Raw genomic sequence first — 60,948 nt, forward strand, 5'->3', positions numbered from 1 at the left:
GATGAATCCATTTGTATCATTTTTACAAATCTCTTGGACTTTGAAAATGATTTTGATGATCTAAATTTGAATAAATTTTTACCCAAGTCATGACCTTGATTCTTTGATATTTACAAATTAAGATTTATTATGAATCAAGATTTTTTATTAATCGTTCTCCTATGATTCTTCTTGGTATTTTATTTAAGAGGAGATTTAATATATGAATCATGTCTTTTGGTATTTACATGATCTTATTTCTCATGATATGATTTATTTTTGTATAACTCCTTGTATTCATCACTGAATTAATTTTTCTTGATGAGATTAAATGAATGTGATGAAATAAACATATGCATGAAATATGGGATACAATGTAATTTGACATCATGATTTAAAATGCTATGATTTGTTGCTAAAATGATGTATTATAAATGTTGATTTAATGTTTTGTATCATGAATGCTTTAAATGATGAATGTTTGACATCATGATCAAAATGTTGATAAATGCTTAATATGTATGATATGCTCATAATGATGATTGATTTATTCGGTATCGTGCATGAAAAATGAAATGTAAGGTTTTTGAAAATGTGCATGTTTTAATTTGAAAATATAATGATGCACAAATAAGATTGATACTTACCTTTGTCATAATTTGAAAGTTGATGTAAAGGGTCTTTCCTTCTTTTTGACAATGATAAAAGGGGAGCAAAACTTGCCAGAAAGAAAATTTGCTAGCTTGCATAATTTGAAAAGAAGTAAACTAGCTAGCTTGCTAATCTAAAAAAGGAAGCAAGAAGTATTATCTTGCAAATCTCAAGAGAAGCAATGTTTGCCAAGTTACACATTTCAAAAAGAGGCAAAATAGTCCATCTTGCATATCTCAAAAGATGTAAAATTTTGCTCAATTTTTATGTATAAAATTTGATAGCTTGCATACTATAAATTTGTATTCCAAAAGTGTTATCTTGCCTATCTTAAGATGCAAAACATGCTAACTTACACTTTGCAATGAAAGCAAAATTGCTAGCTCAAATATTGCTAAGGAAGCAAAAATTTGCTAGCTTGCAACTTGCATATTTCAAGAAGCAAGAGTTGCTTTCTTGAACATCTCTAATTTGCTAGCTAGCATGATGTAGAACTTGCTATCTTGAACATTATAAAGAAATGCTATCTTGCACATCATAAAAAAAAGCAAATATGCCAATTTGCACATTTTTAAATTTGCTAGCTTGTATGTTGTAAAACTTGTATGTCTAAAACTTGATAGCATGAATGTTCTAAGCATGATGTAACACTTGCTAAATTTTCTAGCTTCAAATTGCATGATGATAAAACTTGATATTATGTTTTTCATGCAATGATTTGAACTTATAATTCCAAACACATGAATAGTTGGAACTTCTCCTTTTTGTTGATGACAAAGGGGGAGAAGTGTGTTGATATCATCATGACATGTTTGCTTAGATTTTTGAATTCAACAGTTTCTATTAATAAGGCATATTGATAGAGGGAGTTTGTTTAAACTCCGGGAGTTAAGGTTAACTCCGTCGTTGATTGATTGTCATCATCAAAAAGAGGGATATTGTTGAATCTCAAATTTTGATGATGAAACCAATCGATAAGTATTTATATTTTAATATGTGTTTTGAGTGACATAGGATGCTTCAATCAGGATGAGACAATTAAAGTAGGAAAAATTATGTTAGGTCGGTGGAACATGTCAGAAGATTAAACGTCGGACCGGTGGATCGGTCAACATATCGATAGAAGGCTTTGGGCCGTGGATTCGGGTATCGGGCCAAGAAGAGCGGATATTGCGCCAAGGATATCGGAGTTGCAGAGTCAACTGGCCAATTGGGCAATAGGCCGTAAGAGAGGACGATGCGTCGAGGAATCGGACGAAGCGTCGAGGGACCAATGACATGCCAGAAAACTTGATTAATGCTTAGTATTAATTGTCTAGATCAAAGTATGTTTTTACATGTGTAGGATTAACTACGATAGCAAGGCATGAAGCAAAATGAAGTCCCGGAGTCAAGGACGTGACTTCATTAGGAGTTCAAGAGTTCGTCGGAAGTTCGAACGTTCGTCGAAAGTTCTAGAGGAACCAGCCAAGAAGTCTCAGAGCTTACCAGAGAAGCTCGTCGAAACTCGCCAAGAAGATCATCGTGAAGTTCAGGAGCTTGCCGGGAGTCCGCCGGAATATTGCCGAGAAATCGTTGGAAGTTCGCCGGAAGAATAGACATAGGGACTTGGTTTGTTTAGCAAATGTCTTAGGATTTCGTAGTTAGCACGTAATTGGACTTGAATTTGGGCCAACCCAATTAGGGGCCAGCTAGGCTCATATAGGAATTATGTTGGGCCCAATAAGAAGCCCAAATAGTGCCCCAAGAAGTCTCACTATCGTGGCACAGTCTTCGAGACTATGTTAGGTAGTGGTACCTCCAGTCTGGGTGGTGGTACCACCCAGCACTACCCCCCAGGTGGTACCACCTAGGGTAGTGTCAATCAGATTGACATTGGGCGGTAGTACCGTCCGTGCCCGGGGAACCCGGGATGGGAAAGTTTTAGGCTCCAAGTTTGAATTAACTTGAAGCATATAAATACCCCTCTCATCCCTGGTTAAAACATACAAGCATAGAGAGATTAAAAAGAAAGAAACACTGCTAAAATCTTATGTGATCTCCTCTCCCTTTTCTAAGTGTTAGACTAGTTTAAGAGAGGAGTAAGTGAGTGCTTGTAAGGGTTGTCTCCTAAACCCGGTAAAATGAGAAGAGGGGTGTAAAATGATGATTGGCTTTCGCCTATTGAAGGAAGGCCTCTAATGGACGCCGATGACCTCGTCGGAGGAGGAAGCCAAAAGTGGATGTAGGTCACGTTGACGAACCACTCTAAAACTCTGGTCTGCATTTACTTATTGCTATTTACCTTACTTCATACCTCCATATATGCTTTACTTCCTCGTTACTTTTGCTGCACACCTTTACGAATATGCTTTCAAGTTAAGTTTCCAAAATCGGTTTTACGTCGGAAACCGGTTTTAACGAAACGAAGTTTTTGAAGACGTAGTTTTTATATGCTGCACTAATTCACCCCCCCCTCTTAGTGTCGACTCTTGATTCTAATAAATAAGATATTTATGCTCAGTATATTTTACTAGATATGTCTTAATATAATGACATTATTGTAAAATAAAATTATACTCTTATAGATATAATTACAAATATGACAAGTTGTTCTTCTATACTCATATCAATGTAAGGTTAAGCTTGAAGTACAATTATGTATATTTTAAATAAGGTTTTTAATAAGTCAGTTTTATTAATTTCATTTGAGTTCTGACTAAATGAAATTAGATTTAATATATTTTTTAAATCTTTTATTATTTATCTAAAAAATATAATTAATATATATTTTATTATCCTAATCATAAACGAGGATAGTTGAATTTGATAATGTAATATTCTTAGACAATGACAAGTAAGTATGAGTAAAAATTTTAAAATTTGATCTTGATGTTGATGAGACACAAATTCATACTTTTTATTATTTTCTATTTGAGAAGCTATTATTTCTCAAATCACTAAATGATTTGATAAAAATAAATAATAAAATAGTATTAATAAACTCTTTGATATCGCTATTGATCAACTTGTATAACAACCACAATGGATAGTTTTGAGAATATCTTAAAGAGAAAGGAGATATGTTATTTCTGATAATTATGTAATATATATATATATATATATATATATATATATATATATATATATATATATATATATATATATATATATATATATATATATATATATATATATATATATATATAATGAGTCTTTAATATGACTTAAAAGGATAATGTTAAATGATATAATGTTAGACTTGTGATTCAACATTTTTCTTAGAAAAAAATTTCTGAGACAACAATCATAATGAAAATTTTTCTCTCGTTCTAAAAGGGACTCGTTAAGGATCGTCATATGAAAATAACTTTTTTGAATCGAGAAAGAATAAAAAATTTTGATATATATTTTGAAAATATATTTATGACCCTAAATAAGCTTTTAGATAATAGTATATAAGTTTGATGATATCATTATTTTCTTCATATTTAAAAATATTATTTATTAGTATTTATATTTAAAGGTTAGTAGAAGTTAGTTTATTATATTGATGCTTTATATGAGTGATATTTTACTTATTAATAGTGATTTTGATTTATTATACAAAACCAAGTAATTTTTCATCAAGAACATTAAGATAATTGATATGATTGAGACAACTTATGTTATTGGGATAAAGACATCTAGAGGTACATTTTAATGATTGCTAAAACTATGTCTCAAAAAGGGTATATTGATCAAATTTTAGAGAGATTTAATATATAAATTTGTTTAACAAATATTTCATCCATAACCATTTATGAAAATTTTAATCAAAGCTAGCATTTTTAAAATAACTTAGAAAATAATTAAATAAAATAAAAATATTTCTTATGCATATGTTTAAAAAATCTATTATATGCTCAATCCTATTTTAGACCAATTATTAGTTATGTACCCAAAATATTAGGTATATATTATAGTTAGTCATGAATGAAATATCATAATGGTGCAAAGGAAGGTAAAAATATATTTGTGAGGGATAAATGATTATTTACTTATATATAGATGATTACATCGACTTGAAATGATAAAATTTTTAGATATTGATTCTGTAATTTATCTGGATAGTAGAAAATTCACTTTATGATTTATATCTATATTATTTAAAAGATAAATTTATAAAGAAAAGTATAAAGCAATGGTTATTTCTATTGTTGATAATAAAGTTTGATTTTGTGATATGCTTTGAGGCTACTAATTAAGTTTTATGACTATAAAATTTTATTTATGACTTGATGTAGTTGAACTCAATTATCAAATCATTAAAGATATTTTATGATTACTATAATAGTTTTATTGCATATACTCGAATGATTCTAAGCATATCCACATAAAGTACTTAATAGTTAGAGAAATAATTAAGAAACAACTAATATCATATGAGAATCTAAGTTGCATTGTATTGATTATTAATCCATTTACTAAGGCCTTACAATTTAAGGTATTTTAAAAAATATATTTTTTTATTAGATTTCTGAGCAACCCATAAAATGATATAGTAATGCATGTTTGAGTATTGATATTTTCACTTATATAATTGAAATTATTTATTTTTTGTTCACATTTATATATTATGATTAAATATGATAATAGGATTATCTTTATAAGATAAATTACATATGTCATTTTAGATTGTATTAAGAAAGACTAACAATGTCACAGTACATAAAAGGAACTATGATATTGATGACATATAATCTTTATGACTCACATTAGTAGTTGGACTTAATATAATATTATTATATTTATTAAACTTATTGACCTATATTTTTAAATTCATATGCGTATAAAATATTTTTTCAAAATTTTAGAATCCAATTGATAATATTATTTTTAAAATAAATTTAATTTTATTTATTTTGATTTTAAATATTTTTTATTTTTTATTTTAACAATTAATAGGTCAAGTAAGAGAATATTAAATTATATAGTCTTATTTAACTTTGGTTAGATATATTAAATATCTAATTAAATTATGATTAAAGTTATTGATCAATAGAAACAAAGTCTACTTATTTTAGGATACTTTATGAGATTATGGTAAAGATGCTCCTAATTATTTCTTTTTAGACCCTATACTCTCATCTATATATTGATTGAATCTTCTACGGATTTACAAATCATATAGACATTTTCTTCAACTCTATGAAATATTAGGTTCTATAAAAAATAAGAAGAGAGAACACGATGAGTCTAACATTATATAGTAACATTTGATGACAAATGTATTTTGTTGATTATCATATCTAAAGGTATGCATCATCTTTCTTAGATCTATGATATTTAAGATTTCAATCTTGATATTAACTTATTTTGTATTATAATTTTTATTTTATATAGAATCTAAATTGGATAAAATTTTAAATATTAAAAATAAAATAATCCGATCATTAAAAAGTAAACCGATCATTAAAGAAAAAACAACACCATAGTCAGTTAGAGAAAAATAGTTTGGTGATATTGTCTGAAACAAAGTTCAAATTTAGAAAAAAAATATATATATATAAAATTTAACGCAAAAAAGATAATTGCATAACCAACCTCAGGTACTTAGAGGTTATTAATTTGATAGTAAATAACAATAAACAGCAAAAATTTGTTGTGACATTATATGGATATTATGACTACCCATTTTGTCAGTCGATTAAATCCTACTCCAATTCCTATGAGTCGTCACATTTTATTTTTCTATATTGTATATCATTAAAAAAGGCCAAACAATATTTACGGCTACCTATTTGATATATAAAGTGGAATTCTAAAACGCAAAACAATTGTTATGTATTACGTTCTAATATTAATGTTTATACGGTCAAATCGAGATAGATGATAATAGATACCCATATTCGTCTTTTTTTTATGTACAATTATTTTTCTTTCTCAGAGTGGTAACACATGGCAAGATTTTTTTAACAAAAACAGAAAAGAGTATATTAGATATTAACTAGGTAAAGAGTTACAAAGATCACTCACAAAATCAGAGTGGATTAGAACAGCAAATGGGCAATCCATTGCCTTCCCAATAATCATGAGAAATCAGAACTTTCAAAAAAAAAAAACAAAAAAAACCAACATGAACATGTTTAACATTCAATTGTCTCGAGGAATGAGAGTTTTTTTAATTATATGTGAAATGAGATGAAGACGACAAACGAAGTACCCTTGTCTTAATCATACTCGTCAATACGAAAGCCTAAACGCTAGGTTGAATGTTTGGTCCATATAATTTAAATTAAACTTGGTTAAATTTTGGTTGAGTCAGAATACGAACAATTTGAGTTGATCGAATTAGATGAAACAATATCAGTATTTAAGAGTAACATCTCTATCCGCACGACCAGCATGTCGAAGAAATAGATTTATATTAACAATTATTATTATTTATAAATTTTAATATTTTTAATTAATTTTAAAAATAAATTTATTTTATAATATTAAATAAATTTATTAGGAGAATATTAAGAACTTATGGATTCTCCACCCCTAATAGCGATTACTTATCCTTGTCTTCTTGTCTCTTTAGAAGGAGTTGGCAAAATTAAAAGAAAATCATATGCTGAATATCAAAATGCTAAGTGATATAAATGAGTAGGTTGACCTTAAGAGCTTACAAAAATAGAAGGAAATCAATAATATATTTATGGGATCCTTATTAGTATTTAATAAGTTATCATTCGTTTTCACTGGTCTTAGTGGGAGGGAGAAAAAAAAAAAAAAAAACCAAAAAATCAATATGATTTGGTAACTTTCACTTTCGTCTAAGAAAAAAAATCAAATTCTTCACTATATGAAAAAATTACAAGGCTTTAGAGTTATCCTCACTTATACTATCTCGGCATACACCCTTTTACATAAACTCGTCGAACTTTTCTATCAATCATCTTTGATAATCCTAGTGAAAACCCTTGAAAGCATTCAAATTGTCTTGTCTCTCTCTTTCATAAAAAAATTAGAAACCAATCATAATTCACCAAAGAATATCAATTTAATTAGGACTCTCTTAAATAATTTAAATATAATTATGACTTCTAAATACACATATCAACCCTAACAAATATTTTTTTGGATGGACCCATATAGTTTTACCCCCTTAGGATAGACTCTAAAAGATACCTATGATGATAAAGGATGACTCAAACACTTATAATACCTTGATTCTCTTATTTATTAAGTAATATAAGATTAAACATGCTTATTATTAGTACTTTAGACTAATTTGATTGTATCATTATCAAAGGAGAATTTTGGGCCGATTCAATCGTATTATTTGCTTGGCTTGGGGTGTCGGTTGATTCATTAGGGCTATGTCACATGAGATTCCTTTTGTCACGTAGAGTTAGGCCACGTGATGAATTTTCTAACGTATCCGATCACATATATGAGGTGTTTTCATTGCCTCAACTTATTATCGGCATGAGGTCTTCTTAAGAATTTTCACGTGACGATCCGTCGATAGCAATTTTAGCATTGGATCATTCTCGTCCAAATTAGTATTGCCACCTCACAAGCCCATGTAGACTATCGAGGGTAAATTGAAGGAACTATCGATGATAGCTCAAGGGTCATTCCTGATAGCAGATAAGATTTCTACAACTATATGAGGAAATCTCTCTAGTTGAGAAAAATCGTCTATGAGTTAATCACCTTAGGTTAGACTAGTTAGCGAGTTAATCACCTTAGTTTAGACTAGTTAGCGAGTTAATCAAAGTGCTAACGGAGTTTTACAAGGGTAGGTCTATAAAGTGGAAAGCCGAGTTTTTCAACCTGTTCTTAATGCGGGTGAAGCTAAAGTCAGGAGTCATATGCTTTAGAGCTGCAAGTAAGGAGTTCCAAAAGCCACCAGCATAGGCGATTGGGGAACATATTAACATTTACCTGGAAAACTCTTCCTCCTAATCTGTATAAATAGGAGAGGGACATGTTAATGTATTTAAGCTAAAGCTACTTCAATAAAGCTTCTTCAATAATTCTTCTTGTCTTCTATTCTTTCCATCATGGTATCAGAGTTGTTTGCCTAGAGCAAGCTCTCTTCTCGCTGTCGACTCATCACTGTTACTTCTCCACCTCCGGCGGCAAAAGAAAAGTCTTTCTACTACTGCTTTTCCATCGTCAGGTCGTCGGTGCGATAAATCTTTCCTCCTTGACGAATAACAACTATCTTCTCCACTGCCACTTTGCGCCAACGTTCATTCCCATCCATTATGGTGTCTCTAGTGTTGCACTCACCAGCACTGCCCCACCTTTCCTCCTCTGTTGCAGCTTCCTCTTTTGTTGCACCTCTATTGCAGCTTCCTCTTTTGTTGCACCTCTATTGCAGCTTTCTTTTCTACTGCACCTCTACTATAGGTTCCTCTTCTGTTATAGCATCGCTGCAACTTTCTCCTCTGCTGTAGTCATCGCCATCGCAGCAACAACAATAGTAATAATAGTAGCAACGATCTGCTCTTGCCCTACTCACGAAGCCTCTGGCTCGTAAACTGTTTGCTTTGCATCAATCCAAGATTGGTATCTTTGATAGGAGCACCATCTTGCGAGAGGATGATAGCAGATAAGATTTCCCCAACTATATCAGAAAATCTCTTACTCTGTTGAGGAAAATCCTCTGTTAAGGAAAATCCTCCCTCCTAATCTGTATAAATAGGAGAGGGACATATTAATGTATTTAAGCTAAAGCTACTTCAATAAAGCTTCTTCAATCCATTTAGAGAACTTTGGACTTTCTTCCACAAGGTCCAATATCTTTTAGTTCATCCTTCTGCTCTAGCAGTTGGGACTCAGAAGGCAACCTTCCTCCTCTAAAGGGGTCGAAGTTGTCTCGAGCGAGACGACCTCTTCAGAGGCGAACCCTCACCTCAAGCAATAGGATTTTGTAGTTCTTGATAGAGTCTTCTCGATTCTTAAATTTATGATTCTTAGGGAAGTCATTCATATTCCGACTCTGAATTTATGATAATTTATATTTTTAATTCTGACTAATTATTTTCTACATAATAGCTTAATCTAACAAGTTTTGTCAGATTTTGTGTAATTCTGAATCCAATGGTCGCAGAACATATTTGCCCCCACACCATTTTACGTTAAGATAAACACAGAGTAGGATCTCAATTAACTCTAAATCAGTATGCTAGTTAAATAATTAGATTTTTTTTCATATTTAATTAATTTAGATGGTAACAATGGAGAAAGTATAAGGTGAGACAACAAAAATGAAAAAAATATTACTATATAACCTTATAAATTTGTATGTAACATCGATATCTTCAATTTTCATATCCAAACTATGAGAAAAATAATTTTTTTATCATTTTGAGAGGATAATAATGTAATAGGTGAGAATTTGTTGAGTTGCCATTGTCCATGGTTCAAGAGTCCATGTGTTGATTTTTTTTCGATTCGAGGTCAGTTTATCTATTTCTCCACATCACATTTACTTTACATTTACATTTACATTTTGAGGCCATTGGATAGATGAAAACCATCCCCAAATTGAATTATATTAAGTTTCTCGCTCGGTTAGTCCATAAAAATGTGGCTATTCATAGGACTGGACAACAGGATGATCGTAGGGGGCCGACTGTTTCAGATATGAACTAAATGAGACTTGAAAGGGAGACAGCATCCTAAGACCATCAACTTGACATTGTATTTGATTTGGATGCCTGCAACTGATCCACCATCAATAAGATCACTATTTAGATGTTTTTCCAGATAGCATATTACTGCCAAAAATATTAATTGCCTCTGTGTACACATGGTTTGGAACCTTGAAATATATTTCAAGTATTATGGAACCATGACTCGGTGTAACTGTCAAATTAATTTATGAATAAATAAATAATGGATAAAATAAATAGATAAACAATAACAACAATCACTACTGATAGAAGATATATTTTTATAAAATTTATTGATATGTTTTTCCTATTTATAAAGGTTAGAGGGAGGATTTTCCTCAACAAAGCAGCGAGATGATCCCCACAAGATGGTGCTCCTATCAAGGATATCGATCTTGGGGCGAGAGGCTTTTTTATCGTAGGGCTGTTGGTGAAGAGGATCTCGTCAAAGCTGAGAAGGCCCTTCTTGGCCACCAGGTTCTTGAAGTAATAGTTATCAAACTTGGTCGGGCTCATGAGATCTAAGGGGAAGAGGTTCTAGTCACCGTCGGAGCGTGGGTAGCAACTCCTTAGACGAGCCGTGTATGTTAGATCAAGGGTGAAGTCGGTGAGTTTGTTCCTGGTTTATTTGCATAGCCTATGTCAGAAACTAGTGTATCGCGGTCGCCCGATCGTGTGGTTACCGATGATGGGGATATAAACAGGAATAACCTTTGTATAGGAACAAATACTAGAAGACCAAAATACGCAGCGGAATAAAATGGAAACACAATCAAACAGAACACCAAGATATATGTGGAAAACCCCTTCAATGTGAAGGGTAAAAACCACGGGGCAAACTAGAGATAATCCACTATGAGAATAATGAATATACAAATCTCAATCTCTTGCCCAAAACCCAAGCAACAACCACAAGAGAATAACTGGGATACAAGGATCACGTTACTGCCCACAATATCTAAAACCTCCCAAGTAATCACAGCAAGAGCCTACTGTAGATTTGATCTAACCTGAGATGAGAACACTGCTAGATGATTGTGAACAGTCTCTCTGCGTTGTCCTTGTCTTCTTCCCTTTCTTTCTCTTCCTCTTCTGCCTTGTTCTCCTTCTTCTCTTTGGAATCTCGTCGCTACAAAGATCTGCCTCGTTGCTGCCTTTTTATAGCTTTAATCTGCCTCTAAAACGCAGCCACCACACCCCCCTAATCTTAATTAGGGTTAGGTTAAGAGGGGGTGTGAGTTGTGGGCTGATAAAGCCCACATGGGCTGAATATGGGCCATCAGCCCAACAACCTCCCCCTTCAGCCCATAAGGGAGGCTGTCCCATGACTCCTCAATGTGAAGCCATACCGACCAACTGTCGGCATATCTCCTGTCTTTCTTTTGTTAAGGTCTTCGTCAACATGTCTGCTTCGTTGTCATTTGTATGAATTTTTTGAAGCTGCAACTGCTTCTCTTCAAATACATTTCGAATCCAGTGGTATCTGACATCTATATGCTTTGACTTGGAATGAAACATTGGGTTCTTACACAAATGGATGGCACTCTGGCTGTCACAATGCATCACATAATTTTCCTGTTTCAGCCCCAATTCTTGTAAGAATTCTTTCATCCATAACATTTCTTTGCATACCTCTGTAGCAGCAATATATTCTGCTTCTGTGGTGGAGAGAGCAATACACCTTTGTAACCTGGATTGCCATGACACAGCTCCCCCTGCAAAAGTAAGTACATAACCTGAAGTAGACTTCCTCGTATCTATATCTCTTGCCATATCTGCATCTGTGTAACCTGTTAACGTAGGTGGTCCACCTCCAAAGCTTAAACAAACCTTAGAGCTCCCTCTGAGATATCTAAAAATCCACTTCACTGCTGCCGAGTGCTCTTTGCCTGGATTTGCAAGAAATCTGCTAGTAACACCCACTGCATATGCGATGTCCGACCTCGTACATACCATTGCATACATTAAACTTCCAACTGCTGAAGCATAAGGAACCTTTTGCATTTTCTCCTTCTCCTCATCACTTGACGGACTCTGTTCTGAGCACAACTTGAAGTGACCTGCAAGAGGAGAACCAACTGGCTTAGCATTGCTCATACTAAATCTTTCCAATACCTTCTCGATGTATTTCTCCTGTGACAACCAAATCTTCTTGTTTTTCCTGTCACGAGAAATCTGCATGCCTAGTATTTGCTTTGCTGGCCCCATGTCCTTCATTGCAAAAGACTCACTCAGTTCCTTCTTCAACCTGTCAATTTTAGACATATCTTTTCCAAGAATAAATATGTCATCAACATAAAGTAAGAGAATAATAAATTTCTCACCAAACCATTTGATGTACACACAATGATATGAAGCCGTTCTTTTGTATCCATTTTCTGTCATAAATGAATCAAACTTTCTGTACCACTGTCTTGGAGCTTGCTTTAGCCCATACAAGCTCTTCTTCAACTTGCAGACAAAATTATCTTTACCTTTGACTTTGAAGCCTTCTGGTTGCTCCATATAAATTTCCTCCTCCAAATCACCATGAAGGAAAGCTGTCTTCACATCTAACTGCTCAACCTCCAAGTCCTAGCTAGCAGCAATACCAAGAGCAACACGAATAGAAGACATTTTAACAACAGGAGAAAATATCTCTTCAAAGTCAATACCTTTCTTTTGACCAAAGCCTTTCACAACCAATCTAGCTTTGTACTTTGGTTGAGAACAATATTCTTGAGTCTTCAACCTAAAAACCCACTTGTTCTTCAAGGCCTTCATTCCATTTGGTAGCAGCACCAAATCATAAGTGTGGTTCTTCTGAAGAGCATCCATCTCTTCCTGCATAGCAACTAACCACTTCTCTTTCTGCTCACTCTCAACTGCTTCCTGGTAACTCTCTGGTTCACCTGCATCAGTAAGCATCACATACTCATCTGTAGAGTATCTTCTGGAAGGTTGACGTTGTCTATAAGATCTTCTCAATTGAGGTTCTGCGGGAACTTGCTCTCCTACTTCTTCTTGCTCAACATGTCCTGCAGGTAAATCAATATCAGGCTCTACACTATTTTCCTGCACATCTCCCCCATCACCCTGATATACTGGAGGAATAACTGGGTCACAATCTGCTAATCCTTCTACAGAAGTCTTGGCTGGTGCCTTCTTCTTCAAATCCTCAAAGGTTTGATCCTCAAAGAAGACCACATCTCTACTCCTGAACACCTTCTGCTTTTCTGGATCCCAAAGCCTGTAACCAAACTGATCATGTGAGTAACCAAGAAAAATACATTCTTTAGACTTACCATCTAGCTTGGACCTCTCATTATCTGGAACATGTGCAAATGCACGACAACCAAACACTCTCAAATGCCTGTAGGAAACATCTTTCCCTGACCATACATGCTCTGCAACATCACCATCTAGGGCTGTACATGGTGATAAGTTGATCACATCAACTGCAGTCCTCAAAGCCTCATCCCAAAACCTTTTGGGTAGCTTGGCCTGTGAAAGCATACATCTGATCTTTTCCATGATGGTGCGGTTCATCCTCTCTGCAATTGCATTATGCTGAGGTGTACCAGGAACTGTCATCTCATGTTGGATCCCATGCGACCTGCAATAGTCATTAAACAATCTCATATACTCACCACCATTATCTGATCTTATGCATTTCAATTTCCTTTCTGTCTCCCTTTCAACCCTGGCATGAAACTCTTTGAAGACATTAATAACCTGATCTTTGGTCTTCAAAGCATAAGCCCAAACTTTCCTGGAAAAATCATCTATAAAAGTGACAAAATAAAGTGCACCACTTATACCAAGAACATCAACAGATCCACCAGGAGTTTTTGTCCTCAAAGGACCACATACATCTGTATAAACACGGTCTAAGGCATGCATTTTTCTAGACAAAGCAGCACTAGCAAATGAAACTCTATGTTGTTTACCAGCCAAACAATCAATACAAGGGTTCAGATGTATACCTCTGAGATCTGGTAATACCTCTCTCTTGGAAAGAGCTTGCAGCCCCTTCTCGCTCATGTGTCCCAATCGCCTATGCCACAACTCCATACTGAAGTCTTTCTCTGTAGCATTTAACTGCTCACCATAAGCTTTAGCCTGCAACCTGTACAAAGTATGACATTTCTTTCCATTAGCTATAACAAGAGAACCCTTACTGAGCTTCCATTGCCCTCTGTGAAATCTGCTTTCATACTCTTCATCATCTAGTCTTCCAACTGAAATTAAATTTAGCCTCAAGTCAACCACATGCCTCACATCCTTAAGTACCAACTTACAGCCAAGGTTGGTCTTTAAATGGATATCACCCATGCCAATGATGTCTGCTGTGCCATAGTTGCCCATCTTGACAACACCAAAGTTTCCAGACCTGTATGTAGCAAAAAACTCCCTCCGTGGTGTAGCATGATAAGAAGCACCTGTGTCAATCACCCACTCAAGATCCTGACACACACAAGAAAAAATATCATCAGAAGGAGACAAAATCAAATAATCACCACCCTGCACTGTAGCTGTAGTATTATCCTTTGACTCTGTAGACTCCACTTCTTTTCCCTTTTTCTTGTTCTTCTTAGGTTGCTTACATTGGTTCTTGTAATGTCCTTTCTCACCACAGTTATAGCAAACAATATCTTTTCTTGATCTTGACTTGCTCCTACCCATACGTGAACTGCTTCTAGACTTTGACCTTCCTCTGTTCTCTGAGATAAGTGCCTGTGAATCATTCTGAGATGTTGCCGAACTCTTTCTTCTCAACTCCTCATTCAACAAACTGCTTGTTACTTGACTCATAGTGACAATACCATCTGGCGCAGAATTACTAAGGGAAACCACCAGTGTCTCCCAACTTTCTGGTAATGAACTGAGAAGTAACAATGCCTGCAACTCATCATCAAGAGACATTCTCATAGAGGATAACTGGTTAGTAATACTCTGCATTTCATTCAAATGCTCAGCAATAGAAGCACCCTCTCTATATTTTAGGTTCACAAGTTTTCTGATAAAAAAAGCTTTGTTGCCAGCTGTTTTTCTTTCATAGAGACTTTCCAATTTTTTCCAAAGAGAATATGCAGAAATTTCAGTAGAAACATGGTGAAATACACTATCATCAAGCCACTGTCTAATAAATCCAATTGTTTTTCGATCTAACCTCTTCCACTCATCATCTATCATAGTTGTAGGTTTTGCACTATCCCCTTGCAAAGGTCTTTGCAATATAAGAGATCTTCCATTCTTGGTTTCCATATCATCCAATTATTTCCATTCAAACTAATCATGCGAGAAATATTACTAGCCTCCATGTTCAAATACAAAAATTAAATCACCAAAACCCCGCTCTGATACCAGTTGATGGGGATATAAACAGGAATAACCTTTGTATAGGAACAAATACTAGAAGACCAAAATACGCAGCGGAATAAAATGGAAACACAATCAAACAGAACACCAAGATATACGTGGAAAACCCCTTCAATGTGAAGGGTAAAAACCACGGGGCAAACTAGAGATAATCCACTATGAGAATAATGAATATACAAATCTCAATCTCTTGCCCAAAACCCAAGCAACAACCACAAGAGAATAACTGGGATACAAGGATCACGTTACTGCCCACAATATCTAAAACCTCCCAAGTAATCACAGCAAGAGCCTACTGTAGATTTGATCTAACCTGAGATGAGAACACTGCTAGATGATTGTGAACAGTCTCTCTGCGTTGTTCTTGTCTTCTTCACTTTCTTTCTCTTCCTCTTCTGCCTTGTTCTCCTTCTTCTCTTTGGAATCTCGTCGCTTGCCAAGATCTGCCTCGTTGCTGCCTTTTTATAGCTTTAATCTGCCTCTAAAACGCAGCCACCACACCCCCCTAATCTTAATTAGGGTTAGGTTAAGAGGGGGTGTGAGTTGTGGGCTGATAAAGCCCACATGGGCTGAATATGGGCCATCAGCCCAACAACCGAAGAGTGCAACGAGATCACACAGGAGGAGACCACCAAACATCGTAGAACATAAAGAGCAAGCATAAGAGGCAAATCACTCCCGGTGGCAAAGTTTATAGACCGATGACAAAGGTCTGCGATTACTCGCTCATTACTAGTGAAGAGGAGGGTCAACTGCAATCGGTGCATATCATAGTGTTCAGCTAAGTTCAGCGACCGGAAAGGCAACGATAAGATGCGTCTAGTGGCTAACTTTAGAGTCAGGGAAAATATCCATGCGGATATGACAGTCGATGAGGAAGAAAATCTTATCTTTGCAAAATACAATGGTGTCATCGGAGCTCCCGAGGAAGACAGGAGATTAGATGATTGGTTGTCGAGCGAAAATAAGAAGCTCATTGCTCTAATACTATAATAGAAGATATTTTTTTATGAAGTTTATTGATATATTCATCTTATTTATACTGAGCGAAGATTTCTCTCAATAAAGTAGCGAAATTTCATCGGTTGTAAAAATCTTATCTAAAATTTTGTTGCTTTGTTGAAGATAATCCTCTCTCCTATATAAATTATATAGGAAGAATATATCAATAAATTTTATAAAATATATCTTCTATCAACTATTATTAAAAAATAATTTTATGTATTATGTGTCGAATGATAGGGTGTTCCATCACTGGATGCATCATTAATTATTTGACATGTCATCCTTTATTCTTTTTGGCTTAGTCAAATCTGCAACATGATCTTAAATATGATATTAACCAAACGACAATTATTTGTTCATAAACAATAGAAATCTTATTTGTTACAACATATTTAAACAGTCACGCATACTTGAAGGATTTGAAATCATCGTAATTGTGGAAGGCTGCATAATCTTTTCTCGAGGAACAAAGCCTTCATCAGGAATACAGTGTAACCAAAGTGATCATCACTTTGCATCAGGTACTACATAAGCAACCATAGAGCAAGCAGGTTATAGGGCTAAAACCAAGGTTCATAAATCCTTAAATGCGAATAAATATCTCTACACGCTACAACAAAGATTTGGATGTCTTTGAAAGGCCGAAACATTCTCGTGCTGATTTTAGTAGAATCAATTTGTCATGATTCAGTCCATTGAGATATCTGTCTCATTAAACTGTGGAGCTTAGACCATTGACCTAAAATATTTAATCTCAAGTTAATAAAAATAAACTCATTTTGATTCTTATAAGTTTTGTCAAGTTGTAATCAACTTCTTATACTTTCTCACATAAGAGTTCGATGTCCTTATCAAAGATTAACATAACATAACGTATGATGATGCACATTAGATATAACTCGAACTAATATAGTTTCTGCTTAGTAGCAGCTCCATGGTGATGATGGAGATGATGTGCTCTCTAGCTAGCCTCATTAGTAAGTAGTTTATTTCTACTTAAACCTCTCATAATATTGAATAAGCTCTAATATTATTTATGGTGATTTGACTCACGATACAAATTGACTTATTAATTTATTTAGCGTAAACTATAATCAAATCAAATATTTAATTTAATAATCAATTTTTATTTTCTTATTTATCATTATAATTTAAAAAAATATTAATCTTATTCCCTTATTTATCATTGTGAATTAAGAAATAACTATTAAGCATTCCAAATACGATAATATCATATTTATTAATATATTAAATAAAAATAATTTATATTAAATAAACATAAAAATTAAGAAAAAAAATTTCTTTAATAGAGGCTCACCTCCTCCTATCTAAGGAGAGGGGTTTCTATCTTTCATTCATCACCTAGCCCAACAATAGGAGGAACAAGGAATTACATCATGTTGAGGAGAGATAGGTTTGTACATCTTTATTAAAATTAAAAAAATTTATTTTGATTCCTTAAATATTAAAATTTTTATAGTTTTAAAATATTTATCAACCCTTTTAATGTCAAATATTTATTATTAGATTAAAATATATTATATGAAGCTTTTAAGGGATTCTTCAATCCTCTTTGAAGGTTTTTATTTTGGATTTAAACATAATGAAATTATACTGAATACATTATATTTAATTTTTCATATTTGATTAAGAATGTTATTTACTTGGATTGCAGTTTACCTTTTTAATCTTATTTGGATTAAAAGATACTATGAGTAGTTCAAAAAAAAATTTAATCCTTTAAATGTTAAAATTTTTATTGTTAGATTATAATATATTATATAAATTTTTTATCCCTTTTAATATTTAAAATTTTATTGTTTGATTCGATCATGTTGAAATTATTCATATCATATGTCTTGAAAGTATGATTTCTAATTCTTATTGAATTAAGAATGTCATTTTCTTATATTAGAGTTTATCTTTCAATTTTATTTTTTAATATGTTATTATGTTTTAATGTATTATTATTAGTGAATATATATTGTCATAATTCGATATTGATGAAATTCGATAGAAATAGGGTTAAAACAGCTCACAAGCCAAGCCCAACCTATAGGTCAGGCCATAGCCCACTGGCTAGGCCTAGTCAGCAAACCAAGCCCAACCCATAGGCTAGGCCCAACCCGTGGGTTAGGCCCTAGCTCGCAGGCTAACCTAGCCCAACCCAACATGGGTAGTCATGTATGACGCATATGATCAGTCCATGGGCCAAGGTTGGCCCAACCTAGTGTGATGCAAATGACTAGTATATGGGCTGGCCCAGCCTAGCCTAATATTTTTATTAGATTTAAGCCCAAATATTGATTGAAACTAAATCGGACTTGATTAGTCTAGATCGATTCAGGGTGATTATGAATTGATTGACTTATTCAATTTAGTTTTACCTAATTTGAACCTAATATAGTCCAAATTATACTAGTCTAGGCTAGTTACAAACTAGTTAAATAAGAATTAGAGATTAGTTTAACTATATTCTAGTTAAATCGAGTTTAATGTGATTGATTGAATTAGGATTCAAGTGAATTGAGAGCTATTCATAGTATTTGACATAAATGACGTTTAAAAGAGATGTTTATGATGTGTTATTTTATCCCGACATAGACATGACCAGTATGAGATAATATTTTTTCCACTTTGGCAAGTGAGGAACACCACTCCATCCGCTATTAGGAGTGCGATATAAGTTTGCTTCCATCCGTTATTGGGAGAAAACAAACTCACCCCGTAGGATAAAGTCTCTCTATCCACTATTGGGGGAGTGCTCCTTCAGGTATTTGATATACGCTAATGGGATGGTTAATTTTTTATTATGTATTCATTTTGAGGTAACTTTTGGGGTTCCTATTCAGTGTTGCTATTTTTTTTTTTTTGATTTTTAGAACAATCTTCCACTAGCACTAAATCGGATTTTAATGGAGAGCGAACCTTCCTCTACCATTAGGTAGAGCCACTTGGATGATTCATCAAGTTAACATTACTGTGTTTACTTTTAAACTTATGATTTGATGAATAAATAAATTGTAATAAATTTTTATAAATTATGAATAAAGTGATGTTTATCTACTTAGCTCTAAATGTGTGGAAAGATGTGATTAAAAAAAAAAATCATAGATGTGATATCTTTTTATGGTATCAAAGCATGATCTAGAGTCTATAGGTGTTCAAGTCCCTTGATTGATTTTGACTGATAATTGTCTTTAACCTATTATAGGAGTAATGGAGCTAATTCTAGAGAATAGCGATCTTGTCGCTCGGGGTGCTTATGGTCACAATGCTACTAGTCTATGCACTCGGAGAGATATTCGAGCAAACAATAACTTCGAAGTTCCACGCATCATAGAGCAAACTCAGTCCTCGCATACACTTATCACTGATTATGTGTCAGCTTCTCCGACTTCACAAAGTTCACCTCATGCCCTAGCACCGGTCAATGTTCTAAATGACATACACAAAGTCCTCAATACTATTAAGGGATACTTTGAGCATCAAGAGGAGCAAGATGGAGTTCCGCGGGGTGGAAATAATACCTTGGATCACTTTAATAGATTGAGACCACTAGTTTTTAAGAGCAAACCAGATCCAATATTTGCTGGAGGTTAGATTCATCAAGTGGAGAAGATATTCGAAGCTATCAAATGTAAGGAAAATCAGAAGATGCCTTTCGCTTCTTTTCTTTTGGAAGGAAAGGCAAACACATGGTGGATCTAAGAAATGAGGATGTTAGAGGCTGGAGGTAATATGGTGACTTGGGAGCAGTTTAAGGATGCATTTTATGAGCAGTTCTTTCCTGATTTAGTTCACTTTGAGAAACAACAAGAGTTCTTTAGCATCCACTAGGGAAGTAGAACTGCAATGGAATATGATCATTACTTGACCCAATTCTCTTCACATATTGCTTTCAATGAAAATCAAAGAGCTCGTTATTTTGAGAGGGGACTTCGATTGTCAATTAAAAAGTTCGTTATAGTATTGATTTAACAAACATATGCTGAAGTGTTAAATCGAGCTCTGGTGGTGGAGAAATTAGATAATGAACTACAACAAGCAAAGAATTAAAAGTGATCTTTTAGTACTACACCATCTGCCTATGTGGGATCACATTCTGGACCCTCAAAGAAAGGCAAGGGCAAACAGTTTGGGCATCAATAAGTAGGAACTCCTAATAATTAAGTCATCATAAGATGTTATTTCTATAGGAATATAGATCATGTTTCCACCTCATGCCCCATGGGACAGTATGTACATTTTTATTGTCAACAACCGAGGCACATGTCAAAGGACTACCCTCAGAAGCAACATCAATACCGAGCTCCACCTCAAACAATTAGACAGCAATAGTTAGGACCTAGAGAGGGAGGTCAAGCGAGAGTCTATGCATTGACCCATCAAGATATTGAACCGATGGGATCTATTATTAAAGGTATCATCACACTCTGTGGTATGCCTGCATCTATGCTTATCGATTCTAGTTCTACGCATTCTTTTATATCACCTTATTTTGCTATGAAACTATATAAGAATCGTGAGATAATTAGTAATGCGTTAATAGTAATAACACCAGTTAAAAACTTTTTGATAGTTGATCAGATATATAGAAACTGTATTATTACTTTGAAAGTCACAATTTGCTAGTAGATCTTATTCTATTAGAATTTCAAGATTTCGATGCTTAGTTATGGATTGGCTTTCAGCATACCATCCAAGTGTCGATTATTTTCAGAAGACTATTACTTTCTCATCCCTAGATCAACCACCTTTCAAGTTCATTGGGATTCAAGAAAAGCTCCATACTATTATTTCAGCCTTGAGTGCTATCCAACTATTACCGATAGGATATCAGGGTTACTTGGCCTTCATTTCTGGAGAAGAATATAAGAAGCTAGTATTAAAGGATACCCCCATTGTTTGAGATTTTCCAGATGTTTTTCTAGAAGATCTACTTGCACTGCTACCAAACAAGCAGATTGAATTTACAATTGATCTTCTACCTGGTATCACACCTATTTCTAAACCCACATATAGAATGACACCAATTGAGTTGGAGTAAAAGAAATAGATCCACGAGTTTTTGGACAAGGGTTTTATTCAACCTAGTGTATTACCTTAGGGTGCTCCTATTCTATTTTTGAAGAAGAAAGAGAATCCATGTGGCTATACATCAATTATAGACAACTCAACCAAGTGACTATAAGGAATAAATATCCAATTTCTCGAATAGATGACATATCTGATCAAATTCAAGGTACTTAGGTATACTTAAAAATTGATTTGAGATCCGGGTATCATCAATTGAAGATAAAGGAAGAAGACATATAGCAAATTGCTTTTAGAACAAGATATAGTCATTATGAATTCTTAGTAATACCCATCGAACTCACAAATGCATCGATTGCTTTCATAGATCTCATAAATAGGTTGTTTCATCCTTATCTTGATAAATTTATAATTGTATTAATTGATGATATCTTGATCTACTCCAAAAGTAGGGCAGAACATAAACACCATCTTAAGATAGTTTTGGAAGTTCTAAGATACGAGAAACTATATGCCAAATTAAGTAAGTACAATTTCAGGCTCAATGAAGTTATGTTTCTCGGTCATGTAATTTCGAGTGCTGGTATATCTATTAACTCTCACAAGATTGAAGCTATTAAAAAATGGAAACAGTCTTCTAATATTTCAGATATTAGAAGCTTTTTAGGTTTAGTTGGATACTATAGAAAATTCGTAGAAGGCTTTTATAAAATAGCAATACCCTTGACCAGGTTGACACAAAAGAATATAAAGTTCATGTGAGATGATAATTGTCAATGAAATTTTTAAGAATTAAAGAATAAATTAACTAGTGGTCCTATCTTAGTGATTTCTTTAGGGGGGAGAATTTGTAGTATATAGTGATGCCTCACTATAATGGCTTAGTTGTGTACTACTGTAAAATGAGCGGGTAGTTGCTTATGCATCTAGGTAATTAAAGCCTCATGAGAAGAACTATCCTCTTATGCATCTAGGTAATTAAAGCCTCATGAGAAGAACTATCCTACTTATGACTTAGCGCTAACAGCTATTTTTTTTACATTAAAAATTTAGAGGCATTATCTTTATGGATAAACTTTTAAAATCTTTACAGATCATAAGAGTCTCAAATATATTTTCATACAAAAAGATTTAAATATGAGACAAAGAAGATGGTTGGACTTTTTAAAAGATTATGATTTTAATATCACCTACCATCCTAGGAAGGCTAATGTGGTTGTTGATGTCTTAAATAAAAATACTTTTAGTCTTGTAGCCTATATGAATATTCAAAGAAATTCTATGATGACAGAGTTGGCAAACTTAAAACTTCAACTTTTATCGGAGGTAAATAAAGGTTTTCTTGCATGTCTGATGACACAATCATATTTGGTAGAAAAGATTAAAGAAGATAAAAAAGAAGATGTATATCTTTAGATGATAGTTAAGGAGATAACTCAAGAATCTATACCCGAATTCCTCCAAGCCGAAGATGGTTCTATTACATTCCATAACCAATTTTGTGTTCCCGAAAGCCATCCAATAAAGATGCAATTATTAGAGGAGGTACATAGATCAAAATTTAATATCTATCCCGGGACTACCAAGATATATCGGGATTTACGCCAAAACTACTAGTGGCGTGGTATAAAGAGAGATATAATAGAGTTTATTTCTAAATGTCTGATATACCAGAAGGTGAAGGTAGAATATCGAGTGCCTACGGGAAAATTGCAAAGGATTTTGATTCTTGAATGGAAGTGGAGCAAGTCACTTTGGATTTTATGACAGGATTACCTAAGAATGTGAAAGGATATGATGGAATTTGGGTAATAATAGATAGAGTTATTAAATCTGCTTACTTTCTCCCTATTAACAAGAAGTTTTTATTGGATAAACTAGCAAGCTTATATATCAAAGAGATTATTCAATACGATGAGGTTCCAGTTAGCATTATCTCAGATATAGATTCAAGGTTCACCTCTGAGTTTGGGGGAAGTCTATAAAAATCTTTGGACACACAATTAAAATGTAATATAGCTTTTCACCCCAAAATTGATAGCGAATCTAAAAGGACAATACGAACTCTTGAAGACCTCTTAAGAGTATGTGCTTTGGATTTTGGTGAAAGTTGGGATATGCACTTGTACCTAATTGAGTTTTCTTATAGTACCTAATTGAGTTTTCTTATAATAATAGTTACTACTCTAGTATACAGATAGTCCTATTTAAAGCTCTTTATGGAAGAAAGTGCAGATCACTTGTATACTAGGATAAGGTAGGAGAATAGAAGCTTTTAGAACCTCAATTAATTTAAAAAGATGCTAATAATATTCGAATTATATGCTAAAGTCATAAGAAAAGTTATGTAAATCAAAGGCGAAGATATCTAGAGTTTAAAATTGGTGAGCACGTCTTCTTGAAAGTGTCGCCAACCAAGAAAGTCATGAGGTTTGGTCAAAGGAGAAAGTTAGCCTCTAGATTTATTGGCTCATTTGAGATCTTACAAAAGATCGACCCAATGTCATACAGATTGGCTTTGCCCCCGGTTTTGGCTTGCATCCATGATGTATTTCATGTGTCTATGCTTTGAAATTATATAATGGATCTATCACATGTCATATCTTACCAACCTCTGTAACTAAGAGATGATGACACTTTTGTAGAACAACCAATCGAGATCTTGGAAAGAAAAAAAATATGTTCTAAGGAATATAATTATATATTTGGTAAAGATTTATTGACAACATCGTTCGGACCAAAAGGCAACTTAAGAAAGAGAAAAAGATATGCGAGAGTGGTAAAGAAAAAGATTTATCCTCATCTATTCTATTAAGATAAGTTAAATTTGGATACCAAATTTCCTTTAAGAAGGAAGAAATATAATCAAATCAAATATTTAGTTTAGGAATCAACTTTTATTTCCTTACTTATAATTCTAATTTAGAAAATATTAATCTTATTTCCCTATTTGTCATTACGAATTAGAAAATAACTATTAAACATTTCAAATACGATGATATCGTATTTATTAGTATATTAGATAAAAATAATTTATATTAAATAAACATAAAAATTAAGGAAAACTTTCTTTAATGGAGGCACACCTTCTTTTATTTAAAGAGAGGGATTTCACTCTTTCGTTTCTCACCTAGCCGAGTAGCAGGAGGAACGAAGAGTTACATCTTATTGAGGAGAAGTAGGTTTTCCTATATTTTTTAAAGTAAAAGTTTTTATTTCAATTCCTTAAATGTTAAAATTTTTATAGTTTGAAAATATTTATTAATCCTTTTAATATCAAAATATTTATTATTGGATTAAAATATATTATCTAAATTTTCGAAAGGATTCTTCAATCCTCTTTAAAGGTTTTTATTTTAGATTTAAAAATATTAAAATTATATATGTTAATGTTATGTATTGAATGCATGATATCTAATTTTTATATTTAGATTAAGAATATTATTTCCTCGTATTGTAATTTACCTTTTAATCTTATCTGGATTAAAATATACTATGAGTAGTTCAAAAATATTTCTTAATCTTTTAAATGTTAAAATTTTTATTATTAGATTATAATATATTATCTAAAATTTTTTTATCCCTTTTAAGGTTTAGAATTTTATTATTTAATTAGATCATGTTGAAATTATTTATGTCATATGTATTGAAAGTATGATTTCTAATTCTTATTGAATTAAGAATATCATTTGTTTGTATTGAAGTTTATCTTTCAATTTTATTTTTAAATTTATTATTATGTTTTAATTTATTATTGTTAGTAAATATATGTTATCATAATTTGATATTGTTGAAATTGAATAGAAATAGAGTTAAATAGCTTGCAAGTCAGGCCCAACTCACAAGTCAAGCCATATCTCACTAGCTAGGCCTAGGCAACAGACCAAGCCTAGCCCATAGGCCAAGCTCAACCCAACATGGGTAGTCATGTGCGACATATATGACTAGTCTATGGGTCAGGGTTAGCCCAACCTAGTGTAATACATGCACAGTCATGTGTAGTGCACATAACCAGTATATGAGCTAGCCTAGCCTAACCAAATATTATTATTTGATTTGAGCCTAAACATTGATTGAACTAAATTAGACTTGATTAGTCTAGATCGATTTATAGTGATTATGAATTGATTGACTTATTTAAGTCAGTTTTAACTAATTTAAACCTAATTTAGTCCAAATTATACTAGTCTAGGGTGGTTCTAAACTAGTAGGATTAGAAATCGGTTCAACTATATTCAAGTTAAATTGAGTTTAATGTAATCGATTGAACTAGGGTTCAAGTCAATTGAGGGCCATGTATTTGACATAAATGATGTTTAAAAGAGATATTTTTGATGTGTTACTTTATCCTAACATAGATATGACGAGTATGAGATAATGTTGTTACCATGCTGAGGGCAAGTAGGGCGATTCCCTTTGGGGATTAGCGGGCCGTCAAACGTAACAGTTGAACGGTTCCTCTATCCGCTGTTAGGAGGAACGTATCCCCACTTTGGCGGATGAGGGACACCACTCCATCTGTTATTGGGAGTGTGATGTCAGTTTGTCTCCATCTGCTATTAGGATTAGCGGACCATCAGACGTGACAATTGAACGGTTCCTCTATCCGCTATTAGGAGGAATGTGTCCCCGCTTTGATGAATGAGGGACACCACTTCATTTGCTGTTGGGAGTATGATATGAGTTTGGCTCCATCTGCTATTGAAAAAATACAAACTCATCCTGTAGAATAAAGTATTTCAATCCATTATTGGAGGAGTGCTCATTCGAGTATTTGATACATTCAAATGTGTATTAATTTTGTGTTAACTTTTAGGTTTCTACTTATGATTGTTAAATTTTCTTTATTTTTTGATTTTCAGAATAACCTCCCACTAGCACAAAATCGGATTCTAGCAAAAGTGGACCTTTATTTACCGCTAAGTAGAGCCATTTGGATAATTCATCAAGTTAATATCACTTTGTATATTTTTTAATGAATAAATAAATTATAATAAAAATTTATAAATTATAAATAAAATGATATTTATCTAGTGATACTAAAAAAAAATTCAAGATGTGACAGAATATTATATTTTGAGGGTATGCAACTAATAAAGAAAAAAAATAAAAAAATGGTGTGTTATAACTCTTTAAATATTTGTTCTAAAAATTGTGCTAATTCTCATTCTTGATCAAACGTACTCAGCACAATAACACCTATCATTCTCTTTCAGGATTGATAAAAACATCAAACCCTAGTAGAAGATAATTTGTAATGACAGAGATCTTAAACAATTATTTGGTATCTCAATAGCAAAATGCAGTTGAACTTTCTATCTGTCATGCTCCACCAGAATGACTGGAATATACAATACCTTTCTTTAATGAACTCGCAGAAACATACCAACCAGGACAATCTCATATCAGTGTCTAGTAAATAGAGCTACCAAAGCTTTTATGGTAACACCAATATAATGCTTTCCAGATTATTCAGAAGATTGCTATATATATTTGGAGCTTTATGCTAAATCAACAATTAACAGGATGGTATGGATTTGTTTGCTAGAGAGCTAATTATGAAACACCATATACATTGGAATTGCATTGTATAGTATTTTTTTTTAATACTTAAAGTCACTAACCATTTCAAAAGTACCCTATAAAGGTAAAACCATCATCTAAATGCAAACTTATATACTGAAATTTAGGCACATAATATATATATTATGAGGAAGAAACAAGTAATCTTGAGTGTAATGATGTTAACAAAAGGTATAATAATGATTATAAACAAGAAATACTGAGAGGTCTATGGTGACAATCAGCTGTAGTAACTTTATTTGTTCCACAATGAAAAAGAATGTCTTTTAACAAATATATATTCTGGATAGTTGTATAATATATTGAGTGTATATAACATCATCACAATGTATCGGCATTTGTTTGAGCCTTCATTTGATTGTATATAATGCCATTTTATTTAGTCTTCATTTGATTGAGCCAGCCAACATTTCATGTAACGCATTTGGAGGGGCGAGATCATAGTTCTACAAGATCTTTGAGGGCAGATCCGTCACTTCGGAAGCAAACGATTGCTCGAAATAGTGGCCCCGGCACGTGAGCTTCTGTGCAGCACGTGCGAAAGTAATCATCCCGGAGCGATTCTTCTCGTGGTTATCCCGTACCCAACCTGTTGCTCACTTTATGTGGGCCCAAAAGAAACTTCATCATTTTGTCTAATCACTAAGCTGGTAGATTAAATGGTATGGATAGACAAGTAACTGAAGTTCTACTCTGTGGCGTATTCCTCTATTTAACCGCCCCGCTCCTCGTCTTCTTTTCTCACGTTTGTTGGAAGATGTTTCTGCAACAACCTCTAGCTACGAACCCTTCTCTCTCTCTCTCTCTCTCTCTCTCTCTCTCTCTCTCTCTGATCTGATATAGAAGAAGAAAAAGAGGAGGAATCAAGAGAGGAGAGTTTGTATTTCTTCATCCGGATCGACGAAGAAGCTCCCAAGATTGCTTCTTTCTGTGGTATTCCTCGAACTGCTCCCTCGAATTAAGCTTGATTTCGTATTCCTTTTCCTCCCGATTACAGTCTTGCAGTCTTCTACACTGTGTCTTTCGATCTTCGTTCATTTTTAGCTCTCTGTGAGCTGATAGATGGATATACGATTGCTTTGCTAGTTGGCGGTGTTCGACGGATCGGATCGTCTTGGATGGAGACGCCGTGGGAAAAGGTCCGTCCACATCTTTGATCGCTTTGTTTCTGTCCTTTTGTTTTGGTTGATGTGTAGATCGTACTATTTCCGGAGCTTTTCTTCTTTCTTTGGACAACTCTAAGCAGATCTCCGAGTTCTTTGTACTGATCATAACGCGATTACTTCATTACGCTGTTTTTTACCCCATCGATGCCATGCCATTGGATCTGCTCAACATCCTCAAGTTCTCTTCTTAGACCGCCTCTTGACTTCTCTGTTCGTTTCCATTTCTTCGTTAGACTCATCACGAGTCAAGATGAGCTTTCTTTACGACGACACACCATTTATTTGCTTGAAACAAAAAAAGACAAGAAACCATCTGATGCTTCTTTCTTGTCGGATTTGTTTCTCAATTCACACAGAGAGCGTAACAACTGCATTTGTTCCTTTCTCAATCCCAAACCAGAGGAAATCACAGAGAACGTAACAGCTGCTTCTGCAGCTCCGAAGCTCTCTCCCCCTATTTCCCGTCGTAACTTCTAACACTAGAAAAAATCTCTCTTTTCTCTTCGCCTATTCCTCAGAGGAAGGGATCGAAACCGTCGGATCAAGATCCTACGGCTGGTCAGCTGTGAATGGACTGTCCCCGCGAGCAATCGCGGTGATGATTTGGGTTCGTGATTCTGGCTTTGTGGCCAGGGTCGTTATCGCGACGGGAAGATCGTATATTCCCGCAGCAAACGGAACCGAGAGAACGTGTGAGACGACGGGACTTGTGCAAGCGAATGCGTTACCTGCGTCACGATTTAATAAAAAATGAGGTCCATCTGGGTCCCATATGTACGGCAACTAGGTACCGACGCATGGAGTAGTAGGAAAAGTGCAGTTCTTTTCTCTCATTCGTTTGTTCGTTTGTTCTGTTTGCGTTGTCTGATGTGATAATGATATTAATAATGCTGATGTTTGTTTGTGGGGACAGCTGAAGTACTATTACTCGAAAAGGAATGACTCCACCGTATCGAAGGAACGGCAAGGGCGGTGGGCTTTCGGCGGACAGGCGCTGGCGGATGCCACTTCGAGACATGCATCCCCATGCGACGGTACGACCCCCCTTGACATCATCCGACCATCTTATTCGATACCCTGGTGGAGATCAATGCAACAGTGGGATAGGATGGGGGCAATCTGGGAAGTAACCGGTGGTACTCATCGATACATGGCGTTCATACTTTTTTTGTAGGAGCACTCGAGCTGGACGCCTTCTACGAAATCGATCACGAAAAGCTTCCTCCCAAGTCCCCGATCCAGCTGAAAGCCATTCGAGTCGTAAAGGTTTCGATATTTCTTTCTTTTTAGTTCTTTGTTGATTGAAGCCTGTGCTGTAAATTGTGGTTGCTTAAAGTTTGTAGCTGGAACGTAGGTGTGCGAGGCGACGAAGCTGGAAGTGACGGTGAGCTTTCCGAGCACTCTTGCGCTACGGAACTACTTCGCTCTTTCGCCGGAGCCCGGCCGCGAACCGGAGCTGGACGAGAGGTTCGTCATGAGCTCGAACCAGGCCGCGAGGATACTTCGGTTGCCTGTGCCGCCGTCTGATTTGGAAGTACAGAAGCACTTACTTAGTTTCTGGCTGTCGAATTCCAACCTGTACGATTCTCCTCCATTTATAGGCCCCCCGGAATCGGTAATGGAGGTCGACGAGGTCGATAATCAAACATCACTTTTAGGCCACTGCCTCCTGACCATCAAGCAAACAGGCTTTGTCGGATGGGGGATACGAAGGAAGGTTAAGTACATTGGGAGGCAGCGGGACATTTCGTGGTCGTCGCCTGAGGAAGAGAAGGAGGAAGTGCAAGCGGACGAGGAACAGCTGCACTCTGAAAAGAAGAGAAAGCGCGAGGTCGTTGAGGAGGAGAGGAAGAAGAATAATAAGAATAAAAGGGGAAATAAGGGCGAGAATAAGAAGGAGAAGAAGAAAAAGCCCCGGCGCGACAGGGACGACAAGAGGAGGTACGAGGAGAAGCAGCAACAGGGGAAGGGGACGAGGGACCGGTGGTCGTCGGAGAGGTACGAGGCGGCAGAGATGAAGCTGCTGGAGATCATGAAGGAGAAGGGGGCGGAGCTCGGGAAGCCCATAATGCGGCAGGCGTTGAGGGAGGAGGCGAGGAAGCACATCGGGGACACGGGCCTCCTGGACCATCTGCTGAAGCACATGGCGGGCAAGGTGGTGACCAACGGCACCGAGCGGTTCCGGAGGCGGCACAACTCGGAGGGCGCAATGGAGTACTGGCTGGAGCCAGCGGACTTCGTGGAGGTCCGCCAGAAGGCTGGGGTGGCGGACCCCTACTGGGTCCCGCCACCCGGGTGGAAGCCTGGCGATGCGCCTGCATGCCCCTGTGATGGTGAGATAAGGCAACTCAGAGAGGAATTATCACTTCTGAAGAGGTGCCTCTCTCTCTCTCTCTCTCTCTCTCTACTCGTCTTAGTTGTAAACGTGCTTGACGAAGTAAAAGTGGCACATTCAGGGATATGGACCATCTGAATTCACTGAAGCAATTGGAGAAGGTAGTTAACGAAGCCCAACCTGAACCTGAAAATGGCGGGAATACTTGGCAGGTGATTAAGCTTTCTTGGGCTTAAAATGTGGAAGATTTATTTCCAAGCTGCACGCAAGTTCACAATACTTGTCTTTAATTTCGAGTTCTTTATTAAAACTTAGCTAAGAATAATATACATCAAGAACTGGTGAGACTGTATCAATCCAGGATTACCACATTCATGCATTTGCTTCGGTGGCTTATTTATTGTTCTCTTTTACCAATCTCCTTGACGGGTTCCAGGAGAACTGCAGGAGCTTGATGGAAAGGAATACCAAACTTGAAGAAGAAATAAGTGTCATTTTTATTTGTTTGCAGGGTTTGAAGGTACATTTACACGTGGTTTATTGCTTTGATTTCATTCAACACTTCTCCAGATGATTCTTTCTCTCCTTTTTTTTATTTTGATTAATGCTCTACAGTGTATTTACCATAGTTCATTTCGGTTGTGTGCCGGGTAATGCAGGAAGAGATAAGACTTCTGAAGGAAGAGAAGGAAAAAAAGAACATGGAGATGGAGGCAATGAAAGAAGACAAAGGCGTGCAGTACGAAGGAGATGACACCATGCAACATGATGGAAATGAGAACAAAGGAGATGGGGACGCCAACGACGGCAACAGCAATTCCAATATCACTGACAGTATCATGAAAGACACAAACAACAACAGCAATAGCAACATAAGCAACCTATCCATTACAGCCGTCGATATAACTAAGAGTAGGAGCGCCACCACGAACAGCAAGAGGGTGGCGGCACGCCGGAGTGGGTTCAGGATCTGCAAGCCTCAGGGTACGTTCCTGTGGCCGGACATGTGGAGCAGTACCAGCAGCAGCGCCGCTGATGGTGGTGCCGGGGTGTGGCGTCCGCCGGGTTCGCAGGTGGTCCCCAACCCCATGATGACCACCATGACGACAGCGACCATAGAGGAGCATCTGATGCTGCTGGGTGGGGTCCCCACTCCTTCGTCGGCCTCTACCGCCACCTCGGCGCCCAGGCTCCTGCTACTGCCTTCTCCGGCGTCCCCAGCCCACACACATCCTCCAGAGGTCATGGCGGTCCCCCCGCCTCCTCCTCCACCTCATCATCACAACCACCATTTGCAGATGCTGCAACAAACGGGCGGCTCCTGCGACATCTGCCCTTCCGTGGTGTACCGTCACATGGTGGCACGCGTACTCTCTCTCTCTCTCTCTCTCTCTCTCTCTCTCTCTTTCTCTCTCTCTCTCTTTCTAACATTCTGTTGTAGGTTTGGGCGCAGACAACTTCACCAACAATGCTGCCTAGAGTTGGGGGTTGGCCGGAGGGGAATAAAAGATCCGAGGCGGCGGCTTCCTGGGACTCACACAAGGGAGGGAGAAGCGACATCGCCACTGATCTCTCCCTCGCCACGCCATCCACCACCTACCGATGAACTAGTGCATCTCTTCAAGATACTTGGTGCTTGTAGTATTTCTGCTTTTACTACAACTACTACTACTACAATACTGCTCTTAGGGCTACATGTAGTCGGAACACGTCCTAAACCTTAGGGGTCATACCAGCATGCTTCGTTGCGTTACCCCATTCTGAGCATACTCAAATAGAAAGTCCCAAGGGCGGATGTAGCTTCTGTGATTTCTTACATGCATCTCTACATACGCTTTTGGGGCCTTATTAATCAGAACTAGTGCCTCTATCACGGATACAAATGCCGATGCATTCGTCACTGTCAAGCACCTTTTGATGACTTTATATCTGTGCATTTTATATCATCAGAAGAAAATTTTTCCCAGGAAAAAAAGAATAATACTTTTTTGAGAACAATATAATCGGGTCCTGATGTTGGTAGAGCAGAATAGGAATTTTCTCGTGATCAGAATGGTGAAAGGGGGCAGCAAGAGCATTTGCAGTCTGCTTGCCTGCTCCAAACATGGAAAGAGCAAAAGCGGTGGAGGAAGAAGTGCGTAATCTGTTCAGCTGGGAGCTACGCACTCAGAAAGCAGGGAACAGCACGTGCCAATCAGGTACGCCCGCAGGCAGACAACTCAGTGTTGCAGATTGCGTATTTAAACGTGTAGGCTTTATGCGTGCAAAAAAAGGCAAGTGAAGCTAAGATCTTTAGCGTTTAATACATCGGAAGCTAATAAGAAGTTATATAAAACGATGTCTTGTCCTTTTTTTCAAGCGTTCAAACAGGTAAGTGATGCCATATCTTCTTTATTCTGATTCCGCTTTTGGCCGGTGATTGTCGAAATTTTTTATACTTAATTAATTCCTTGAAAGGTCCACAACGATCATATTTTAATTCTCATCCGAGTTTGATTCTATTGGATAATTTTGAAATATAATTTTTCTTACATATTTAGAAAGAACAATGTGGTGACTAATTAGTTGATCGTTAAAATGTAAAACCTTTATAAATTTTTTTCGAGAGGGGAGTGTTGATTTTCTTGATTTAGTTATACATGTTTTCTTTTCGTAATACAAAAATGTTCACTGGCAAGCTTAAGAGACTGGCGTTCATTGAACAAAATCTTAATAGTTTCGTTGTGGGCGGTATTTGCTGATCACAAAATAAATCTGCATGTTCTTTTCCTTATTGTAAGCCAAAACATACCGATCATCGTTTTCTCGTCCCCAACGATATTGTCCACGCTTGGATAATTCTTCATTAAAACATTGTAATTGACTAAAAGAATTGGATAACGGTAGAGAGACTTTTATTTAATAATAATACTCTTATATTTATCTCCCCCAAATCTCTTTCATAAATTATGGATCTTTTAAAAAGTATTCTAAGTGGATAATAATAGAAAAAATTTTAAGTGATCCAAATTCTAAACAATTTGATCAAAGTTAAAATGTGATGAAAAGTAAAAAAACTAATAAATTTTGATCAAAGTTTTAAAAACTAAAACAATCTACAAAATAATTATAAAGGTCTCATGTAGAATGTTTTTGATTTGGAGTTCAATCACCTTAGCTAAATAAAATTATAATAATTTTATAAATTTATGAAGTGGTGGAATCTATTTTAAGAACAATGTATCTCATATATTTTGGTTCTAACTTTTATAAACTCTTTTATAATCTTTATAAATATTTTCTAATCTATGATGGATTTCATAACTTATAAATTTAATTTAATTTTTTTGCTCTTTTATCAATTATAACACATTTTAATCAAAATTATGTCAAAAATAGCAAAAATGACTTAAGGATAAATTAAATTGATATCTAATAACAACTATGATTATTTCTTGACAGTACTATTATATTTATTAAGATATTAATTAAAAGTATTATTTTATTATTTAATATATCATTATAGTCGCATTTGGTTTATTGATATTTTTATATTTTCTTTTGATAAAGGGAGAGAAAAGTATCTTAGTCTTTTACATAATCTAGTGAAGTCATCCTTTTCTAGGTAAAAAGAAAAAAATAAAGAGTTTCTTTAATGATCTTATCTTATAAATAAATATAATTTTATTAATATTATATTTTAAAAAATTAAAATTATGTGAAGATAATCTTGATATGCATAAAAGATATTTTAATGAAAGGACATGTCTCTTACAATAATATCATTTAAATGTGACATTTGGGATGCTTTTTAGGCTCTATAAATAGAATTGTAAATAGCTATAGTTTATTAATTCATATTTCAAAGCAATTCTTTCTTTTTATTTTTAAAAATATTATTATTATTTTCTTTTGCTACTTGGTTTGCTAAGAAGGTTAGTTAACTAACTGTATGATTACATAGATAATATCGATTCGTGTTCGTAAGGAAAAGATGGATGGAATATTGAGATTAGAATTTCTATCAATCCCATAGGTAAGGATGAGTTTTTCATATTAAGACATAGATTACATGCCTTTAAGTTTTTTTCTAAACTTTATCTTTTTATTTTTATTATTTTAATATCTTATTTATTTCTTCATCAAAATTTGTATATCATTATTTTGCTCCAACAATTTAAGATAAAATCTCAATGAATTTTGGTTAGAATTAAAATAATAAATTAATATTATTAAAACTGATTAATTATCATGTTTTCTTAATAATTCAAGTATTTACTTATTTATCGTCTAATTTGAGAATGGTCAGCATTTACTTCTAGTTTTATCTAATTATTCACTATTTGATCTTTGTTGGGTTAATTAGATACATAATTTATGTGAATGAAGATTGTACTAAATTTAACATTAAAATTAATATATATTATAATTTGAGACTCAAAACCTAGTGTATTAATAAAAATATTATCACTTTATAGATATTATTTAGAAATTAAAAAATCCTAAAATAAAAAATTCTTTTTTAGAGACAAATAAAAGAATATCAAATCTCATTATATTAATAATAATTTTAGTAGTTTAAAAACATTGCTTCGTACAAAAAAAAAATGTCACGTCTTGTTTCTTTAACATATAGCTGTATATAACGGTGTGATGTCAAACTACCCGCTACGTAGATTGGGTAAATATAACGGAACGATTTTAGAAGGTAACGCTTGGGCTGAGTGGCATCTATATAACCCGAGGGCCCACTCTGTTGCAATCACAACAACCTCTGCCCTCGCGCGCTCTCCTCCTCTCGGCTCTCGGCGATCTCGTCGTTCTGCGAAGGTCGGAACTGCTCTCCGACGAACACGAACGGGCACAGCTGCGAGGGTCCTTCACTGCGATTTTTATTGCGGTGATCTCATTCCTTTCTTTTTTCTCTTGTTTCGTTTCGCTTGGTTCTTCATCCGTCGAAATTTTGATTCGGGTTCAGAATTTTTGTTGGTCTTGGGGTTCGTTTAATCGATTCTTGGTTGTCGGCTTTCTTGTGGGAAGATCGATCTTTCTGGTTTTCTCGATCGTTTTTCGTCACCACGCCAGTCTCGTTCTGGTTTCGATTGGAAAATATGTCTTCTTCGCGTTCTAGGCGTGTGGAGTACGACCGCTTCATCCCGTTCCGGTCGGCGATGGACATGGACTACGCACGCTTTGCCCTAACCAGGCCTTCGAGACCGAAGCGTGATGGTTCTAGGGAATCCCCATCGAGCGTGGCGTACCAAAAGCTTCTTGATGACTGCATTTTGAAGAACAGGTCTCGTATCCTCGCTTTCAAGACTGTACCTGAAGCGCCGGCCAGCAAGCTGCCCCAGTTTGACGAGCCCATTCGTCCGCAGAAGAAGCAACAGAGGCGAATCCCTAAAGAACCAGAGAGGGTTTTGGTAATCCACGTCTTGTTGGATGATAATGTTTTGAATCTCCTCGACTGGGGAAGCAATAATGTGTTGGCGATTGGCCTTGAGGACGCAGTGTATCTCTGGGACGCTGCAAACGAGTCGACTAAGCTTCTACAACCCGTAGAAGACAGAGGACCTATCACTTGCGTCCGATGGTCGCCAGACTGTGCAGTTCTTGCTGTCGCATTTGGCAATTCAGATTTAGCCCTGATTGATCCAGCAACAGGACATGTCGTGGATGGGATGGAAGATGAGAACCAGGCCCCTGTGTTGTCACTTGCGTGGAGAAGTAATTCAATCTTGACGGTCGGAAGATTTGATAGCACTGTTATTGATTATGACTTTAGAAAGGATGACATGTTCATCTGTTTCTATAATGGGCATCGGCGTGGAGTTTGTAGTCTTAAATGGTCCTTGTTGTCAGGGCAGTATTTGGCGAGTGGAGGGCAGGACAAACTAGTGCACAGATGGGATGCTTGCATGCCTGTCGCTCGTCATGGATGGGTAATTCCACAAGGTGAGTTGATTGTTCGGCGAACCATGGAAGGTCAGTAATTCAGATTTGTTTTTGTCCCATAGCAATGCACAAACTTCAGAGCCAGCATCAATCGAGTTCAAGCAAGCACCATTAACAGTGTTCCAAAACTTAACGCAATGATCATTGCAACCTCCACCAGAAGCCAGCAAGTTGCTCCGAGTTGGGCACCAGTCAACGGCCTTCAAAATGGAAGTGTGGCTGTTGATCGTATTTGGCGAGTGGAGGGCAGGACAAACTAGTGCACAGATGGGATGCTGGCATGCCTGTCTCACGTCACCATCCACGTCAACGTCAATGGCTTCACAGGATCAGCAGCCACACTTCCATTGTGAAGGCCGTTGACTGGTGCCCAACTCGGAGCAACTTACTGGCTTCTGGTGGAGGTTGCAATGATCATTGCGTTAAGTTTTGGAACACTGTTAATGGTGCTTGCTTGAACTCGATTGATGCTGGCTCTGAAGTTTGTGCATTGCTATGGGACAAAAACAAATCTGATTTACTGACCTTCCATGGTTTGTCGAACAATCAACTCACCTTGTGGAATTACCCATCCATGACGAGAGTGGCTGAGGTTTCCAGTCATTCATCCCGGGTTCTTTCCTTGGCTGGGAGCCCATTGGGAGGTATAGTAGCTTCTGCAGCAGTAGATGAGACAGTCAGGTTTTGGAATATCTTTGAGACTCCCAAAATAATAAAACCTGAACTGCCCTTTGCCCAATTTAATGTCATAAGATGAAAAGGCAGATAGGTGGAAATGATTAAGATTCCAAATGGAAGACTTCTCTAGTGCTTGACATGAAGATCTGTTGTTGGTAGCATTGCAATGGGAAGTTTCGTGGTGTCAAAGAGGCAGCACATTTTCATACAAGCGTATAGATTTGAGATCTTCAAATACGAGCGCCACTGCCTAAGGTAAGTTAGAAGCCTTACAGCCTTTTACAGCATTTTAGTAGGCTTATTTACAACATGACTGTCATTGCAGCTACGAGGCTGATTTTTGTTTCCTATTTATTGTTTATCATTTCATAATTATTGATATGATTATTGCCCAATTGATGAAACATGTGGTCTATAATTATTGCCCAATTGTTATAATCTAATTATGTGGTTTAAAGAGATTTCAATTTACGTTTCTTTTTTGTAAGTTACTATCTTTGTCTCATTTTTGTTTGAGAATTTTTGCGTAGACTATATATTTTGTTGTGTATGCTAATCATGCATAATTAGATCAAACTGATAGATGCTTATTTTTTTTTCTTTTTTGAGTTGAGATTTCTTATGATATTCAATATGGCCTTAGTATGACATGAAGACATCACATTGCACACCTAGAAGAGTGTTTGACAATCGAGAGATCTATGCATTATAAGAGGTAATTGCCTATGGTCTTATGTTTCTATTTTTCTTTCCGACTATAGGTTTCCTATGATACAAGTTAAACTTAAGAATTTTATATTCTTTTAGGACTATAAAGAAACTTTGAAGATTGAACTATGTAGCTCTATTGCCAGAACAAAGCACTTGCAATATGGCCTTGAGTATCACACGAAGATATCAGATTGCCAAAACAAACTTTGAAGATTGAACCGTATAACAAACTTCAGATTTCCTTTTTCATTTTTATTTGAGTTGAGATTTCTTATAACATTCAATATGGCTTTGTTATCACATGAAGAAATCACATTGCATATCTAGAAGTGTGTTTGACAATCGTGAGGTCTATGCATTATAAGAGGTAATTGCTTATGGCCCTATGCTTAGTTTTTCTTTTCTAACTATAGGTTTCCTATGATATAAGTTGAACTTCTGAATTTTATATTCTTTTAGGACCATTAAGAAACTTTGAAGATTGAATTGTGTTGCTTTATTGTCAGACCAAAGTACTTTCACATGATGAATTTAAAATCTTGCTATGGTGTTTTTGCTAAATCTTTATTCACAGATATAAGGATATTAAAGCATCTTTAGATTTGCTTAGAGGGTGAAAATATGGAAACTTATGGTATTGCACAACTATAATCATATTCAACAACTAAGAGATCTATGCATAATTTTGATCTAAGATGTAACTTCTTATGTCTTTATTTTTTGGGTGACTAAAGGTTCTTAATGTTTCATTTTATAATGAAGAATAAATTATCTTCACTTCTCCCATGTTCAATTTTATCTTCACTTGTTAAGCTTTGTTCTGTACTGATCATGTAATTTATAGGTGGATGCAACTTTGTTGTCCTTAAATCAGAACATCAATTAGTTGTATATGGAATGACTTTTTGTGCTGTACTTCACAATTTGTTACTCTATGGTTTTATGTGTACTGTTGCAACACATAGTTTATAAATGTTAAGGACATTTCAAGATTGCCATCGTTAAGGATTTGCTATCACTGAGCTGAGTGGGAGGACATGAATTTTAGTCGTTAAACCAAATATTTAGTTTCTTAAGGCTAACTTATATCTGTTCATTTATTGTCTTTATTGTAATTACTGTCAATATCTGCTGCTTTTTTTTTTCCTTTCACTGGCTTGATTTAAAGCTCATCTCGTATGATCTGATTGAAAATCAATTTTTGACCGAGCACACTGAACTCCTGAGTTCCAACTGAAATCTTTGGACACCTAACTGTTTTTTTTTTATCTGATCAAATTTGAGGGTGGTTTTTTTAACTGTTTTAGCCTTAAGATTTTTTTATGTTCTTTTAGGACTATTCTAGAACCTGTGAAAACTTTTATTTGGTATAGACTTATTTCACTACGGAGTAATTCATTTCACTTGAAATAGTGTTTTTGTTTTATGTTTATTTGCATATACAAAGATACTAAAACATCTCAGGATTTTGTTTAGAGGGTGAAAAAATTTGAAAAATTATGGAGTTACAAAACTAGAATTGTGTCTGGCAATCAAAAGACTATTGATCAACCACTCAGATATTGTTCAAAAAATTGTTCATGAAATCCATAATTTTCAATTTAAAAATTTTCAAAAATAAAGATAAGTTCAAAAGTGAAATCCAAGCCTAAAATTTTCTATTTTTAGTAAGATGTGTCATAATTTCTGTAGAAAGCAATTATTCAACCTAAGAGAACTGCAAACCATAGTATATACCATAATAGTAAAGAGATACCAAACAAATAAATCTATGAGCTTGATAAAGGTGAGGCATTGTAATTCTGTTTATTATGTTTTTCCCTGTGAAATGAACAAAATATCAAATTTATATGTCTTTCTATGAATAGATTAGGTCTTCTGCAACATAGATACACTTTTGATCCTAAGATAGAGCTTGAAAAATGATGTCAAATGGGATATAATGCAGGTTTTAAATTTTGGAAGTTAGCTTACCAGACCAACAATTCACAAATGCTTCATTATAGTGACAGTGGAGTAGTTCGGGTCCTTCCGATTAATAGGATCTTCATTAAAGGTTCCGATTTGTAATTATTTCAGTCTATGAGATCTATCTTGCTGAATCAGCTATAGTTGTAGCAGAGTGGTAGCAATGTTCATGAGCTTGATAGACAAGCTTGCTATGTTTCATATAAATGTTCACCAATTAATGACATGGCTACTATTTCAGTATTTTTTCAATTTTATTGTTGTGGTCATTTACCACAAGTTTCAGCATCCAAGCACTATATCTGAAATTTGTCTTGTGTAAGTATAACACCGACCTTTGAGTTGGTATTTCTTGTTTTCAACTTCCCTATTTGTTTACTGAGATTAAGGTAGCAGCAGCGGTTGTGATTATTTATTGCGATTCCAGTAATATCACATGTGGTACCAAGTTTGAATTTGACATGATAATTCTGATTGAATTATTTAAGTCATCATTTTTTATAATAATCTATGCATGATCTTATTGGTTGTAATGGAGAAACAAATTGAATATTGGGTAAGCATTTGAAGTTTCCATCACCAAAGTTATCATCCCTTCCAGCACCTCTACCTCTATGCCCCTTGCCACCGTCATATATATCTTGTAAATTATCATTGACCTTATGGACAAGGCTAATACGATGGAGATTGATGATCCTCAGAAAGCTCCAGAGCTTGATCGAGATAAACAAGAAGCTGCCGTGAAGCTCATGGCCAACGGTGCATGCACCCTTTGCAACAAGGGGAAGTTGCATATACAACCTTCTTTTTCTCTTGATTAATGATTGTTGGTGTTTGAATTATAAAACTAGAAATCAGTTTTATGTTATGAAATTATGCTTTTTTTTTTTTTATGCGCATATGGTTAGCTCACCCTTATTATCCAGAATAATAATTATTCATACTGGTCAGATTTTGTTGTTCCCCCCTATGTTTCAAATGGTCTGAATATTTCTACCTGACGTGGAGTCATCCATAAAAGATCCTTCTACTAGGTGCTTGTTCGTGTTTGACTTGAAGTCTCATACTTTCAATATAAATTTGAGAGAATATGTACATGAATGAACAACCAGTTTACTTTTGTCCCCAAAAGTGGATGACTTTATATAAAATCTCCAAGCTGATATGCTAGACATTGTTTGTCATAAGTGAACTAACAAATCAAAAGAAAGCAGGAAGAACTCGCAAGTTTGAATGTTACATCTTTGGACAATGTATCATTCGAACTAGAAGCTCAGTTTAAACACACACAATGAATTGGTCACCCCCCCCTCTTTTTCTGTGCTTTCTGAACTTCTTAATGAAATATTTCAAATTGTTTTGAAGAGTTCAATTATTCCAAGAATTACTTCAATGCATTTTAGTGATATACTAAGTGAACTGGTTTTGCAAAAAATTTAGAAGTCATCTGTTATTTTTTTGTTGAGCCTGACATATGGATTTTAAGAAGGAATATGGACACCATTTTTAAGTTCCATCATATTTTTTCCTCTTTTTCACCTTTTCCTTCACAAATTTACGGTAAGGGTCTTTCCATTATTGTCAATATTACAACAAATGTCTACTATTAGTCATAACTGTCAATATTTTCAACTTCATACAATGAGATTTTGCCTAATGTCACTATGATTATAGATTAAGTTGTTCACAAATTGCTTCATGCTTAAAGATATTTCACCTCCAACAATTTTCTCATAGACTTCCATTTGTGATGCTTCAGTCATATGTTGAGGCTTACCTTTCATTCATGTTATGATCAAGGCACGTTGCTTTTTTTTTTTTCTCATTCAGGGACAAAGAGAGTTAGAGCATTGATATTTCACTTACTGGAATTTGAGAATCAGGTTCAAGTATCCTTTCTTTGTTGATTATTTTGGTTACTCCTTTACTAGAAAGTATCTATGGTGGTTTCTCAAATTTTATCATTGAAAAGTCTAGTGCTCTAATTAATTCTCTTTCTTGTCTAACTTCTCGCCTGCCCCTTAACATTGTGTAATTTTTTTATCAAATTAGTTATAATTACTAACAAAGAATTGTGACTTCTATTAGTCTTTCTGTTATGTAAGAAAGAAAAAAAGAGATCTTATCAAATTCTGGATTGCATTCTAGATATTGCTCTCCTATTACAGATCATTCATCAATAATATTTTTAGACATGTTTCGATTCTTTTAGACTTTGTTTTTTCTCCTTTTGTTATATCATTCATCAATAATAACATTTCATAATCTTTCGAACAAATTAGTTGTCATTACTCATTACTAACAAAGAATTGTGACTTCTATTAGTCTCTCTGTTATGTAAGAAAGCAAAAAAAAAACCTATCAAATTTTGGAATTGCATTTTAGATACTGCTCTTTATTACAGATCATTCATTGATAATATTTTTAGACACATTTTGATTCCTTTGGACTTTGTTTTTTCTCCTTTATTTGAGTTTTCCACTTTGCACTATTCTGGCTATATTTTCTGTAGCTGATATTTAACTAATCGTTTCATCATTTTAAAACCAACAATTTATCATATTAAGAATATAGGTTTCCTACCTTGTTGGATTTGCATGTAAAGGTACTGAACATAATACCTTCGATGTTGATGAGTCACTTAAAGACTTCGCACAATTAGCTGTTGGACTTTCAGTTGTTGGCTCCACTTCTCAAAATTATATTTTTTTCCTTATATTTGAACATGAGACAGTAAATAGTTTCCTCATTGCTCTAAGTATGCATTTCTAGATGTCTAGAATCTAGGAGTATATTATTGCTTTGGCTGTCAGGAATATAGAAATTCAGAAAATAGATCTTTCTGAGATAATTTTTTTTCCGCTGTTATGTAGTCCATTATCTAATCTTATATAGGAAATATTTTATTGATGTTAGTCATCTAGTTTTACGTAACATGCCATATTTATTAATTTGTGCATCTCTGTGTATTTGCCTCGTTCAAGATTCAGATTGTTCATTATACCAACAACAACAAGAAGTGAAGATATCATGGGTAGCTACTATCATTTTCTAAAATGCTGTATGATTGGTTATAACCATTAGGTATCATACAATTTCAATAGTGGTGATTTATATTTATTTACTCTCAAGTGTTGGTGCTATCAGTTTCTTTGGTTATGTTAATGTTGCTCTAAGCTGGGAACTAGGTCAGAATTAAAAAAAAAAAATTGAAGATAATCTCAAGAAGTGAGAAATCATGAAGACAAATGTCCATCTTTAAATATTTTTGTGATTTTAAATGGAATATTAAATGCAAAGCTACCTTTCTTGTGATCTTAGAGTTCTCTCTTGGTGATTGTTATTTGTCATAGCTTGATAAGGATTAGTGACCAGATGACACTCACTTAATATGGGTTGTTTCCCTTTTATTTTCAAAATTTGCTATCAAGTAGAAGCTAATACACAAATTCCAACGATTTATGACCTCTCCTCGACTTTGATTGGTGTTTGTCTTGATGAAATTTGGGACTCAATTGCTGATGGTTTCAGTTTGGTCATTTCTTAGATGATGGCGATTGCAATATGTGGATACATAATTATGGGATAGTATCACTTGGTAGAATGTCTTTTCTTTGATTATTAGCTCTTATGTTGTGTAGATTCAACTTCCAATAGCATTTTGTAGTGCTTGTGAGTAAGATTTTAGTTATGCTCGCTGATCCAAAGTTTTTGTTTAGGCTCACTTATCCAAATCGAGAGATTTACATGGGCTCTTGAAATGTTGCTGAAGTCAAGTCTACAATTTTGTGCCCTTGATGTTGGAACCAAGGTATGCAATTTTGAATAATATTGCCCAGTACGGGCAGTACGTACCGGTCCGTCAGTTTACCGATACACGGACTGCCCGTTACCGGGTGGAACGAAATATATATATATATATATATATATTATAAAAGGCGACTTCGCGTCACTTGCCTCGGCGATGCGACGTCGCCTTATATATAAAGAATATTTATATATAAATAAATATATATATATATACATATATATATATATACATACATATATATATATATACATACATATATATATATATACATACATATATATATATATATATAAAGGAGGTGACGTCGCCCCGCGTGGGAGAAGGAAAAGGCGATGTCGCCTTTTATAAAAATATTATATATATAAATATTTATAAATAAATAAATTATATATATATATATATATATATATATATATATACCGAGCGGTATACCGAACTGTCACGGCCTTAGCTGGAATTGCCTAAGGCGTGAGGCACCCTTGCGGCCAAGACGCGAACTTAGCTTGCGTTGCCTAAGTCGCACTTCGCCCTTGCGATATTGCTCCGCAAAGATCAGCCCACTTGTAACCTCTTGCAGGTCCCGAAGGACCTGTAAAAGAGAAAGTTGATTAGTTCGAAAGAACGAGCGATGGACAAGTCCCGACATCTCGCGAAAAGAGGGGAAGCTTTACAAGCAATTCAGCGAGCACCTTGCGTGCACAAAAGAAAAGAGGGAGAGGGGGAAAACAAGGGCTTTAGAAGGTTGAACGAACAACTGCAAGCCCACAAAAAGTTGCTCACCAAGTCCCGGGCGCGACAACAAGTTCCCGTCAAGGCAAACGTACGAACTTGCAAATGAGTGTTCAACGAGCGTTATTATACCGTGGAGGCAGGTGAATCATCAGCACCATGGAGGCAGTGAATTGGCAGGTATGACGAACGTGTTCTGTCGTCGTCCTCCCCAGAAAACGTGGTCTGTGGCAAAGCGTTCGGCCGGACAACCTGCACTATGCCTGCTCCATGGCGGACTGCAACCTCGTCGCGCTGCGCGTGCTTCCTCCCCGACCGACTCATTAGCCATGCTTCCGTGGCCATGAAGGAACTCGGAACTGCCGCTTCAATGGTACTGGCCTCATTGTCCTCACCGATCCCTGTAACCTCGCATGGATATTTCCTGGCTCTTTCTTTCTTTGCTTATGATTGTTGCTTGTTCGACTGCAAATGAGTGTTCAAACGTACGAACTTGCAAATGAGTGTTCAACGTTCAACGTACGAACTTGCAAATGAGTGTTCAACGTACGAACTTGCTTATGATATTTCCTGGCTCAAACGTACGAACTTGCAAATGAGTGTTCAACGGTCGGTACTATACCGAAGCCCCATCCAGTCCTATGCCACTCGGGGGTTTCCAAGGGGCTGAGATGGCTGACGTTTTGGTGAGCGAAGGTAGATTCCAGAAATTAGCCCGCAGCACACGAAAATGGAGTTGTTTTGGGGTTGTTTTGCTCGGTTCGGTGAGCGGTCGCTTTGTAACGTTGCAGCTTGTTCGAACTTACATTTTTACAAGCAAAATGATCCAAAACCAAGAGAAAACATGCTGTCAAGCAGCTGTACATGTAGGTGTAAGCGACGAACGGTTCGTTGAACGGAGTTATTGCGAGTGCGCGATGACCGTTCGTGATAGAACAGTATATCGCTCGGTATACAGTTTCGTACCGTACCGAGCGAACGTCGAAACTCCGGTATGGTATGAAATTGCATACCTTGGTTGGAACTATAAATTTTTAGGATATGTTATCAACAGCAAGTTCTTATGCATTTATGATGCAATTATTACTATAGTTAATAAGGTTTTATAATGTGGTACTTTATATTGTTTGCTATGCTTTAGCTAAATTGACTTTACTCACAACTCGATACTCAAATAACATCCTTGTGTAATTTTTATGATCCTTTTTGCTTATCATGTTATTACTTCTAAAATAATTAATTTGTAATTCTATGATGGTAAATGTACAATGTGAAATATTAAGTGCAAATAAAATCTCACTCAAATTGAAATGACTAGCAAAGCAAATTATAAAGGTATCGTACAAAGCTACTTGTTAATTGGAACATATTTGTGCAGCATTCAACTGATATTTCAGCAAAATAAGCTTCTTAATCATGTTAAAACACATGAACTTATCCATACATTTTGAAGGTTACACTCAATCAATTGTGTTTCGATATGGTAATTCAAAACTTTCTTTTTTAGTCTCCATAGGTTGAGCCATCATAGAATCATTAGATTTGGGTATAAAAGTAGATGCATAACTAAATCGTGACACCTTTGGCTTATATCACAGTCTTTTTTATCACTAAATAGGAAGCTAGCAGCTCAGTTTTAATGAACATCTTTTATTGTTTGTAAAGCAAATTGTCATGCCCTTTAATTGTTTATGTTGTTATTCTTCTTTTATTTTCCATGTAATATGGTATCAAAACTTAAGTTCTGACCCCTATGCTTATCCCTCTTGGACTCATATGCTATGATTGTATGTAGTTGTTTTTGCTTTCCATATACTTTCCAAGAATGAATTGAATATTGGTACCAAATTTCCCTATTGAACTTATATGATGTGCAGTGATATAATACAGAAATATAAAATTTATTAGTTGAAATATTTAGGAATGTACAATATATTAATTAATGCTAGCAAATGATAGTAATGGTGTTGTCAGATTGACTTTGTTAGAACGTCAATCCTTGTTGTCGATATACCATACCAACTCAGGCAGAACATCAATATCATTAAATCGAGGTTTCCTTTCCCCACGTGCCAAAAAGGGCGACGAGGCAGTCGGATCTTTTTTTTTTTACTTATATATATATAAGTAAAACAAAGGGACGTCGCTCGTTTTTTTGCTCGCATGGGAGAAGAAACCTTCCCCACGCACAAAAAGGGTGACGAGGCAATCGCCCCATTTTTTGTTATATATATATATATATATATATATATATATATAAATGTACCTCTCCGTATACAGTACCATACCGTACCGAGCGAATCTCAAAACTCCAATATGGTACGGAATTTTAATCTTTGTCCTGAACATACATTTATTATTCATTATAATCCTTGTCCTGAACATATATTTATTATTCATTATAAGTTTTTGACTTTTGTATATTGGATCTTAAGTTGCTAAACTAAAAATATATCTATTGGAATGAAATCCTCCGGAAATAAGATGTAGTCTACTTAGTTTATGTCAACTAATCTAGACAAAAGTAAGCAAATAATGGGTCGGACGGATAGTTTACATTATATGATTCAAGTTTAAAAAATTCTACATATTCTTGCAAAACTCTTAGGATATGTTGAAATAAAAGTTGCAATTGATCACAACAAGAAAAAGGATATAACTTAATTCCTCGATGGTGTGACAAAATTTGAACACTTTTTTTGTATTACAATGTCTCTTTAACTCAAGTCCTTGATAGTGTGATCAATTTAATTGTCTTATTTTATATAAATTAATATCTGAAAGAGTCTTTCAGTCTCCCCATATTTTCTTAATTTTTGATTTTTTTAATTTTAGTGCACTTGTTAATGGAGCTATCTCTTGATCTTCCAAGGCGTTCCCTCGTTAATATATTAGGACAAGCTACCCAGTTGATATATGGATCTGAAAATTGAACAAAAGTTACACAAAGATTGCATCTTTCATGAAACAAATAGGATAAATATTTATATAGTTGGGTTTCCTTAGCACAAATGGAGTACCAATAGATTAGGTTAATGAAAAATGTTCTCACCTTGAACGTTACGCAGGAGGCAAGGTTAGGAGGAACAAATTTAAATGGAAAAATTTATCTTATACAAGTATGTGTTAGACATAAATAAATTTTTGCTTAGTTGTAAACAAGATGAAACATATTCAATCTAGTAGAGTTATTATGTTGATGTGAATGCCTCAATTGAGAACTTCATTTTCTCTAGGATTTTCTGCATTGGAAGTCATTATGTCATAGGTTAGTGATATGTTCTATGCTTAATTTCCCCCTTTCCCCACCAAAATCATAGCTATAGAGAAAATAAACTTTCTTATGTTTTTATGTGTTGGCAAAAAATGTTTCTCATTGTTAGGTTTAAAAAAGCGAGTAGTGTCATGATTCAAAGGCCACTTTGTTGTCTAATTAGACAAAGTATACTTATTTTTCGGATTTACAATTGTCACTTTTAAATTCCTGCTAGGTGTTTCAATTTTTATCTTTCTCAAAGAAAATTAGTTTCTTTACTTGATTTCTTGTTATGAGTACCAATGATTTTAACACCGCCAATGTCGGTCTCAAGCCCGAATGAAAAAGGTGGAGGGTTGCTTAAGGTCATAAAAAGCCAGTGTTGAAAACATGTTAGTACTCATAAGCATGATCCTAATTGTTTCATGGTAAGACTAGTCCGTCACAATAAATTGATGCAACATATATTGACCTCTCCGGTTATTATGAGAAATAGAGTTTTCTGTTCCTAATTCTGACATTTAAAGTGTCCATCAGTTCTTTAAATCTAGGTCTGCAATACCGAATGATACCGCTCGTACCGGGCAGTACATACCGGTCCGTCAATAGACCGGTACACAAACCGCCCGCTACCAAGTGGTACCGTCGATTGAGGTGATATCGTCATCGATTGAGACGTTATTATCGATGGTGACCGAGGGAGAAGAAAGAAGAGGGAGAAGACAAATAAAGAAATAGGAAAAAAAGGGAGAAACTGGATATCACCGCTCTTCTCGTCTGTCGGCGACTTCTCATCTGCACGTGAGAGAAGAAGCATCGGCTCGTGGGGCGGAGAGAGGCGACGATTTTTTTTTTCTCTTCTTGGGCAATGTCGCCTCGGGCATCTTCGTAATATTTTTATTTTTTAGATGTTGTAATTTTTTTTATCTGCGACGTCGTCCCGCATAGAGGTAAACCGAAAGGTTTATATATATATATATATATATATATATATATATATATATATATATATATATATATATACTGAGCGGTATACCGAAATATACCGCTCGGTATATAGTACCGTACCGTATCGAATAAGTCTGAAAATTTCGGTATGGTGGGAAATTTCAATCCTTATTTTAAATGATTTCTTTTATGGTCTAACATGCAAATATCGGGACTGTGTAACTTTTAAACTTTTTATTGACAACTGCAATGACATATGTGAATCTCCAACTGAACTGTGAGAGACACGATGGCTATGCAGGTCCATCTTCTCAAAGAATTCGGACCGTCATTTACAAGGACAATTCTCCAGAGTGTTAGTTACATATGTTCTTTTGTTTCTTCTTTGCATTTTGTTTTGTAATATTTTGTGTCAAACATTGAAATAATTGTAGATGGTGTGTTCCATATTACTTAATAGAAATTCTATTGCTTTTTGGCTTTTCACGTGTTCAAAAGTGTTGCTTTCTTAGTTTAGAGGATTCCACAATAAGTTTATGAAGAAACTAATGTTAATTAAATTATTTTTTCATGCATATTATGTGAATGGATATGGTTTCTTATCAAATCAATTTACACCTTGATTTGGTAATTTTGTACTTGAATTGTTGGGTCTGTCTTCAATATTTGATGAAATTGTTAAAACTGAAGTAACCAGGCACATGCAACCTACTGATTACTTGAGCTTGTTTGGGGAATAATTCAAATAAACCCAAGATTATTGGGATGCTTCTTATTTGAATGTCTTGGATATATCTGCAACGGAAGAAGGCAGTCCTCATGTCTTATTTGGATGTGCTTCACAAGTATGTTCTAAATGATTACCTACCCTATAATGTTTCTTAAACTAATTATCCTATTTTTTTCCTATTGGAATAACTTTTAGCCACCAGGAGTCTGCTTCTGTAACTAAATTGTCGAGTGCTTACATTCTTTTATAATGAATAGATAGCCTCTCCTGTTCTGCAAATTGGCTGACAGTAATTCAAAATTTTGATCCCTATTACCACTTATACAAGCACTGTTTCCAGGTGAAAGGTCTCTGTTTTAAGTTAAAACTTTAAACACCTTTTACAACTTTATATATTAATTAATTTGGATGGATTCTAATTTCCTTTCATTTGATGGCACTTCTTCCTCCAATTAGCCTCCTAAATCAAGTTGATGATAGTTTTTCACAGTGGAAACATCCTTCTGTCCAGCATGCTCTCTCTCTGGTTCAGCAATGATGCATTTGGGTGATATACGTTATATGCATTTGTATTTTTATCAAAAGTCTTAACAATTCATATTAATTTGTTGTTGCAGATAATAACAATGTCATCGTCATCTTCTTCATGCTTGTGCGGGCTATCTGTCTTCATTCTTATCATCTCGTGTTTGTTGGTTTCATACCAAGTTTAATTATAAATAGACAACTTACTTTTTGGCTTTCTAAGTAAGCATTTATTTTTCAATCTTCAGCAGCATGTGTATTTGATTGATTTATGCTTTGGACCATTATCACCATGGATATATACAATTACTGCAAAGGTTTCATCTTTTCCCATAATAAGTCTACATATTAAGTCAACAACTTGTATTTTTGTAACTGCATCGACCCTTTTTCAGGTTGATCTTGCAATTGAACTTCTGGAGGACCTCTTCGTGTTATTCAAGTAATTCCATCATTCTTCTTGTTTTTATTACTGTTATGAAGGCTTAATTCTTTATTATAATGAATGGTCGTTTGGTTGGTTGGTTGGTTATGAAGTCATGGATACAAGTGCAAGATATTGATACGATGGATATAGGCATGTATCAATGTATAATGTTCACTATTTAATGTGACAAAATTTGATATTTATTTAATGTTAGAATAGGTAGATGTATATAAATCATGATTCATCATAATTAACCTATTCATCATGAAAATATATAAACAATGTTTGGTGAATTATCTAACATAAGCAATTAAAACTATCTATGTTTGATGAGTACTTGGTCATTTCTTGATGTGACCTTTTTGTGGTCAATACATTGTGATTTATTGTGGATGGTCAAAATTATCAATCACTAATTTTCTCGTGAAATAATCTTCTCAGAAAAATGTTATTTGATTTGAACATCATAGTCCTAGCATAACAAAAACTTTGAAGTTCAGAGGTAATTTGTTTTACTGTGGTATAATTGAATAGTCTTTAAAAAAATAAAATATAAACATTTTGTTGGGGATCATATCTTCTTTATATTATGTATAAATATTGTTTGGTTTGACATTTTCGCTTTTTGTTCTTTTAAAGTACTATCACTTTTTCTATTGTGTTAGGAAATGAAAAAGTTTTTTACTTCCATTGAATTTGAAAATTACTTTTCAATCAATTTTGTTGCCATCAGATGGTCCTTACTAGTGTATCCCTTGATGGTCCTATAATTGTTCCCACCCTCAATTTTTTTTTATAATTTATCAATTGTTAAAGTTATGATTATTAATGTCTTTCTATAAAACCAAGAAAAACTAAAAGTGAAATAATTATTTTTCTAAGCTAAAAAATAGAATTAATGCCAAATTGGCTGTCGAATTGGATCATAGAGTAAAAAAGAAGAGTTGGCATCACTATGTAGTTTCACCATTTGATGTATGATAATATTTCAAGTTTGCTAGCAGTGGTTGATGATTGTCGAACTATGTCATGCTAGTATATTTTTCTATATTTTCGTGAAGTTTGGTCATATTAATTTTTCTTACACTCTACTCTATTTCGCTGGTCACCTCCCTCTTTTCTTGAACATGGGAGCTTGGTTCACTAGCAATTATGTCCAGGATACATCTCGACTCTATGATTTCGTAGAACTGATTTTACCAAGATTATAAAATAGGATAATAAGTTCATATCACATATTATAATTTATAGACTGGCCAAAGACCTTGCATTTGATTAGGTACTGAGATCTTACTGATACTTATTGCATTATGATCTTAATTTTTTACTGATGAATTCATTAGGCTTTTTTTGGATATGCACAATTGGTCAAAAAATCAGTTGGGTCCTGATGCAATACCTTGTTTCTATGGCATGGATCTAGCAACAGGTTTTAGTATGAAAATGTCTCTTTGTGAGTTCCACACATTGCAGCTAGCAACATGCATGTGACAGCTCTCTTGCACGCTTTCACTATGTTGTTTCTAAGACTAATGAAGTTTTAGCTCCTGATTGTTTTTAAGGTACAATAAAATATTTTCTTTATGGAACCATATATTCTAACTTCTAAGAACCTACAATGGAATATTTTTAGTGCCACATTTTCTACAGGCACATTTGAGGAAAAGAGTATTTCCTATTGTTTACTTATGGTGGATCATGTTTCTTATGTAGAATAAGATTTTTTTCATGCAGCTTTTATGCATGAAACAATAAGGATCCTACCTGTCAATTTGGAATTAACTATGGTTGGTTTATTCAAATCCTGTAAATGTAAGTCCGTTAGTTCAAGTTATTGTCATTTAGTACATTTTAGTTGATAAACCCTACATATGAAATCCATCTTTCATCCGTGTGTGCTTAAGAAACTGTGAATTTCGTCACAATGCCCCAGTTATTATCCAAATTCTATCCACTTCCTCCTGAATAAAAATTCAAGAAAAAGAAAAAAAATCTTGATACACTTCCGTATGACAGATTATGCACTTATTTTTATGCTTCATGTTTGGTTGATTTTGTTCATAATGCCCCTACCAGGTGTTTCCATAATCTGCTAGGCATGCTTATGTTGCTTTGAAGCAAGGTATACAATTTGTACCGGACGATACGTACTGGTCCGACAGGTTACCGGTACGCGGATCGCAAGTTACCGCCTAGCATAGCTCGGTAACGGTCGATTTCGACCCTTTCTCATGTTTTTAAACCCTTCTTCTCTCCTATTTCACTCCATTTCATTCTTATACTCTCTTAAACGATCTCAAAATATTTTTTTCTCATATTTGTGTTATCTTAAACTCCATTACACCTAAATTAGGCATACAGCTCGGTACACTGTACCGTACCATATCGAGCCAACCTCGAAACACCGGCACGGTATGGTATTTCAGTCCTTGCCTTGAAATATATCTTGCTGGCCTTGTCTGGGCATATGGATGATGTATTGTCAAAATATAAGGTTTGACCTTCTATTGAAGTATCAAGCATAATTTTGCTTACTCTTTCCAGTCAGATAGATGATGCTTTTACCATCCGTGTAGGAATTGAAACATAGGCTTCTATTTCTTTTGGAGATGCTAGAACCCTTCCTTGATCCTGTGATTACTGGAACACTGAAGATGCTTATGATATACACTTGAAGAAATAGAAGAGCTGTTGTATTGCATTCAATGTTATATGTACTGCATTACGAAGGCCTACCATTCTTCCTTTTGTGGAATCTGAATGGAAACGTAGATCTATTGCACCAAGGTCTACTGTAACAGCATATGATAATATCATAGGGAAAATAAAAAAAACTTTTAACATCTTTATAGTTTATACTTTATAGTGCTTATTTTTGGAGATGCAAAGAGAGAGAATGAAGTGATCGGTGAAGACTGCAGTTTAAAAAGATGTGAGAGTAAAAAAAAAAAAGAAATTATTTTTTGTTTATTTTTCCTGCAATAAAAGGAATCTTATCAAATGCACCTTGTTGGTTGTTACATTAATTGGTTTTCATTTACTGTCTTCATTGTCTTTCTATATTGCAGTATACTCCTTTTTGTTTTGGGGCCACATATGCCATTTCCTTCAGATATTGACCTTTGCAAATGTAATTGATTAGGCATTGGAAATATCACAAGTCGACATTGAATCTGATGTGGCAACATTGATTAGGCAGAATCAACCATTGCTTTGCCACTTTGCAATCCTCCTACAGAGTCTCCCCTCTTTCTACTGCATTCTGCAACTGAGTTATCCTGTTCTGTAGAGAATGTAAATGACATTATACTGCAGTCAGCTGCAAATCTTAGTGGACAACTTACAACTTTGTACACCCAACTGAAAGCAAGCAACATACAGCTTGAAATGGAAAAGCTACATGGGCTGCGAAGGTGTTGGGCACTTCTTGAAAGATTAATAATAACATCTTCTGGAAATGATGAACGGACATATCCCATTGGCATCAAAAGTGCTGGTTTCATCCACGGAACTTTAGTTCCACATTTATCGTGGATGCAGAAAATATTCAGATTTTCAAGTTGCATATGTCCATTTTTTAGATTTTTAGGATGGATGTCAGTATCTTGAAATGCAAAGCAACACTTGAAGGGATACTTAGCACTTACCGATAATTTAGTAAAAGAATTTTTAATTTGTATATTTATATCCATCGGTCAGATGGTAAACTATAGTTTCAAGTACTTTTTCCTCACCTGCATATGTTATTCCCAAATATGAGAAAACAGTTTAGTTAGTTTGGAGAAATAATTTTGGAAGTTCTTGGTATGCAACTAAACTCTCTTCCATGCAATATTTTTGTTCCAGATATCCTCTTTTGGGATGCTGACCTTTGTTTGTGGTTATTATCTAGAAATAATAAGAAACCATCTTCATGTTACAAAAAATACTATTCCATTGAGATGTCATGTCATTAGAAATGCCAAAGTTATTATTTTTTGCAATTATTGTTGAGCATATGCAAGCATTTGGTTAATAAAATGCCCAGAGTAGTAGCATCTAATATGCTTGATTTTCAAGTTGCTTGAGAACATTACTTTCTCCTATGGTTTTTCTCTATATTCTATAATCTTGATTTTCTATTGTAATGCACCAAAAATTTAATGTAGACTGATAAATGGTTATCATCATTATGTGAAAGGAGTATTGATAACCTTAGCGGTAAACTAATAATGAGATTTTATTGATGGGCTTATTTTGCATAATGTTGGGTCATTCATAACCTAGAACGGTCATCTGTTGCATTGCATTATCTTGGGAGAATTGTTGACCGAGGTAGCTACAATGGTGTGAATGAACTATCTGACACGGTTAACCAAAATTTGGTTTGCTCTCGGTCAGTAGGGGCTCTTCCTGAATCAGTAGATTCTAGCGAACATATGTATTAGTGTTGTTACTAGCCTTAGCGAACATATGTATTAGTGTTGTTACTAGCCTTTGTCCTGTATATAGAAAGAGCTCAACTATAATCCTTTCTTGTAGCCACTTATACCATGCTTCAAGAAATGGGCAAAGTTACAAATTCAATAGAAGTGAGTCAATTAACAAGACTTTCATTTCATATTCTGTCAAGTGCTTGTCTTTATTCTCCTGCCGAGGATATTACTTTGATACCTGAAAGTGTTTGAAGGAACCTGGAGCAGCAGATGGGAATATCACAGACAAGTACTTGCATATATTTCTTTACATATTTCCTGATGTTTGTTTCCAAATATATATTGTAGTGTAACTACTTAAGAGCATCATTGTTATCATATATTGAAACATATAATGTTGAACAATCGATTATATAATTTATATTTCTTGTGTTAGAAATTTGTTAGATGAAAAAATTTTAAACCATTAGGCTATTTAATTTTTTTTTAATTTCAGGTGTGCTTAATGACTTGGAGAAAAATTTGTGCATATATTTGTGTAAACTTAGAAATGAATTTGATGGTGCAAAATTGATATATTTGCCATATCTCTTTAATGGTTGGTTTTGACATCTTATTATGTGAAATAAATTATTTTAATTTTTAATCTATTTTTTCATGGCTTTATGATATGTTTGTTACATATCTTCTTTATTATTATTTTTTTATGGAAGGTTATAAAAGAAATGCTATCATCTAGCTTTTGTGGGAAGCCAAGTGATCCTAAATTCCAAACCATTTAGGAGAAAATTCTTTAAGTTGGGTACGATAATAGATTATTATTATTATTATTATTATTTTATGAAGGCAGGGTATTACCCACCCATGGAGTTGATTTACTTGGTTTTGAGCACCTAGTGAAAAGTCCTTATCTAGATTTCAGACCCAATTAGTTTTTTCGTTAGTTAATTTCACTATCTTACATAAGTTGGTCTTTCTAGTACACACTAGCGGGCTCACAAGTTAAGATTTTCTGAAAGAGCCAAATATGATGAGTTAGTTCTGAACACGAATTTTGAGCTAAAGCATTGTTTGTTTTATTATTTTATATGAGTCCCTATCTTTACATATATTATTTTGTAGGGTCTTACGTCTACCTAAATATATGGTTCCAAACATGGTCTAATATTAGTCTGTATTATTTATATATAATTCTTTTGGATGATACTAGGTGGTATAGGTCTATGTACTGCTCAATATATGATCATATTAGACTTGTAGATTATTGATACTAGTTTTCAATCAAGATTTAAATTTATTATATAAGCATACTAAGTGAGAGAGAAAGTATTAGCACCACCAACTCATCCCACCATCCGGACTGAAGAGGCCACCTAAGTAAAAGTATGGGAGTCCCCATCAACTCTTTGCAGCCGTCGACTAGGGATCAACCCACGATCCTTATTTGTCCCGACTTCCCAAAGAAAGCCTGCAAGACCCACTCTAACACCATAGTTGAAGAAAGGGCTATGCCCCCACATTAATGATTGATGGCATGGTTCGTCTCCCCGACACCTCCTTTTCAAACGACTAAAGGAGGGATCACTCCTTGTCTGACTCAATACAACTAAAAGGCTAAATAGTGAACACCATCCCGATCGCCCAATGTTAATGTCGACCTCGAGATAACATGTCGGTAAGCCATCTCCATTAATGTCTCCTAACAAGTAGGGTAGGGGGTACCCTCACCAATCCTTGTCCTTGTTATCAGGTGCCTAGGTATAAAAACCAAGTCTAGGCTAAACAAGGGCAAGCAGGTGAACACTACACTTTTATGAATACTATTAACTCTCTCCTCCCTCATTCCTCTAACTTAAGCATTGGAGAGGTCACGTTGGGACATCCCACGGCCATGGCGACCTGTCCTCCCAGACTAGTGTGGGGAAATATCGGGGGCGACATCACACGCACAACGAAAGAACAGAAAATAAAATCCCTAAAATTTTCAAATATATGTTCATTGTCGTACGAAGATTAGTGTGCAAAATTCACGAAACTTAAAACAGCATATATTAAATATTGTGTTACCTAAGGAGATCGTATATCCTTGAATACCTACAGATCTATAGGAAAGGATGAAGAAAGTCAAACGCCCTCCTCTCTAGCAATGATCCATACAACAGGGCTGCAATGATGCTCCTCAATCTCCAGACCTGTTATCTGAGGAGGAGAAGGGGAAAGGAGAATAGGAGATAACAACCCAAAGAGGCTCTAGCCTATGAACCATTGGTTCCCTCCTATTTATAAAGGATTTCCACACATAGGTTTTCCTCTAGGCTCATTCCTAAACATGCGAGTTTCTCTATCCAGTCATCATAGCAGGAAGAGGCTCTTGGATATCTCATATCGCTGAATCCTTCCCTATTCCTCAAATAGTTTACGGACATATAGGAGAATGAATTTGGCATCCATCTTTTCATGCTATCTTTGTAACTCAGGAGTCATGGAGCCCAACATGTAACACTGAGTAAGAGTGGAGTCATCTATGTACTTCACGTAGCGAGCGATCTCATTCTCGCTTACCCCTTCCTCGGGCGTAGACATCACTATATCAAGGATGTATGCAATTTTCTCCACTGTGAGAACAATTCTCAAGTTACGGAGCCAATCCATATAATTCGGACTAGTGAGGCGCTTGAAATCAAGTATGCCACGTAAGGGATTTGAAAGCGACATTTTCTGAAAATAAAGATGTAGTAGAAATAAATAACATGTAGATTTTATAAAAAATAAACAATCAAGATATGGACTTCTATCTTAATCTACTCCCACTATTTTACTAGTGAGTCATGCGACACCCTCAGAATGTGAAATGAAAGTCTCCGGCAGACTTCTAGTGGGGATCGGGATCCAATCAATGTTTTAATGTAACCTCGAGGGACTCGATGAATCACACTAAGCTCAAAAGATAGGCAACTTTTATCGATCACAACTCCTTGTGATTCTTGTCCTATTCGACCTCCGAACTACCATAGTCTCGAGGGACTTGATCAACTATGATGTTCGGTTAAGTCAACACCATCGTTACAAGATGAGTCTAATTCGATGATATACCCTCGAGAGACTCGACCAAGCATACCATGACCTCAGATCACCGATGACACCTCTATGTCATAGGCAAGATAGCGAATCGCGATATAAGTGAGAGCCTCGAGGGACTCGACTAATTCAACCTACACCGAGAATCGGTCCCAACCTAGAATGATGGAAGGCCACGTGGGTCAATCTAATTATCTCACATTTACCGACAATATTATCGAGAGAGGGATTTCTTTGATTTGGTCTCCTAATATGACATGTCATATACATACACATTTAATATATATCTACATCACATGCAAATATATATACATATCTAGCAGGTGTGCAACCAATCACACATCACTTGAGAAATCACACCAGATGATCATAGACCATAGCCTAATAAGATTAGGCCCGAGCCAGTGGGCCTAATCACTCACATCAAGATCTATGTGTGCAGCGGTCCATCTTTATGCCTTGTGATCGTCCATCATATCCTCGTCGGTTCCGTTAGCATCTCGACGCATCTCCATGCATCATGATCGTTCGTCTCGTGGGTCCTACTATCGCATCCACGCTCCTACTACGCCTCCTCATGTGATTATAACTTAATCATAGGCACGCAGGCCCCATAATAAATGAGAAATAAAATGGAAGCTCATAGGCCCCAATAATAATAATCACAAGTACACATATCACATGGTCCATGATCATCCATCCGTATATCATATATCACATGTATAAATCATCATCACGTAGGACTACTAAATAATAATAAAAATAATAATTAATTAAATATTTTAATTAATTAATATTTTTTGAAATTAGGGATATGTAGGAAATTTCTTAATTCTAAGGGGTATTTTGATAATTCGGATAAAAAGGATAGAATTTAGAATTTCTAAAATTTCGAGTGGTAAAACTATCCTTTTGCCTAAAAACCCTAAACCTCTCCCCTGTTGTGTTGTCGCCGCCACCACCATGCTAACAGTAGCCACTACAGGTAGGTGACCCTACGGGTGTAGCGACCACAAGCACCGCCCTTGCACACGGGCATAGTGATCGCGCGCAAGCGACTTATGCTGTAGGCGGCTTACTTGTGGGTGGACGAACGTCAACCGCTTGTAACACTTGCACGCAGGTGGCCTACTACATGTGGCCAAAGGCTTTAAGCAACCTTTGGCAAACCTGCAAGGGCAGTAACAGTTGCTACCCTCTATCGCCTTTTACATCAATGATTTTGATTTCAAAAGCTTTTCTAAAAGACAACATATGCAGTTCAAAATCAATCTTTCGCATGAACAACCTGGCTCTGATACCACTATTGGAAAATCTGAGGGACGACATCACATACGCAGCGGAAGAATATAAAAACAAAATCCCTAATTTTCCAAAGATATGTTCGTCGCCATGCAAAGATTGGTGCGCAAAATCCGCGGAACTTAAAAACTATGTATATTAAAGATTATGTTACCTAGGGAAATCGTATATCCCTAAATCCCTACAGATCTCTATGAGAGGGTGAAGGAGGTCAAATGCTCTCCCCTCTAGTAGTGATCCACACAGCAGGGCTGCAATGATGCTCCTCAAAGTTTTAAGGAGGTCAAATGCCCTCCTCTTTAAGATTAATCTTTGGGTGTATAGTTATGAATTGTTTCGAATAAAGCTAAGCGAAACCATTGTTAATATATACACACATTTTATGGATGTTGTCAATGATTTGAAAGCTCTTGATTAAAGTTTTACTAATCTTGAACTTGTTAATAAAATTTTACTATCTTTTCCAAAAAATTGGGATCCGAAAGTAACTGTTATTCAATAAGCAAAGGACTTCTATTTTCCTTTTGAAGAACTCATAGGGTCATTAATAACCTATGAAATGACTTGCAAGGCACATGATGAATATGAGAATAATATTCCAAAAAATAAGAAGGATATGACACTTAGAACCAAAGAAGACTATTCGAGCGAAAGTTCAAGTGATGATGATGACTTGACACTCCATACAAGAAAATTTAAAAAAATTATAAAAAAACAAAACAAATATTGTAAAACAATATACCAAGAACAAAAACAAACTCAAAAAGGACATAATCATCTACTATGAATGCAAGAAACTGAGGTACTTCAAAAGTGAATGTCCACAACTGAAGAAGAAGATGCTAACACAAAAGAAGAAAGTACTATGCAATTTGGGATGAATCAAGTGCATCAGAAGACAAGGAGCAAACCAATGAAGATGAGGTGGCAAACTACACTTTAATGGCTCTTAATGATGAGATAAGTGACTCAATTGAAACTCATTTATTTTATGATGAATTACTTAATGCTTTTTATGATTTATATGATGATTTTAAATTAGTTGGTAAGAAATATAAATTGCTAAGAAAAAATCATGCTTCTCTCTCTATTAAATTTGAAAAATTAAAAAGTGAGCATGATAATTGCATGTTAACCTCTTGTACTCAATGTGAAGAGTTAGACTTAGTAAAAAAAATAAATATAGTATTACAACAAACATTAGAAAAAAATTAAAATTTAAAATAAATCATTAAACATGATCCTTACTAACAAAGGACATACATAGAAAAGAAGAAATCGACTTTGTGAGTAGTAACACTTAACAAAAACTGACTCTATTTGTTAAAGGACCCACATTGCATGTTACCCCTAAAAGTAAATATAATTTTGTGGTAGATATGATCATTATACCTATAGATGTTCATTTAAAAAATATAGCTCATATAAATTAGTTGGGGTTCCTAAAGGAACCATAAATAACTTAATGCTAATTGTTAGATCCATTCATAAGGGACCCAAAGTTAAATGAGTACCTAAAGTAAACCCCCCTTTTTTGTAGATATATCTATAATCAAAAGCTAGGAGCAAGAGATAATATTTTGATAGTGGATGCTCAAGGCACATGACCAGAGATCCAACACATTTCTCTAAGTTCACTAGCTAAGACGAAGGATATGTTACATTCGGAGGCAAAAACACT

General features: G+C 35.1%; 2 protein-coding genes and 1 long non-coding RNA gene across 7 annotated transcripts; all 3 read left to right on the forward strand.

Annotated features, from left to right (window-relative positions):
• The first annotated feature begins 29,333 nt into the window (after positions 1 to 29,333).
• LOC135679664 (protein AMEIOTIC 1 homolog) lies at positions 29,334 to 33,007 on the forward strand. The gene is made up of 5 exons (XM_065193659.1): positions 29,334 to 29,686; positions 29,775 to 30,796; positions 30,877 to 30,967; positions 31,415 to 32,122; positions 32,807 to 33,007. Exons 2-5 carry the CDS (start codon positions 29,895 to 29,897, stop codon positions 33,005 to 33,007), a joined length of 1,902 nt encoding a protein of 633 aa, XP_065049731.1. The 5' UTR covers positions 29,334 to 29,686; positions 29,775 to 29,894.
• Positions 33,008 to 35,519: 2,512 nt separating this feature from the next.
• On the forward strand, positions 35,520 to 36,792 carry LOC135678818 (cell division cycle 20.2, cofactor of APC complex-like). The gene has a single exon (XM_065192007.1). It carries the CDS (start codon positions 35,846 to 35,848, stop codon positions 36,725 to 36,727), a length of 882 nt encoding a protein of 293 aa, XP_065048079.1. The 5' UTR covers positions 35,520 to 35,845; the 3' UTR covers positions 36,728 to 36,792.
• A 271-nt stretch (positions 36,793 to 37,063) lies between these two features.
• Positions 37,064 to 53,943, forward strand: LOC135678823 (uncharacterized). 5 transcript variants are annotated; one of them, XR_010515099.1, is made up of 5 exons: positions 37,064 to 37,622; positions 41,877 to 41,929; positions 43,766 to 43,857; positions 49,092 to 50,487; positions 53,615 to 53,943. It is a non-coding gene; the product is annotated as an uncharacterized LOC135678823 (long non-coding RNA). The 5 variants fall into 5 exon arrangements; XR_010515101.1 differs by having other exon boundaries at positions 37,064 to 43,857; positions 49,092 to 50,362; positions 50,441 to 50,487; XR_010515097.1 differs by having other exon boundaries at positions 37,064 to 41,929.
• Positions 53,944 to 60,948: the final 7,005 nt, after the last annotated feature.

Source organism: Musa acuminata, chromosome BXJ1-1, assembly GCF_036884655.1.
Source record: "Musa acuminata AAA Group cultivar baxijiao chromosome BXJ1-1, Cavendish_Baxijiao_AAA, whole genome shotgun sequence".
In the NCBI taxonomy this organism is placed as follows: domain Eukaryota; kingdom Viridiplantae; phylum Streptophyta; class Magnoliopsida; order Zingiberales; family Musaceae; genus Musa; species Musa acuminata.

Excerpts from the sequence above, each read along its gene's own strand:
- LOC135678818 (XM_065192007.1), top strand. The coding sequence starts at position 35,846 with ATGTCTTCTTCGCGTTCTAGGCGTGTGGAGTACGACCGCTTCATCCCG.
- LOC135679664 (XM_065193659.1), top strand. The coding sequence starts at position 29,895 with ATGAGCTCGAACCAGGCCGCGAGGATACTTCGGTTGCCTGTGCCGCCG. Across the intron at positions 30,797-30,876 it reads GAATTATCACTTCTGAAGAG|GGATATGGACCATCTGAATT; the intron begins GTGCCTCTCTCT and ends TGGCACATTCAG. Across the intron at positions 32,123-32,806 it reads ACCGTCACATGGTGGCACGC|AATGGTGAAAGGGGGCAGCA; the intron begins GTACTCTCTCTC and ends TCTCGTGATCAG.